Source organism: Mirounga angustirostris, unplaced genomic scaffold (genome assembly GCF_029215605.1).
Source record: "Mirounga angustirostris isolate CCGP_5_RB_7025 unplaced genomic scaffold, mMirAng1.0.hap1 SCAF_1, whole genome shotgun sequence".
Lineage (NCBI taxonomy): Eukaryota > Metazoa > Chordata > Mammalia > Carnivora > Phocidae > Mirounga > Mirounga angustirostris.
The window spans coordinates 175,669,636-175,741,724 of record NW_026991709.1 but is presented as its reverse complement, the minus strand read 5'-3'; positions in this window follow the sequence as shown (position 1 = coordinate 175,741,724).

Here is a 72,089-nt window from a genome sequence, read left to right as displayed (position 1 = left end):
TTCTATGAAGGAACAGAAGATCTATGCTTTTGGTACAAGGTATGCTGGTTGACAGATGGATGTAGCTCAATCAATGAAGGACTATACTTGCCTGAAATGTGCAACAAAAATATAGAAGCCCCATGAACAGAAGATTAAAAACCAGTACTGAAATAGAACCAACTCTGAGCCCTGCTTAACCTTCTGTGTAGAAGACTACATCCTAACGACCAACAAAATCTTTCACCTGCTTCCTTGTTCCAAAGCTGGCCAGACTAGAGATCTGGCTTTTTCATTATTTCTCTTTTGAAGCTCTCCTTAACCACACTTTTCTGGAACCAAGAGACAAGAAATACTCTTTAAAAACCATTGGATTACTTGCTACCACTTTGAGAAACATCTTTGTGCTTACTTGTTCTTTCTCTGGATGAAGATCAGCCAGACACAGAAGCAGCATTAATGTTCCTTTGCTGGCAGTTCCGTCCGACCTCCCAGGGGAAGGCATTTTGCCAAGCCCTCCTCTGTCCATTTGAAATTCAAATCCCTGAATAAGCCTCAGTGCCACCTTTGTCCAGAAACCTCAAAAGCCCCAGTCCATGTCGATCTGCCTTGAAATTATAAAGGGACATATTACTGCATAGGAAGATAAACCGTGTTGAAATAACATCTAGGGTGGTTGTTAAATAAATTCAGGAAAACCAGGACATTCACTGTGAAGCCGAGACTCTGTCCTCAACTCACCTCCCAGGCAAGAGGCGGGCAGACAAGCCACACGCTGGGGGCGGACACTCTTGAACTAATGACTTCAGTGGCTGTTTGACTTCGAAACAACTAAGCTCCCCAACTTCTAGCAGCCTCTGAGCTCTTGTTCCAGGCATCTCCAGAGACGGGATTAAAGCTTGAGCTTAAGAAAATTTTGGTAAAGTTGGGAGAATCCCATGTCCATTTTCTAGCTCAGGGATTTTGTTGCTGTGTGGCCTTGGCCATCGTGAACTTTATTTTCCATATCCACAAAATGGGACCATTCAGGTTGGATTACACAGTTGTTTTGAGGATAAACTAAGCATGGGAAGGTGCTTTGAGAAGTAAAAGGCCCAATGTAATTAATGTAAGCTTTGAAGATCAGAAATGTGCTAGGAGGCCAGGCAGCTGTACATTCTGATGGCTGAGGGATATGCTTGGCCCATTTGATTTCAAAGGAATTGACCAGGCACCTACTCTGCACTTAGCATGTTTTCCCTGGTGCCAAAAAGTGTGTGGGTGTGAGGGGTGGTGGTGGGGGAGACAATAAACACACAACTCAGGCTTGGAGAAATTAACCTTGCTCAAGGATTCATGGTGCAATATATTGCTGTTTAATTGCACCATGAATCCTTGAGCAAGGTTAATTTCTCCAAGCCTGAGTTTCCTTATTAATTAAATGGGGACAATAATAAGACCTACCTCATACAATGCTTGTGAAGATTAAAAGAAAGAGAATAAGCAAAGCATTTAGCATAGCGTCTGGCACAGAAAGCTCCATAATTCTATTTACTTTTAAAGACTTTTAAATTTTTCTTCCTCAATAAAGACAGTAAAATTCTGATTTTTTTTCTCCCCTCTAACAACTTTAAGAAGAGTGGATTTTTTTTTTTCTCCTGTCAGTAATAGGAGCTATGAAAGTTGCTGAAAAGGAGTTGCTGTGCAAGAATAACTGAGCAGAAGTCTCAGCAGGTGGGGGGAGGCCATGGAATGAGGTAGAGGAATAGTTAGGCCTATTAAGACATTATTTTAATGATTCCCAAGACAGAGGCATGGGAAATGTGATTGAGAAGGATGATAAATGATGAAGTCAGGTCTCAGAGGAAAGAAGGGCCAGGACCAAGAATGTAGGACTTGGTGGCATACATGAACCACCCTCTCTGTCCCTCTCCTTTCTGTGGTCAAGGGTGGTTGGCACCACCCAGTCATGACGGCCTTTCTCACCGAGCAAATGCAGCAGAGGTGATTGCCTCTGGCTCACATTTGGCACGTGTCATGTGCTCTCTTTAGAGATGGAGGAGTTACTCTCAGGAAGGAAGAGCATAACTTTTCCAGAAGCAAGAGCTAAGGGAGACAGGGGGTGAATTCAGTGAGCAATCTCAAGATGCAAGCAGCTGGTTAATTTCACCTGCCTGTTCCATATGGGAATCTGGCTTTTGATTGGAGCTCACAGGAGAGCAATGAGGTGGGGGCAGCAGGGGGTGAGGAACAGAGAAATGGTTTAGATCAGTCTACAGAATAACAATGACACAGATGCTTCGAGCAATTATTATGACTAGGCACTCCATTAGGTGCTTTGCATGTCTTTTCTCCTTTAATCTTTCCAGTGATTTGATGAAATTAGTCATGTTATTACCTCCAGTGTGTAGATAAGGAAACTGAGGTTAAGTAGCCAAAATTATTTAGCTAGTCAGTAGCAAAACTCATGTTTGAAGCCAGGCTGTAGGATCCTGGAGCCCAAGCACTGAGCTCAACTGAGGATTTTGAATATATTAAGGAAACAAGAAGTGGATAAAACCCAATGAAGGAGAAAATGCAGTGGATTTTGCACTTATGCCCAGGGTTTCATATTTATTTATTTAGTCTCGAAAATATGTTTTTATGGTAAACAAAACTAAGGAAGAGTGAAACCGCTTCTTTGACATAAACTATGACAAAAAGCTTTACAACTGATTGTGTTTGATAAGGAAGAATATTTCTGTGTGTGTCTAAAGGAGAATTGATTATAAATGCTACAATGACAATTTGTCTTTTCAATGATATCCTCCTTCAAGTTGCCTGTTGATGGTTGATAAATGGTAATGGAGAGTACAATAGAGCCCATTTGTTCACGTGTCTGTGGAAACCTACCTGTCTGTGTTACGCTGTCTAGTCATCCTGCTAAAAACAGGTAGACATCACACGAAGAATTATCTAACCACAAAGCAGCTAAGTGATTACTTGGAGTGGTTTGGTTGTCATATCATATTCCTTTGATTCATTCTTATTTGTTGCTTTCAAGTTTCATTCCATTGAACCGTGTAGTGGTTCTTCATAGTGGAGCTTATTTATTCCTCATAAGATAGGAAGACTTTATCACCAGATGTGATATTGTAATGTTATCAATGTGTCAGACGTGCAAAAGACACACAGTACTAGTGCAATATCACTCTGCACCCATATCTCTATTAAACAAGACCATCTTCTGCTAGATGGCAGCTTTCAAACACCTTCCCTTTCTCGTTCAACAGCTCAGAGCATCCGTGCAGTCAGATGTTTATTTATTATGCAATTCATGCCTCTGAGGATTTACTTTTTGTTTCATGTTTCTTATCAGCGTCAATTGTAATCAATTACTTGTATAAAACCATGGAACACCTAATTTATGACATGATGACACACAGTAGATACCGCGTTTCTATCTAGAATTCAACTGAACCCCTGCGTTAGTTTTCTGCCAGAGCAAAGAGAGGGCTCTGGGGATTAGAACCAAGATGAATAAAGCATATTTTCTTTTTCTTAGTCCCCTTTCCTAACTAGTTCAACTTTTAGAAATAACATTGGCTAGCCAATGAAAACACTCCTTTGATAAAGGCTAAGAATTTAAGATAAAAAACAGCTGGGCAGGTTTTTTTTATACAAAAGGAAACAACTTTGAACTACATAGACAATGTCGTTTAAACCCAAACAGATGTGGTTTAATCTTGTTTTTGATCCTCTTGTAGATTTTTCTCAAAATGCCTGCATATGCATAGAAATGATGACTTTCAGATGTTTGAACATAATTTGTCTCTGTTAGAATATCACCTTGGTACATAGATCATGTACACCAAATACTCCCAGTCTTTGAACATGGACAGCAGGGTAACCAGGGAGAATTTATGTTGGTCTTTTGGTTTTGCCCACCAATTTTGTAAGAAACTGAAAGGGGAGAAGAAAAGCAATGGTATCCACATACTGTCATTTTCAAAACAAGAGTCACATGTGTTCTCCACGACTTCAGTAAATCATGGTGATAGTTTTAGATCCTAACACTTAGAAATGCTTTTAAGATGAATCCTATCACGTGAATGCTCTAAAAATAACACACTGTTGATTTGTGCACCATTTCGTGTCCCCACTGATTATTATCCACTTACTATACAATATCCTCATGTATTAAGGTTTTCCCATGCCATTGCTAGGAGAAGAAACCACTGGAGCAAAACTATGTTAAAATATAAAATGTCATCAGCCAGGCTGTAAAGGCAGCCACTAAAATACACTCAAACCCACTTGCAACTTCAAAGGCTATTGGAGTTGTTACTGCAGGCATTAGCCCAAAGATTGAAGGAAGGGTTGTACAGATAGAAATTTTATACAATTTTTTTCCTTCTCTTTTCCCTCCCTCTCCCCACTTGAATGACTATAACCGTGAAGCGTGGGTAGGGTCTGTGAAACATGTGGAGAAACTTAAGATCACGAGTAGGAATCGAAAGCAAAGAGAACTCTGGGGGCAGAAAGCACTGGGTAGTTAACACCCAGCTCCACCAAATGACCTTGGGCAAGTACAAGGACAGCACTGCTCCAATTTAAACTTGCCTTCAAGGCGTCTCCACCTTGGTTTCTAAAATTTTCTCCACAGTCACAGCCCTTGAGAGTGTAAAAGAGCACAGCTGGATGAAGAGGAAATGAGATGCACATATTTATTTGCAAAATTCCGAAAGAAGCATGGAGTGCGCGTGCGTGCGCGTGTATGGGGGGGAGGGGCATGTGAAGGGAGTGAACAAAGGTATAGACTGAGATGAGGTGCGGTAATGGCAATGGTGGCTTTGTGCTCGATCGTTGGGAAACCAGCCCATAGCTCCCATCAAAACACAAAGAAGGGTCCAACTTTTAAGTGGTCAGTTTCTAGAACTCTGTTGGTTCTCTGGCAGCAAACTTGCTCTGTGTAATGTCTCACCCCTTCAAAACCTGCCTCAGGGCATAAGTGCAACGTGAGGTCATTCGGAGCCACAATCTAATCTACAAGAATCATCTGGCATCATATGCGAATGCTTATTATTTAAAAAATGCAGTTCTGTTTATATTGTTGGAGTCTCTAAGTCCTCTTCATTATCCATTCATGCTGTCTGTCTGGCTGTGCTTTTCTGATCTTTGGGTGAGGAAGTTGCCTCTGCTCAGTGTGACTCAGAAAGAAAGTATTAGGCTCTGATGCCCTATGTTGTCATGATTCCCATGCCAGGGGCTTCATGAATGATGTTTCCCACCAAGAATTACAGTAGCTGCCAAGCGATGGAGGAGGCGGGCACTAGCCCAATTACAGAGCAGCGAGTGAGAGCTCCAGAGGCTTCGTGGAAATCCAACGGACTCCTGGGGCAGTGAGGAAGGGGCAAGGGACTGGAGGAGGCATGGGGGAAGAAGCATGCCCCCTGTATCAAGGATCCTGAGCCAGGAGAGGAGGGAAGTCAAGGTGGCTGCAACCCCTCTGGTGAACAGTTTTAGGAATGGGACATGGAGAAAGGTTACATGTGACACACTAGGGGGCAGACAAACAAGATGGAGAAAAGTCTTCGGACCAGGGGGCCACAGAACTGGGTTCTAGTACCACAACTTATTCGCTGTGTGATTTTAGACAAATTATTTCCGCTTTTCTTGTATACCTTGTACAAAAGCAAAAAAACTGGATGTCTTCTAAATATCCTTCCAACTAGAAAATGTTCTGAGCACAACAGTCTTTTGTCACTACTTGTGATTTGGTAAACACATGCCCCTAACTCATACTATTTCATCTATATACATGGCAGAAAGGAAAAGGGGGAGGGGGACAGACAAGGAGAGGGAGACAAGGGCCAAGATGGAAGAAACACAGAAATGAAACAGTGATGATGATTTTGGCCCACCTTCCAGTCTCTAAGGGCATGTGTGGTGTAGCTTCAAAAAAATGGAGTCTTGATCTACATTTGGTCTCAGACTCCAGGAGCCTCCCATGCCATGAGAATCTCACCTTGCTGAGTAACATCCTGCTGTTTAAAGAGACTAGTGCTAAACATCATCATGGCTTAAATTTTTATTATTGTTTTTGGTACAACATAGGCTCTAATACAAGCCAAATACTCCATCTGATACTCAACCAAAGACTCATTGCTCTGGTGTGATGCTGGAGGCAAACCTGGCTGGGCTGGGCTTGCAGAGAAGGTCTTCCTAATGAATCTTCAAGGGTAATTCAAGCTGTATGTGATTTTTCACTCCACGTGCTGACTTGAGCAAAACTGGAATGCACTACCCACTGTGTGCCTGTGCCTCTCGGTGTTGTGGCAGTCCCTGCTGTAACTTGGGGAACAGATTAAAGAGATCCAGCAAGAAGGGAAGGAGGGGGTGAAATCATGCAGTCAGTCTTCATCTTAGAGTCTCTGTGAGGTGAGGACAGTCAGATAACTAATTTGTATCGAGGTCCTTCTGTGCGCCAGGTACCATGTGGAACATTTTACACATATTCTTTTCTTTTTCACAACAATCTCATGATTCATTCAACAACTAACTAATTTACTGCCCACCTACTAAATGCCAAAAACTCTCCTGGACTCCAGGGGGAGAGCAGCAAACAAAACAAAACAACGATTCTGCTCTCCTGAGGTTGAATTCTGGTAGTGGGGAGAGATGAGAAACAGATAAATACACGTGATGTCAGGTAGTGAGAAGCACTGTGGAGAAAAAGAAGGCAGGGTAAGGGAATAGAGAATGCCAGAAGGACAGGTGGGTGGTCAGAGAGGCCTCTCTGGTGAAGTCAGAGAAGCAAGGGGGTGAGACTGGTTCCCGAGCAGAGAAAGCAGTCACATTCCCTCTTCAACAGATGGGGAAACCGAGCTTCCCATGGTCCCTCATTTAATAAGCTGTGATGATCCCACTAGATCCCAACACAGCATCTGCTTCACATTTTAAAAGGATGGAAGTCAGAGGAGGGCTCGGAGTACAAGCGAGGCTGGCACTCAAAACTGCATGACTCTGTTAACAACACATACCACTGCTTCGTCCGCATAATGCATGAGCTGGCCACGTTCTTCTACTCTACTGAACGAAGAGAATTGGCAGATAGCGCTGGTATTATATAGAAAAGGCACACATTTTCCTGGATGTCTTTCCCTTATTTCTTCCACTCTTGAACCTCAGGCTATGAACAAAGATCAGTGAAGCATGTTTTTCACACAGTATTCACAAAGGGACAGAGGGGTCCTCAAAGACTTCTGTGAGACATGACAGGGAGGGTCAGTAGCTCGAGCTCACGGCCACTGACTCCTGCTTCACCCAGAGCAGCAGTGAGTTTATTGCTTTAATGCATTGGGGCTATGAAATGAAATTTCTGGTACTAGTACAAAATTTGAAAAATACATGATAGCTATGGCTCCTTGTGAATAATAGAGATGTTTCTTGAGCCGTCTTAAAAATGTGGCTTTAAATGCAAAGTTTCTTAAAAAGTTCCTGGTGGAATGATCACCCTAGGGGGTAGCCTTAAAGTTGTGAGAAATAAATGGCATATGCAAATCTCCTACTGGATGAGAAAGCCAGATGATCCACGCAACTGTATGCAACTCTGATCAAAGATTTGGAGAACTCATGGGAAGAGATCACTGTGTGACTATACTTTTCTCTGACTTCTTCCCTAATGGATGTGGTATACACTACACACACACACACACACACACACACACACACAGCATGTGGGGTTTTTTTAAGAAAGGTTTTTTTTTAAATATAATAAATGTTAATATATTTTTTTAAATTTTTTTAATTCTTATGTTAATCCCCATACATTACATCATTAGTTTTAGATGAAGTGTCCCATGATTCATTGTTTGTGCATAACACCCAGTGCTCCATGCAGAATGTGCCCTCCTCCATACCCACCACCAGGCTAACCCATCCTCCCACCCCCCTCCCCTCTAGAACCCTGTTTGTTTTTCAGAGTCCATCGTCTCTCATGGTTCATCACCCCTCTGATTTCCCCCGCTTCATTCTTCCCCTCCCGCTACCTTCTTCTTCTTTTTTTTTCCTTAACATATATTGCGTTATTTGTTTCAGAGGTACAGATCTGAGATTCAACAGTCTTGCACAATTCACAGCGCTTACCAGAGCACATACCTTCCCCAGTGTTTAAGAAAGGTTTTTAAAAAAAACAGATAAAAATCAGGTGAGGAGGGACTTCTTCCACTCTAAACATTTTAGAAAATGTATAATTTCTGCGCTGGTAGAATTAGAAGTCTTAGCCATCAGGTGAATAAATAGGAAGAACTGGAAAGAGGTTTTGAAAGCCAAAATTTGGTGTTTAATCCACAGATGATAGGAAAATCATTTCCTCATTTCTGTTTGTTGCTGTTTGGTTCAAAAAAATAAGGAATATCCAGAGCATACAGACAGATGTCTCTGGCGGCGGCGGTGGTGGTGGTGGTGGTGGGTTTGCATGTGTATGAGTGTGGTCTCTGAGAAGAAAGAGCTTTCTGATTTCTAGTTTTTTCTGAAAGGCCTCTCAGAGCAGAGAGTAGGTTCTCACTGAGGGAGTGACAGCAGCAGTGGGTGGGCCTTCTGAGATACTTCCTTAAATGCAGTGTGTTTCCTCTGAATTTTCTCTTCCCCCATCCCATGAGCTAGATCTTGTATGTGGAGTGTGAGCCACCTTTAATCAGGTGGGTGAGAAATCACACGAGAGGATGACAGAGACATCTTTCTCTCAAGGAAAAAGAAAACTAGGTACTCGGATGATTTCTTGGAGAGGAGCTACCTATATCCTATGACAGCCTCTGTAATATTTCAAGAAAGAGAAACCTGTTTTGTTTGAGCTACTGTATTTATGTGGTTGTTCCTGCTTTGTTTCTCTGTTTTAGCAACTTATCTTCTACCCCAACCAATAACCACCTGTTGGGTATAAGAAAAGATTAAAAGTTCATTTGGCTCCAGATTACTAGATTTTCAAATCCTCTCCTCAACTGGCCACCTACGACCCTTTTAGACACACAGGGAATTACATATGTAGATGAGGATTTGGCCTCAAACTTGAGTCCTCTACTGAGTTTGGCTGGATCATACAGAAAAGATGTTACACACTCAGTCACTAATAGAGGTTTGGCAGATAAATGCAAAAAAGCAAAGCTTACTGGGTAGTGTTGGGATCAGTGAGAATGTGTGACCCATTTAAAGGACTGTCATTTAGAAACATGGGTTATTTCTTGATATTTTTATCCATTTAAAAGAAAATGGAAATCCAGATTTTTTTAAAAAGTGAAATCCATACATTTTAATTAATAGGCTAATTAAAAAATTACTTTAAGGGGAGCAAGATGGCGGAGGAGTAGGAGACCTGGATTTCATCTCCTCTCAGGAATTCAGCTGGATAGGGATCAAACCAATCTGAACACCTACAAACTCAACAGGAGATCGAAGAAAAGAAGAGCAACAACTCTCTCATCAGAAAAGCGACCACTTTCTGGAAAGTAGGATGTGCGGAGAAGTGAATCCGAGGCGATATTTGGGAGGATAGACGGCAGGGGAGGGGCCTCCGTCGGCCGCTTCTGGCAACTGAGAGAGCCGCGGAGCACAAAATCGGAACTTTTAAAAGTCTGCTCCGCCGAGGGACGTCACTCTGGTGGCTAAGCGGGGGGTGGCACCCTCCGGGACAGTGTGGTCTCAGGACCCTCGGGGTCACAGAAAGACCGGGGGTGCCTGAGTGTGGCTGAGCTCCCAGGTAACAGAGCGGGGAAGCCGGCTGCAGAGGCGGAGCCCAGGCGCGGGCCCTCAGCTCGGGGTGGCCATAGACCGTGATCCGCGGCACAGCCGGGCCCCTGCTCCTCCAGCAGGGACCCAACAAGCGGCAGATCCAGGGAGACTCACCTTCCTCCCCCAGAGGAGCAACACGAGAGTGCACCGCAGGGATCTGCTGGGTTTGGAGACTCCACCCGGGGTCCGGTGCCAGAGAGAGAAACGCGCAGTCGCGGGCCGGGTGAGCACAGAGTGCGGCCGGAGACCGGGGAGAGGGGAGTGACTGGCGGTTTTTCTCTGGGGGCTCACTGAGAAGCGGGCCCCGAGTTCTCGGCTCCTCCGGGGCGGAGATTGGGAGGCCGCCATTTTCACTCTCCGCCTCCAAAGCTGTACGCAAAGCTCGCAGGGAACAAAAGCCCCGGAGAGCAAACCCGAGCAGATTACTTAGCCGGGAGGGGGCAAGGGCGGGGCTATTCCGCCTCTGGCAGAGACATTTGGAAACCACGGCAACAGGCCCCTCCCCAGAAGATCAGCGAGAACAGCCGGCCAAGACCAAGTTTACCGATCAATGAGAATGGCAGAACTCCAGCGCTAGGGGAATACTGCACATAGAATTCACGGCTTTTTTACCATGATTCTTTAGTCTTTCAAAGTTAATTTTTTTTAACTGTCTTTTTGTCTTTTTATTTCTTTTTGAATTTTTCTTTTTTCCCTTTTTCAACCAACATCTTATCAATCCCTTTTTAAAAAAAAAAATTATTTTTCATTTTTAGAGTCATATTCTATCCCTTCATAGTAGTTACCCATATTTTTGGCTTATATATATAAGTTGTTCTCTCTTTAAAATTTTGAGACAGTTTCTTCTAACAGATTAAAATATACCCTAAATCTCTAGTATATGGTGTTTTCTATTCCCCTGCCTGATCACATTCACTCCCTTTTTTTTTCTTTTTTCTTTTTTTAAATCCTATTCTTTCTTTTTTCAAACAACTTCTTATCAATTCCTTTTATACAATTTTTTATAATTTCCATCTTTACAGTAATATTTCATCCCTTCATCATATCAACCCTTATTTTTGTACATATATAAGTTTTCCTTTCTTTAAAATTTTGGGAGGCACTTTCTTCTAAAAGACCAAAATACACCCCAAATCTAGTGTGTGGCACTGATCTATATACCAGCCTTATCATATTTGATCACATTCTGGTTTTTTGTTGTTGTTGTTGTTTTGTTTTGTTTGTTTTTGTTTTTATCTTTATCTTTTTTTTCTTTTTCTTTTTTCTTTCTTTCCCTTTCTTTTCCCACTGCTTCAGGTTTTTTCTGATTTGTTTAGAGTATATTTTCTGGGGACATTGTTACTCTGCTGGCATTTTGTTCTCTCATTAATCTATTCTCCTCTGCACAAAATGACAAGATGGAAAAAATCACCTCAACAAAAAGAAAAAGAGGTAGTACCGACTGCCAGGGACCTACTCAATACGGACATTAGTACGATGTCAGATCTAGAGTTCAGAATCATCACTTTAAAGATACTAGCTGGGCTTGGAAAAAATATGGAAGTTATTAGAGAAACCCTTTCTGGAGAAGTAAAAGAACTAAAATCCAACCAAGTAGAAATCAAAAAAGCTATTAATTAGGTGCAATCAAAAATGGGGGTGCTCACTGCTAGAATAAAGGAGGCAGAAGAGAGAATCAGTAATATAGAAGATGAAATGATGGAAAATAAAGAAGCTGAGAAAAAGAGAGATAAACAACTACTGGATCACAAGGGCAGAATTCGAGAGATAAGCGATACCATAAGACGAAACAACATTAGAATAATTGGGATCCCAGAAGAAGAAGAAAGAGAGAGAGGGCCAGAAGGTATAATGGAGCAAATTATAGCAGAGAACTTCCTTAATCTGGGGAAGGAAACAGGATCAAAATCCAGGAAGCGCAGAGAACCCCCCTCAAAATCAATAAAAATAGGTCAACACCCCGACATCTAATAGTAAAACTTACGAGTCTCAGAGACAAAGAGAAAATCCTGAGAGCAGCTCGGGAGAAGACATATGTAACCTACAATGGTAGAAACATTAGATTGGCAACAGACCTATCCACAGAGACCTGGCAGGCCAGAAAGGACTGGCAGGATAAATTCAGAGCACTAAATGAGAAAAATATGAAGCCAAGAATACTATATCCAGCTAGGCTGTCATTGAAAATTGAAGGAGAGATAAAAAGCTTCCAGGACAAACAAAAACTAAAGGAATTTGCAAACACAAAACCAGCCCTACAAGGAATATCAAAAGGGGTCCTCTAAGCAAAGAGAGAGCCTAAAAGCAACATAGACCAGAAAGGAACACAGACAATATACAGTAACAGTCACCTTACAGGCAATACAATGGCACTAAATTCCTATCTTTCAATAGTTACCCTGAATGTAAATGGGCTAAATGCCCCAATCAAAAGACACAGGCTATCAAACTGGATTAAAAAACAAGACCCATCGATATGCTGTCTGCAAGAGACTCATTTTAGAACCAAAGACACCCCCAGATTGAAAGTGAGGGGGTGGAAAACCATTTACCATGCTAATGGACACCAAAAGAAAGCTGGCGTGGCAATCCTTATATCAGACAAATTAGATTTTAAACCAAAGACTGTAATAAGAGATGAGGAAGGACATTATATCCTACTTAAAGGATCTATCCAACAAGAAGATCTAACAATTGTAAATATCTATGCCCCTAACATGGGAGCAGCCAATTATATAAGGCAATTAATAACAAAAGCAAAGAAACACATCGACAACAATACAATAATAGTGGGGGACTTTAACACCCCCCTCACTGAAATGGACAGATCGTCTAAGCAAAAGATCAACAAGGAAATAAAGACTTTAAATGACACACTGGACCAAATGGACTTCATAGACATATTCAAAACATTCCACCCCAAAGCAACGGAATACACATTCTTCTCTAGTGCCCATGGAACATTCTCCAGAATCGATCACATCCTAGGTCATAAATCAGGTCTCAACCAGTACCAAAAGATTGGGATCATTCCCTGCCTATTTTCAGACCACAATGCTTTGAAACTAGAACTCAATCACAAGAGGAAAGTCGGAAAGAACTCAAATACATGGAGGCTAAAGAGCATCCTACTGAAGAATGAATGGGTCAACCAGGAAATTAAAGAAGAATTAAAAAAATACATGGAAACCAATGAAAAGGAAAACACAACTATTCAAAATCTTTGGGATGCAGCAAAGGCAGTCCTAAGAGGCAAGTATATAGCAATACAAGCCTTTCTCAAGAAACAAGAAAGGTCTCAAGTACCCAACCTAACCCTCCACCTAAAGGAGCTGGAGAAAGAACAGCAAATAAAGCCTAAACCCAGCAGAAGAAGAGAAATAATAAAGATCAGAGCAGAAATCAATGAAATAGAAACTAAAAGAACAGTAGAACAGATCAACGAAACTAGGAGCTGGTTCTTTGAAAGAATTAACAAGATTGATAAACCCCTGGCCAGACTTATCAAAAAGAGAAGAGAAATAACCCAAATCAACAAAATCATGAATGAAAGAGGAGAGATCACAACCAACACCAAAGAAATACAAACAATTATAAGAACATATTATGAGCAACTCTATGCCAGCAAATTAGATAACCTGGAAGAAATGGATGCATTCCTAGAGATGTATCAACTACCAAAACTGAACCAGGATGAAATAGAAAACCTGAACAGACCTATAACCACTAAGGAAATTGAAGCAGTCATCAAAAATCTCCCAAAAAACAAAAGCCAGGCCAGATGGCTTCCCAGGGCAATTCTACCAAACATTCCAAGAAGAATTAATACCTATTCTGAAACTGTTCCAAAAATTAGAAATGGAAGGAAAACTTCCAAACTCATTTTATGAGGCCAGCATTACCTTGATCCCCAAACCAGACAAAGACCCCATCAAAAAGGAGAATTACAGACCAATATCCCTGATGAACATGGATGCAAAAATTCTCACCAATATACTAGCCAGTAGGATCCAACATTAAAAGGATTATTCACCACGACCAAGTGGGATTTATCCCTGGGCTGCAAGGTTGGTTCAACATCCGCAAATCAATCAATGTGATACGATACATTAACAAAAGAAAGAACAAGAATCATATGATCCTCTCAATAGATGCAGAAAAAGCTTCTGACAAAGTACAGCATCCTTTCTTGATCAAAACTCTTCAGAGTATAGGGATCGAGGGTACATACCTCAATATCACAAAAGCCATCTATGAAAAACCTTCAGCGAATATCATTCTCAATGGGGAAAAACTGAGAGCTTTCCCCCTAAGGTCAGGAACGCGGCAGGGATGTCCACTATCACCACTGCTATTCAACATAGTATTGGATAGCCACAGCAATCAGACAACAAAAAGAAATCAAAGGCATCCAAATCGGCAAAGAAGAAGTCAAACTCTCACTCTTTGCAGATGATATGATACTTTATGTGGAAAACCAAAAGACTCCACCCCAAAACTGCTAGAACTCATATAGGAATTCAGTCAAGTGGCAGGATATAAAATCAATGCACAGAAGTCAGTGGCATTTCTATACACCAACAACAAGGCAGAAGAAAGAAAAATTAAGGAGTCGGTCCCATTTACAGTTGCACCCAAAACCATAAGATACCTAGTAATAAATCTAACCAAAGAGGCAAAGGATCTGTACTCAGAAAACTATAAAATACTCATGAAAGAAATTGAGGAAGACACAAAGAAATGGAAAAACATTCCATGCTCATGGATTGAAAGAACAAATATTGCGAAGATGTCAATGCTACCTAGAGCAATCTACACATTCAATGCAATCCCCCTCAAAATACCATCCACTTTTTTCAAGGAAATGGAACAAATAATCCTAAAATTTGTATGGAACCAGAAAAGACCCCGCATAGCCAGAGGAATGTTGAAAAAGAAAAGCAAAGCCGGCAGCATCACAATTCCGGACTTCAAGCTCTATTACAAAGCTGTCATCATCAAGACAGCATGGTACTGGCACAAAAACAGACACATAGGTCAATGGAACAGAATAGAGAGCCCAGAAATGGACCCTCAACTCTATGGTCAACTCATCTTTGACAAAGCAGGAAAGAATGTCCAATGAACAAAGACAGTCTCTTCAACAAATGGTGTTGGGAAAATTGGACAGCCACATGCAGAAGAATGAAACTGGACCATTTCCTTACACCACACACAAAAATAGACTCCAAATGGTTGAAAGACCTCAATGTGAAATAGGAGTCCATCAAAATCCTAAAGGAGAACACAGGCAGCAACCTCTTTGACCTCAGCCGAAGCAACTTCTTCCTAGAAACATTGCCAAAGTCAAGGGAAGCAAGGGCAAAAATGAACTATTGGGACTTCATCAAGATAAAAAGCTTTTGCAAAGCAAAGGAAACAGTCAACAAAACCAAAAGACAACCGACAGAATGGGAGAAGATATTTGCAAATGATATATCAGATAAAGGGCTAGTATCCAAAATCTATAAAGAACTCATCAAACTCAACACCCAAAGAACAAAGAATCCAACAAGAAATGGGCAGAAGACATGAACAGACATTTTTTCAAAGAAGACATCCAAATGGCCAACAGACACATGAAAAAGTGCCCAACATCGCTCGGCATCAGGGAAATCCAAATCAAAACCTCAATGAGATACCACCTCACACCAGTCAGAATGGCTAAAATTAACAAGTCAGGAAATGACAGATGTTGGCGGGGATGTGGAGAAAGGGGAACCCTCCTACACTGCTGGTGGGAATGCAAGCTGGTGCAGCCACTCTGGAAAACTGTATGGAAGTTCCTCAAAAAGTTGAAAATAGAGCTACCATATGATCCAGCAATTGCACTACTGGGTATTTACTCCAAAGATACAAAAGTTAGGGATCCGAAGGGGTACGTGCACCCCGATGTTTATAGCAGCAATGTCCACAATAGCGAAACTGTGGAAAGAGCCAAGATGTCCATCGACAGATGGATGGATAAAGAAGAAGTGGTATATATATACAATGGAATATTATGCAGCCATCAAAAGGAATGAGATCTTGCCATTTGCAACGACGTGGATGGAACTGGAGGGTATTATGTTGAGTGAAATAAGTCAAACAGAGAAAGACATGTATCATATGATCTCACTGATATGAGGAATTCTTAACTGCAGGAAACAAACTGAGGGTTGCTGGAGTGGGGGGTGGGGTGGGAGGGATGGGGTGACTGGGTGATAGACACTGGGGAGGGTATGTGCTCTGGTAAGTGCTGTGAATTGTGTAAGACTGTTGAATCTCAGACTGTACCTCTGAAACAAATAATGCAATATATGTTAAGAAAAAAAAAAAAGAAGAAGAAGAAGGTAGTGGAGGGGAAGAATGAAGCGGGGGAAATCGGAGGGGTAGACGAACCATGAGAGACGATGGACTCTGAAAAACAAACTGAGGGTTCTAGGGGGGAGGGGGGTGGGAGGATGGGTTAGCCTGGTGGTGGGTATTGAGGAGGGCACGTTCTGCATGGAGCACTGGGTGTTATGCACAAACAATGAATCATGGAACACTTCATCTAAAACTAATGATGTAATGTATGGGGATTAACATAAGAATAAAAAAAATTAATTTAAGAGAAAATACTATGTGCAGCAAAGAAAGTATTTCTTGGGTGCCTGGGTGGCTCAGTCTGTTAAGCATCTGCCTTCGTCTCAGGTTAGGATCCCAGGGTCCTGGGATCGAGCCCTGCATCGGGCTCCCTACTCAGCAGGGAGCCTGCTTCTCCCTCTGCCTGCCTCTCCCCCTGTTTGTGCTCTCTCTCTCTCTCTGTCAAGTAAATAAAATCCTAAAAAAAAAAAAAAGAAAATATTTCTTTAGGACAGGCCTCTTAGGCCTAGGAGAAATTTCCTGTTGCCTGGGCTAAAAGTTACTCTTAGATCTACAACCAAAGATATGTGGTTTGGTGGATGTTTTTTGACTCATTCTCTTAAGTCTCACACCCAAACCCTGGAAATCTAATCAGATAACTACTGGTAAGTTGCGCCTATTCCAGTTAAGCAATTCCTATTTTTTTGTAGGCAACACAAAGATGCAAGCCCCAAAGTAAGAGAGGTAGCCCCATGTCTTGAATGGACACAGTGTAGGCCATTTGATCCAACACTCTGTCCCAAGCAAATAGTTCTGGAGCCTGTTTTATTTGCCAGCTGAATCAGTGTTCTCAGTTCCAAGCAAAGGAATTATTGGTACACTAAGGAAAATTAATAACTTATTGGAATGTCACAATTAAATGACTGGGAGGTTGGGAAGAGTAGAGGCAGTGAAACTCCTGTAATCTTGTTTTTTTTCCCAATGAGTAGACACAACATCAACTATCTTTTGATTCTGTCTTTATCATTTTAGCAGAGCTCCATGCCCACAAATAAGAACTGCTAAATGGCTCTGAATAAGGGACCAGTTTACTATACCATGTACAATGAGCAGCCTGCAGCCATTAGAGAGAACATGGTAGATCTCTTGCTACCAGGGGAAATGGGGCACCAAGGTTGATGGCCACAGAATAGAGGTGGGGGTGCTACTTCCATAAGAGTGGAAAAAATATTCCTAGTTATGCCAAAACAATAGATAGCTATTATAATAACAGTTCCCATGAGGAGATTTCTTCCTGGCATTTCTTGGAAAAAAATATTTTTTTCCCGAATCTCACATCCTGAGAAAAATGAATTTTAGAAGTCAGGAGAATAGAAAAAAAGTATCTTAATTCAATGAGAATAAAAAATTGACATCACTTAGGAACCTTACTCTTCAAAGGAATCCAGTGATGTTAAGAAGAAGAAAGCAAAAGCAGGAAAAGTTCATTCCGAGTTAAAGGTCAAAGTCAATGTTTCCAGTAACTGGGATGGGGCGAAGAGGAGAAAAGCAGTCACAATCTTACTGGTTTTGCTTATAGCTGGGCCATGTTATAAATACATGTTCATGACACTGTCTTCTGCTAATGGTGCATTTTTGATAAGTAAAGTGAATACTAAGATTATTCACATGATATCCTGTTGTAAACCTGTGAGCGGTATTCAAAGAAATAAGTTTGGGAAGAAAAATGTCTTTAAACTGTCAATTTCTACACACACTTCTATGTAGAGCTGTTCATCTTACCAGATGAGTAGAGTGTTCACATTTAAAACTCCCCAATAATGTCCCCAGACGTTTTCTAGCATTTGGGTATCCAATCAAGTCTATGGTTTGTTGTGACTACTACTAAATTTAGGGGCGCCTCGGTGGCTCAGTTGTTAAGCGTCGGCCTTCGGCTCAGGTCATGATCCCAGGGTGCTGGGATCGAGCCCCGCATTGGGCTCCCTGCTCTGCGGGAAGCCTGCTTCTCCCTCTCCCACTCCCCCTGCTTGTGTTCCCTCTCTTGCTGTGTCTCTCTCTGTCAAATAAATAATAAAATCTTTTAAAAAAATACACTAAATTTATATATCTTTGTTATTAAACAATTTTCTTGATATTCCTAATAATGAGTTATGTGTATGAAGAATGTTGGATGTATTTATTAACAATTTATGATTTGAGGTATTCCAAATAATTCTGATTTTTACCCCAGTCTCTAACATTAATATCTGTCTAGAGTTCAGAAACTAATTACACTTGCCACAGGGAAGAGGGATTGCCCAAAGAGAAAGCCAAGGAGGGAAGCAAAGAAAAGGAATGCTGGCCGAGTCTTCCCAGGAGGGAGAGCTGAGACCAATCTATACTATCACAGCCCTGAGAAGAAAGGAGAGACCTCAGGAGGGAAGACCAAAGGAGAAGCAGATCAGGCTCCTCCTTTAGGGAGGACTATGGGAGGGACAGGGTCTAAATACGTATGTGTGAATCAGGAGAAGGTAGGAGGAAGAAAGAGAGCAGAAATTTTGACCCCTCTCTTAAGGGGCCAAAAATCCACTAGAATTCCAACTTTTTCTTTATTTTTTTATTCACTTTTTTTTTAGATTGGAGAATTTTCCATATGTGGATCTGGGAGCTCAATCTGGGCTGACCAGACAAGAACCAGCTGGATTTGATGGTTACCCATCGTCCATTGGGAGTGGGTGCACCTGCACACGATTTCTCATGGGGGTGTGGATCTCTTCTGTCAGGGAAAGGCTGTAGCTGCTCAATGGCCCCAAGGTCTCTAGGAGCTACACAGTTGGTTTTCCCAGACAACTGCTATAATCAGAGTATGTTGTGGAAATTATCCCCGCAAATTCACAGGAGACCAAAAAAAAAAAAAAAAAAAAAGTCCACCTGGTGGGTGAAAGAGCAGCTGTATGAACTTTAGGAAGAGGTCTGCTTTATTATGGACTTGGGCAACCATTCAGAAGATACACTTCATGAATCTGTGAGTGGCATGAGACAAGGTTTACAGCGAGTATTCGGCGGTAAAACTGGAATGCAGATGGAATTCGACAGGCTTCAACAGTGAACAAAATCTACCAATGTTGAACCTCTTAAGAATAAGTGTGTCATGTCCTGGCCTTGGGTCCAAACCCTAACCTTAGCCAAGTACAAGAAGCAAAGAGATTTCAGAATTTAAATAGACAGAAAATAGAGTTTGAATGACGAGTGGACTGGGCACTCAAAAACTTAATATTACATGTGATGAATGAACAATAGTATCTCTTGTGAATATTCTGCATGCAGTGCCAGAAATATACTAAGTGCTCAATAAATGTGAGTTGCTATTGGTGCTGTGGCTGCTGTTTGCCCTTGTTGACAAGAGGGTGAAAAGAGGGGAGAATGTTGAATACTTGGAGGTTTCTGGATTTGCTTTCATCATCCTGTTTCCTCTTGTCTTTTCTCCCATGTTCCCTCTTAAATGTACTTTGGTGTTCCTGGGATTGATCAAAGTGGAGTTAGGAACTGGGTAGGGAGAAGGGCTCTGATCAGGAGCCAACCTTAAATCCTTCTTACTGTCTAGGGCCATGTCAGAAGCTTTACATGGATTATGTATTTGAAGCCTCTCAACAACCCCAACGTTAGCAGTGATAGTTTCCCAGTTTACAAACCAAAAGTTTGTACTTCTCCATAACAAACCAAGGCTCAGAAAGTGACTCCCCTGATATTACAGAGCTAGGAGGGGGCAGAGCTGGGCTTTAAACCTGATCTTTGCATAATCTTCTACATAGCTTTGTTTAGGGAATTATGTCCTCACTAGCAGCCCACCTACTCGAGGTCTGCAGCAGGGATGGTGGGGGTCGGGTGGAAATGGGGGTTGTGGATGGGTTCTGGAAGGTTCTGGGTAGGGAGAAAAGAAGGGGATTAAACAAACCATTTATGTGGCTACATCATTCCAAACAATTAAAAATGTTCGTTCCCCTCAGAGAGGCTCAACAATAGTATCTTTGCATTTAGTTCAGAGAAGTGGTTGGGTTTTGGACTTCTCAACTTTTCCACACTCTCTGATGGGTCCGATGAAATACTTCCAATTTTAAGTGACCCTTGAAGGAAAATTGAGCTGTGAGATCAATTGGTAAGTTTTTATTTTCCTTTCGCTTCAACCCAGAGAAAGCTATCATATCCTCAATTTAGGATAAAAAGAACAAGTTTACAGGAAGAAAAAAATGTTCTTCCTTTGGAGATAAAAATAGCATCTGCTTTTCTGAGAGCCAGTTAGCAGCTGGAAGGAATTATATCTTATCTCTGACCCTTTCCTAAGTTTGCTGGTCACCTTTCTGTTTAATTACTTTTGCCATTAAGATTTAAAAGGACCACAGTTTCAACATCCATCATTTCACTAGTACCTGGATGTTCAGATTTTTTGCTCAGCTTTAAAGTTTAGCCAAGTTACACCACATGGCAATTTTAGGAGCTCGTCACCCTGTTCTAAACGCTTTACTCTGAAAACAATAGCTATCATTTTAGAAGAAAAAGTTCCCCAAGAGTCAATGACTTCGCTTATATTGCAAAATTTCAACAAATTCTCTGGGTTTGAATAAAGCCACCAGTTCCCAAAACCATGTAGGAAAAACAATCAAGTCTAGGGGGCTGTCTTTGTTTTCTCTTCAAATATGATATTTTAAAGTAAATTGTATTTTGGGGGGCATGGGGAGGAACACATATTTAAAATGGGATCTTTATTTCATTTACAGAAAAGTTTTCTGGTACCCACTGGACTCAGGGTAGGCAGAAACCTTATTATTAACTAAAATTTGAGAACTCTGTAGCATGGTCACTTTGAAGGGGCTCTTTGTTGTGGTTTGAATTCTAGGATGGGAGAAAAAGCTGGTGGCAACCTTGGGGAATTATTTAACTTTTCCTGTATTTGTTCCTCAGCAATATAAGAAATTGCTCTCTTCAGCATAGGGAGTAGCGAAGCATACTTTAAAAATAAGGACAGGACAGTTTTTCTTTTCTCTTGAATTCTCTTATCCTTGGGAAAAAGGAATGAGCTTCTCAACAAAATGTTGTCTCTCTATCCTTGGTGATTGAAAAGTATTGATGCCAGAGAGATAACAGGGAAGGGGGGTTGACAAACAACAGAGAGGGGAATTTGGAAAAGTCTACTTCCCACTGTCAGCACTCAGATCAGGAGACTGACAATTACTTAGGTGGCCAGGTGGTGAATTACGAACCAGGGATTGGGTTTTACTCGTGCTATGTTATGTTAGTGAAGACTTGCTTCTTGCACTACAGTAAGAGTGAACATTTAACAGAACTCTACTAAAGTATTTTTGTCAGTGTGTTTATCATTTAGAATTTGAGAAGAGCATTGTCTTCATGCAATGATGGCTGTCACTTGCAGCCTGGAGGAAGCCAGAGGTCGAGCTGACCTGGATCAGCGCTCACACGGGGCAGAAAGGGTGGGGGTCTGCTTAGCAGGCCTGGCTGCCCTGTGAGGATCTCGTTGTTAGGGACACATCAGAACAGAGCAGCTTCTCACCTTTCTGGGCTGTTTAAGTTCAAACTGCCTTTGGGGGTCTTGGAAGCCAGTCTTTCAGACTGAAGGTTAGAATCATTCAGACAGAATGAGTCTCACAAGGTCGACTTGGCCAGTCTCCTGCCTTTGGAAAGGATGTACACAAAGGACAGAGGAATACGAATGTTCTAGGGCAGACACTTCTCCCTTGAAAGGGCAATCTGTAAACGTAATGAAATAACAGTCCGGGGCTGAACCTCTATTTAAATTGACAAATGTAATTTTCAATTTCTCAGTGATGTTGTCTAATTTTTGAGTTAAAATTAAACAAAAAGAATCTTGTGATCCCAAACTTTCAGTTCATAAAGTAAAAACTAAAAATTACAAAATTCTGAGTTATATTTTACCCTTCAGATATAAAGTTCAGTGACCCAGTTCCACAAGACACATTTGAAAATTGTGTTTCTTTCCTTCTCAATTGACCATCTAAGAGCAAAAATTATCCTCCTGAAGCTTAAATGTAGTCCACATTTGGCATGCACAGTAAGTTCTTTCAACCTTGTGGTTTTAGTTAATTTTCAAAATCCTCAATCATCAGAATCACAACTCTTGATTTCCATTTTGTAGCCACTTAAAAATAAAAGCTTAATATCTAAGTTCAATAATGCATTTAAAGTATGCCATAAGCTCTAGTTTTTAGGCAAGGTTGGTGATACTATCGTCCAATGAGCCAAAAGGCAGAACAAGCAGAATATTTTGAAACATTTGTTCAGTAAGCATATCAAAGTATATCTCTGGCTCTTGAGTGCTTTAACGTTATCAAGGTGTGACTGGGCTGTCCAATGTCTGGGGGCCACTTGCATGCCATAACACCGTGTATTTATAAAACAGCTTTGCTTTTTTGAAACGTTTCAGATAGACTCTTATAAAAGTACTCTATTTCTCTGAGAATATACATTTGAAAGAACATGCATCTAGCAAAGGACAAAATGAGATGAGTGAACTGGCTTTGATAACTGCAATGTGGCATCAGAAACTGGGACTTGAGTTTCTGTTTTAAATGTGGAGAACATTAATTTTCTTTTCAGTGCAAGGCTTGTCCAATTCAGGCAAGAGAATCTTAATCTCCAACTTTCTATTTTTTTGCCCTCTTATGAAGTACTTAGTGATCTGGTGACAACTCTTAGATTAAAAAGTACTTTGAAGATAGTTTCCTCTCTTTTTAAATTTCACATACAACAATCCAATAGGCTCGACACAATAGAGAAAGCATTGGACTCTGATGAATGTGCTGTATAACGCTTATGAATGGGGACTCTGAAGTTGGGGAGGCCTGAACTGGCACCCTAGATTGGACACTATCTGTGAGACAATGGACGAGAAAAAAAAAAATTTGTGCCTCAGTTTATTCATCCATAAAATGGGTGGTTGCAGGGGTTGCTCACAGTTGTTCAGTGAATTAAACAACAGGATGCATGTAAACCTTCTGGAACAGGACCCGACTCAGAAAATATGCTAATATTTTGTTGAATTCATTTTTTCAATAATAGTAGTCAATCACTGTGATTTCTCCCTCATCAAGCATTCTTCTACTTATCCACCACATGTCTTTATTTTATATATACCTTGACTATTTTAAGAGTAATTTCAGTCAGTTTAGAACAAAACAACTAGGAGCGCCTGGGTGGTTCAGTCTGTTAAGCGGTTGCATTCAGCTCAGGTCATGATCCCAGGGTGCTGGGATCGAGCCCTGTGTTTGGCTCCCTGCTCAGCGGGGAGTCTGCTTCATTCTCTCCCTCTGCCCTTCCCCCTGCTCATGCTCACTCTCTCTCTCAAATAAATAAAATCTTAAAAAAAATGAAACTGATATAATACAATTAATCAATTAACAAAAAAGACAAAACCTGAGAGAGAGATGGACAAATTCTAATGAGAAATCCTGGTCTAAGGAAAACATAGTAACACACACAAAACTTAGCTCTGAGATTCCTGGCAGCCAGAGGAGAGAGGGAAACACAACGCACTAAACCATGGATTATACTGCAGACAAGAATATGTTCTGGTTTGTTTCCATTACCAATAGCTGCATAACGAGCTGACCTAACACTTGTGGCTGAAATCATGATGACTCTTCAGTTTTCAGATTTCTGTGCATTGGTTGAGTGACTCTGCTAATCTTGCTTAGGGTCACACATGTGGGTCACACACTGGAGGCTGGGATTGGCTGGGGTCGTTCATTGGAAATCTTGGTTTATGTCCCCATGGCCAACCTGAGCTTCTTCACAGCATGGCGGTCTCAAGGTAGCATTCCAATAGGACAAGCCCCAGTATGCAAGGCTCTGCTCAATCATGCTGGCTAATGCCCACTGATGAAATCAAGTCATAAAACCAAGCCCAGAGTAACATGAGGTGGGAACGCCAGGAGGCATGGTTCATGGAGTCCATAATCTACCAGTTTCTTAGGACAGGCCAAGTTAGAAATGTGGGACTCATTGGCACCTCTGTTTTTTGTTTGTTTTTAAACAGCTATCTTCATGTTTCATATCCTTTTTACTACTAAATCTTGTTTCCATGGGTTACATCTGTTTTTTCCCCTCTAGTGAAACCACCAGTCCAGGCCTTATAACATCCTATCAGCTAGGACCATAAAGATTTTGTTAGCCTTCTGCCTCTGGGGTCCCTGGAATAATTTTCTCTGCTTTTTTGTTGACGACTCCCCAGACCTCACTTGCAGAAACTGAAGTTTTCCAATAGTCCTGCACAGGCCATCCATGGATTCAAGTGTTTCAGCAGATCTCCTGTAAGCTGTGATGAATTACTTGCAAAAGTTTTGCAGTTTTAAGGTGTGCGTCACCTGTGGGAGCATCCAAAATGCAGACTCCTGGGCCTATTAAAACGTAATCTACAGAGTGATAAGAGCATATGAGGCATTTTATGAGCATAAAGTAAGACTGCCTTCTGAATTATATTCTTCTACCCTTCTTTTTCTTCTGACACTTACTTTTCTTTCAGTATTTTACTTATCCTTGGCCTATTCTACCTTCAAGTAGGAGAGGGATAAGAAAGTGGGAACTTTAGCCAGACAGCCTTGGGCTTAATTTTCTCCAACTCTTTTGGTAACTGGGCAATTTTGGATAAGTCACTACACCTGTGTGAGTCCCTCTTTCTTCATGGGTTAAATGGAGATAGTTACCTACCTCTTGGCATCATTATAAAGACTAAAGGAGACTAAATAGGTAAAGTACAGTGCCTGAAACATAGTAAGAAGTCCTCTACTAGTACTAGTACTACTCCTACTACTTCCTGTGGAGCTTTAGGTTGTGCTTAAGAAGAAAGCCAATGCACAGGAAAACAGAGTTGACAGATGGGAGGGACACTCAATCTCTGATGACTTTGCTTGAGCACTTGGATCCAGCTGTGCCTGAAGCCATCACTCTTGTTGGACTTTTTATTTACTAGAGTGGACGGGTTCCCTCTTTGCTTTAATCCAGCTGGAACTAGATGTTCATCATTTGCAACAGAGAGGTCCTGACTTATGTAGGACCCAGACCTGCTCTGTATCAGTTTCATCTGATGAATATGGATAAAATATAGTCTCTTGCTTTGGCTCCTGGAGATTCTGATTTTGTTGCCTTGGGATAGGGCCGGGGCACATGTATTTTGGAGTACCCTAAATGAGTCAGACCTCACTAGCCTATTCACCACCTTTAGGAAACTGCTTCCTTCAATTTTGAGTTCCTTATTTGGCAATCCCTACAGGACCTTGTAAGTTATCTTGCACATGGAAGGCCCACTAGTCCATTAAATATTTGTTGAAATGAACACACATTCCAAGAACATGAGTAAGGAGAAAGGACAGATTGTCTCGATAGGCTGATTATATAAAGTTGGGAGGATAGTTAAAAAGAAACAGATTACTTCCAGAAATTTCTAGCATCTCAGGGTAGCTACCTCACTTGACTTAATTTCAGACAAATTAAAAATTCTATTCATTTTTCTCCTTCAAGCTTTAACTTTTGGGTTGTGACCAATTTATCACATGGCCTTGGACCTGTTTCCTGACAATTTAATATTGCATTTTGGGTTTTTTTATTTGTTTCAAATTAAGACCTCTTCGCTACATATAAAGATTTCATGTTAGGGTTGCCCTTTATGATAAATTTTATTTCAACTGAATTATTGTCTAATGGAAGTTTCAGTCTCATTCCAACCACATCAAGGGCTTTCAGAGAAAAATAGTTTCATACATTCAGTATCCTGATAAATGGGGCGGGAATCCTCCTTTACTAAAGACAGGCAGTAAAAGGTGCTACTGATGGAAGCATTACCCACACACACTATCCAAGTGGGAGAGACAGCAGAGCCCACCAGGAACAAAAGTTTGTTCCATTTATTTAATGCACACATTGGCAACTTCTTGCTCCTGGCCCCACAAATATTACAATGGCTCTTATGGAAAAAATGCATCTGAAGGCCTGTCTGGATGGATTTTTAAGAGTTATAGGCTGGAGTCGACAATGTGACCACAGGAAAAGATTTACTACAAAGACTTTCAGTGGGAACCACCCATCATCGGCACTGGAAGAGAGTCTGAGAGATCATTTTTAAAAGCAGCATTGCCTTGATGGTTTGGATTATAAAGCTAAAGGAGGCCAAAGATAATTAAATTCAAACCACTGGAATTAAATTAGAACCTGGAAATTCACAAGCCAGAAAAAATATGCATGCAATCACATATTAGGGGTTCCTCTGATCAGATACACTATAATGTATCAGGGTGAGAGAAATCATCCCATTTTTAACATCACAACAAGATCTGTAACCCCCTGGAGACATCCTTCTGTGGGATCACTGTCAACTACAACATCAAAGCTTAGGGGAAAGGGGCGCCTGGTGGCTCAGTCGTTAAGCGCCTGCCTTGGGCTCAGGCTGTGGTCCCAGGGTCCTGGGATCGAGCCCCACATCGGGCTCTCTGCTCGGTGGGAAGCCTGCCTCTCTCTCTCCCCATGCTTGTGTTCCCTCTCTCACTGTGTCTCTGTCAAATAAATAAAATCTTAAAAAAAAAAAAAAAGGCTTAGGGGAAAAAGAGATGCTGAGGATCTCCAGTAGGGAGAAAATACCCCATTCCTCCTGCTAAAGTGACACTTCTTTTTAGATGGAAGAAAATTTTGGCATCACATAGCCCAGAGATCCTTCATCTTGATTTTATGGATCTGCTGTGTGAAGGGGGGTCAGTGGTTAAAGCTTACAGCATCACTGAAACTGAAACATGTAAGTTACATTTTGCATCTGAGTGTGTATGAGATTTTGTTAGGCAGAAGCATTGAGAAAGATCAAGAGTTAACAATTTTCTCTCACTTAACCCATTTTATAGAGGGGAGTGCTAAGGACTACATGGACATGCCCAACATCACCTGACAAGTAACTTGCAGAACTGTCTTGCGGTTATGGGTGACAAATGGGAACCTGTTTGCGAATGTGAGGCTGAGGGGATGGGAAACTACAGCGAACTTAGCCCACAGCTCTGCGTATTTCACCTGCAGTGTTTTCTCCATTATGAAAAATCACGAACATCCCTCTGGCTTCTCAGAAACTGCAAGCTAGGGGGTAAGATGGAGCCCACATTTCACTGGCATGTGCCCACCAGTTTGACCCAGTCCTCCCACTTTCTACCATCATATGCTCAGCTGCTTCACTTATTTACCCTGCCCTGCCTGGTCGCAGGTTGAGTTCATGGTTTTGGATGCCAAGAGTTCTGGCACCTGCTGAGTCCCTTGGAAGGCTTACAAAACTCCTTTGGATCTGGTTTCGTGTCAGTCAGGATGGTTGTGGGTTTTGTTTTTTTTTTTTTTTTACTTTTAAAGATAGCCCAAACACAACAGCTTAGAATAACAAACGTTTAATGCTTGCTCATGTTCCCTGTCCATCAGTGTTGGGACAGGAGCTCTGCCATTAGTCATTCGGGGAGCCAAACTGACAAACAGCGACCAACCCAAACATTCGAGCAAGAGAGAGTTCTAGGTGGTCCCACACTGACAAATGCTTTGGCCTGAAAGAGACACCAGTGCTCACAGCTCATTGGTCAGCACGAGTCACTTGGCCCCACCCAACCGCAAGGGGGCAGGGAGGTGTCCTCCTACAGTGTGTGCAGAAGGCAGAGGCTGAGGAATATTGAGTGAGCCCCACTGGTTCCTTCTGTTAGCTTAGTTGTGAAAACCTACCCTGGGTCGTGAGCAGTGGCTAGACTGCTGTGGGAGTCCTGTGACAGCCCTTCTAGAGTGACAAAGCGCTCTGTGCGTGAGGAACACGTAAGGCGCAAAGTGCTATGAGAGGTTCAGGGTGTCCCTATCGAGATAGTTGTCAAGCGCTTGTCCTGGATTCAGTTCCTGGGATTTTTTACTGGGCACCGCTAGGGAAGTGTGTTGTCTCCGTTTCCTCAGCTTGAAGAAAGAACAGCCTCCTACACGTTTGTGAAGATGATTACATTCAATGAACTTAGTATGTGTCCAGTCCAATGTCCCCATCAATGGTAGCTGCAATTTTTGGAGGTGGTACCTTAGTAGTTATAGGAGGATGGGCTTACAAGTAGCTGTGTGACTTTGCTAGTCACCAACCCTGAGACTCAATTTCCTCACCTTAAAAATGGGAACTCACTGTGCTGTGTATGAAAAGCCCCTGGTGCAAATTAAGCACTCAAGAAATATGGTATTTCAGGGCGCCTGGGTGGCTCAGTTGTTAAGCGTCTGCCTTCGGCTCAGGTCATGGTCCCAGGGTCCTGGGATCGAGCCCTGCATCGGGACTCCCTGCTCTGTGGGAAACCTGCTTCTCCCTCTCCCGCTCCCCCTGCTTGTGTTCCCTCTCTCACTGTCTCTGTCAAATAAATAAAATCTTAAAAAAAAAAATACGGTATTTCAGTATTTAAAAAGTACTCTTACATGGATTAACATGCGGATGCCCCAATTCTTTCATTTCTTAAAAAACAAAACAAAAACCCCGCTAACCATAATTCTTGCCCTGCTGACTAATATCACTATCACTTGATTTGAGCTTGTTTTTGGCATACAATGTTCTTACGTTTTGACCTTCTTGGATATAAACCACTCCCTGGCTGGGGCTCCAGGCCTCCTTGGTGTTTCCTGATGAGGCTGAACTCCATTCCAAGCACTTGGCAGCCATGCTGATCTTGGATCCACGTGGTACATTCGTGCAGCCATCAGAAACTGACAGGGCGGGCCAGGGAGCTGCCGCCACTTCCCGATGCTGTTAAGCAGCTCAGGAAGCATTAAGGGAACCCTTAGTCTTATCTACCTCAAGTCTCCTCCAAGAACCAGAGAACAAATTGACTTCAGGAAATCACGCAGGTACTTTCTCTCGCTCTCTCTTTCTTTTTGGCCACAGATCTTGTGACTCTCCTGGACAAGCATAGGGAGAATATAGGATACTTGACACAGGCAAAGAAAAAAAAAAATCACAAAATCCAAAGAGGGTTATCTGTGCCCCAAATCTGAAACCCAGTTCCCTAAATGTCTGTTTCCAGGAAAGACACTGAAGGACAAGAAAGCAAGTCTTTTGGGAGACGATTAAGTGCTTTATTATTTTATTTAATCCTCCAGACACTGCCCTGTGAGGTGGTTCTACTTGTGTTTCTGTGTGGCTCAGAGAAGTTGTACAACTGTCCAAGGTCACACAGGACATAAGGCAGATCTCAAATTTAAACCACACCCAAAACTAGCTCTACCCTAGCTGCCATTTCTCCTGCCAGCAAAAAGTTACCTGCAAAATGTTAGTTTTAGAGTTAACGTCAAAATGTGGCCTAGAGAGGTTAAGAAGTTTCCCAAGAGATGACATAATTTGCTGAAGATCTCATAGCTGCTTAATGGAGAGAATGGGCTCGAAATCTTGTGTTCTTTCCTGGATTCTATACAGCTTCCTGAGCCAGGCTGATGCTTGGTTCTAATGCCAACTCCCTGGGCTCCTTCAGATTTCCCCAATGATCAGGAATCTAAGGGACTCACTCAGGAATCTCCCCAACTTGCTTTGGCACTAAAAGACTTACTTCATACAAACACCAAGCCTGGCAGTTTCTGCTGGTTTCAGAGTAAGGAGCTGGGGTGGAGATCTGCGCTACCACCTCTCCATGGGGACCCCATCACACTGCTCCAACGCTGCCAAGTGGACCCACATACTGAACCCCTCTGCCAGCCAAAAATCACTTGAATTTTTCATCTGCCTTTTACTAGCACTGTTCCACTCCCAAGCTCTGACTGATACTAGGTAGGACATCAGCCCTGCCCAGACAAGCCTCTTCAAGCCAACTGGAAGTGAGCAACCCTGGCTTCTGGGCCAGGAGAGAGATGAGGTTAGCACACCAGATTTCAACACCCAGATTTCTTTACAGAGAAAGGAAGGGTGAACTTTTTAAAGGGACACTCTCAAGGGTCCCCCAAAGATCCTGGCTCTCCCCCCTGCCTTGAGCATGTCAGAGTCCTTCTGCATCAAGCTGGCTGAGGCTCTGAGGGTTTTTACGAAGGGACAGAGCCATTTTCCTACATGATAGGGAATTTGGTTTGGACGTGTCATGGGATCCAAAGCAGACCTGACATTTTAAACCCCAGCTGGTTTTTAACTAAAGTTCTTGTGGGTGGGAGTGAGGCAGACACACAAACCAGTAGCTCTTGGTGTAAATGCACAGCTGGTAGAATACAAGATTCCACAGGGCCCTGGATATGTCTTGGGTCAAGCCTCCTTAAGTTTTCCAAGACTCCAAATGGAATCCTCCAGAACTTTAATTTCATAGACTGAACTTTTAAGTTAGCAAGTGTAGACAGCATAATTCCATCATTAAAAAAAGAGATGGTGGGGGTGAGGAGAGGAGGGTGCTGGGAGGTGACAGGATTCTCCTTGACTCTCGATAGTTCCTTCCTGTGCAGGACGTGTAGTTGGCAGAAAAAGTTCTGGCCCCTCTGCTGCTTGAATGACTTTACTCTGGAGAGGTGGAGGGACTTATCTGATTGGCAAGTTGGGGAAGGAAAAACTAGATCTTCCTTTTTGTGTTTTAAGGTGTGAACCGGTCAGGAGAAATGTGAATTCTTCCCAGCCCCTCCCCCACCCCCCGCCACTGTACATCTCAGCTGGTAGCACCACATGGGCTGTTTGTGTTCATCTACTTGGCAGAAGGTGGCAGGGTAGGAGTGCCTAATTCCATTGCATGAACCCCATCACCCATCCTAGCCTTTGCCTGCCATTGAAGTTACCGTTGGATTTTCCAACCTGCAACTCTTTTGTCTTATTTCTTTATTTGTTCAGAATTTGGGTGGGGAAGGGGGTGACATTTATTAGGTCCCTATGATGGTTAATTTTTTTTTTTTAAGATTTTATTTATTTATTTGACAGAGAGAGACACAGCGAGAGAGGGAACACAAGCAGGGGGAGTGGGAGAGGGAGAAGCAGGCTCCCCTCAGAGCAGGGAGCCCGATGCGGGACTCGATCCCAGGACCCTGGGATCATGACCTGAGCTGAAGGCAGTCGCTTAACCAACTGAGCCACCCAGGCACCCTATGATGGTTAATTTTAATGTGCCAACTTGGCTAGGCTAGGTTACTCAGTTGTTTTGTTTTGTTTTCCCAACAACAGTCTACAGGTTGCTGTAAAAAATTTTTTAGAAGCGATTAACATTTAAATCAGTTGACTTTAAGTAAAGCAGAGTAGCCTCCATAATGTGGGTGGGCCTCATCTAATCAGTTGCAGTCCATAAGAGCAAAGGCTAAATTTCCCAGATGAAGCAATTTTGCATCAAGACAACAACATGGAAACCTGTCCAAAGTTTCCAGCCTTCAGACTCAAGACTACATCAAATCTTAATCTCCAGCCTGCTAGCTTGCCCTATGGATTTAATGCTTGTTAGTACCCACAAATGTGTGACCCAAGTCCTTAAAATAATTATGTCTCTATTCTTTTTTTTTTTTTTTTTAAGATTTTATTTATTTGACAGAGAGAGACACAGCATTGGGAGAGGGAGCACAAGCAGGGGAGTGGGAGAGGGAGAAGCAGGCTCCCCGCTGAGCAGAGAGCCCGATGCGGGACTCGATCCTAGGACCCTGGGATCATGACCTGAGTAGAAGGCAGACGCTTAACAACTGAGCCACCCAGGTGCTCCTCTCTTTATTCTTGATTTCTGTGTGTCTATGCCTCTCTCTCTCTCTATTATGCCTGATTATTCTGTTTCTCTGGAGAACTTTAATACGGTCCCCCTAAAACCTCAGCAAATAATCACAGTGGCTGACGTCACTAAGCCTCAATCTCACAATTACTTGCAAGGTAGGCAACTGCATTTTTCCCATTAAAAAAATTGGGGAAACTGAGGCTTGAGGCAGTTAAGTAATTTGCCCAAGGCCATACAACTAGAAAGTGGAAGAGATGCAGTATTTGAATTCACATTTTCTCGAAACAAGTAGCTGGTATTCTTAACCATTATACCACACCAGGCAAGAAAGGCATACTCCACGTTATGATATGGTACAGAATTAAGGTGAAATTGGGTATACTCATTTGATCACGGCCAAGTGAGACAAATCGGTGTCCATTAATCCTCTTGTAGTGAGTGCTTCTATTTCGAGGCTCTTTGCTTCAGTGCTGGATGAACTAATCCCATGTTAAGGTGATACTAAGAGCCCAGCAGCTGTTCCTCTGGCCAGACTCCTTGGTGTTTTGCAGGGCCTGGCTTGGCATGTGATGTGTGGTTCTGAATGTTCCTGCTCTATTTGTTCCTCTGATATTCACCATAATGAATAACTCTCAAGGCTGGCTATGGAGGCCACACATACTCTTTTTTTTTTTTTCTAGTTATATCTAAAACTGGCTATTATAAAAACTTCCAATATTAGCAACAAAAACAGCAGGAAGAAATAAAAGTATCTTCATAGATAAAATTCACCTTTGAGGATATATTCCTATGTTCATCTACTCATGCATTTATACAATAGTCATCTGGAAAGATATACCGTGAATTTATCTGTGCATGCATTTTATTTCATTCATTCATTTATTCAAGGTTAATTATGGAATTCTGACTACATGCTCTTTTTAAGGGGTGCTCTCCCAAATTTCTCCTTTTTCCTACATAAACTAGTGGCCTCACAACATGGCCACAATGACAACAAAGGACCTCCCCTCTACTCAGACTTTTCCATATCCACCTCGTGAAAATGATCTAACTTAGTTCTCCTGTCTCAGAGCCTTGCTCTCTACTTTCCATGATGATACTTAGTTTGATAAACTAATAGAGAAATAGATGACTGGATACTGAATGGCATATCAGTTATTTGGTCTAGCTAACATATATTTTAAAAGAAAGATCTTTTGGAAGCACACATCTCCATTCAGAAGGAGTGGCTTTCATGGCAGACTTTTCAGTTCTTATCTTAGGGTGGTTTTGGTCAGAGGAGCTTTGTTATGTCCTGTCAAATCTCATGACCTGGGGCGCCTGGGTGGCTCAGTTGTTAAGCGTCTGCCTTCGGCTCAGGTCATGGTCCCAGGGTCCTGGGATCGAGTCCCACATCGGGCTCCCTGCTCAGCAGGAAGCCTGCTTCTCCCTCTTCCACTCCCCCTGCTTGTGTTCCCTCTCTCACTGTGTCTCTCTCTGTCAAATAAAATCTTAAAAAAAAAAAAAATCTCATGACCTGTGTTGAGGACAAAACCACCACTTTATAAGAAGCCGGCAAAATGTCATCTTGTGTGACATCATTTGACTTGTAACTGGGATGATTTTATCACAAAAATAAAAAAGAACCAAGTAACTACAGGCATTAAGAAAATCATTTGTTAAATATTTATAGAAGATCTGAGATCATGGTTAAAAGACACCAACAGGTTTCTTCAAAGGATCTCCTCTCCAGTTTCATGAAAATTTTACTTGACAGACTGAAGCTACCTAATCAATATCGACTCTCTTTTTATTTTTTAGTGTCTGAACCACCATTTTTGGTTAGGGGGACAAAAAGACCGGATTCTCATCTTGTCAGTAGTGTGTTTAACCAGTTAACCAGTAACATGTTTCTCTTAGGAAGTTTCTTCAAGGACAGAGGACCCAACTGGGAGGTGTTCATCTTTTGCTTTCCCCTCTTCCTCATGCCTGGGAAGCAAATATAAAGGCTGGAGCACAAGAGCCATTTTTGAACATGGAGTAACACTGGGAAATGAAGCCACATAATAGTACTGCAGAGCATAAAAATAGGAGATACTTGGTGAGTAGGGAGTTATCCTGTCAATATTGGACTATCTACTTCTACAATTCTTTGATGTAATATATAAATTCCCAACTTATTTCAACTACTCTCCATGTGTTTGTGTTCTGTGTAGCTTTAACTGTAACTAAAACATCCCTCGGGTTTATTATTAGACTCTGTTAACAGTAGGTGGAGGGGGGAAAGATGGCAGAGGAGTAGGGGACCCTATTTCAACTCGTCCCCGGAATTGAGCTGGATACCTACCAGACCACTCTGAGCACCCACGAAACCAGCCTGAAATGTAAAAAGATCTGGATCTCTACAAACAGAATATCGCAGGCAGTTGGTTTTGAGGTACGAAGCGGAGAGCCGTGATCCTGCGGGCAGATATCGGAGGATAAATGGCAGCGGGAGGGTGCCTGGCCGTGGGGATCCTACACCGCCAGTGAGCGACAGCCTCGCGTGGTGGGGATGGGGCTCAGACTCGCAGACCGGTAGTGGTGGGGAAAGGACTTTGGGGCAGCCCCTGGGGTGGAAACCCAAAGCGGCAGGGTCGTGCATGCAATCTGGGGGTGGCTGGCGGTTTTAGAAGCACAAAGGGCAGAGACAGGCCCGACCTGGAGGCAGGACTGGGAGCGCTGCGGAGGGGCGCACAACCCAGGACGCTGCAGTTTATAGCAGCACCGACAGAAACGGAGACAGTGTGGCCTGCAGAGCTCACTGAAGAACAGACTGAAGTCTCTCTGCTCTGAGGCAGAGGGTTGGAAGCGGTCTCTTCTGCTCTGACTCTCGGAACAGATGCGAAAAGCCGCCAGGGAAAGGTGCCAGAGAACAAAAGCCCCCAAAACTGATTCCCGCTGAGCACATTCCCCGCCACAGGGGTGCAGGGCAACTCCACCCAAACAGGGTTGCCTGAGTAACAGCACGGCAGGCCCCTCCTGCAGAAGACAGGCTGGGAAAACAAGAGGCCAGCAACCCTAAGGTCCCAAGAAAACAGGTGCATCTTGCTTGGGTTCTGGTCAATAATTTGGACTCTATACATTTCCTCAAACACCCACCAACAGAATGACTAGGAGGAGGAGCCCCCAAAACAGAAAAGACTCAGAGATTATGACTTATGCTGCAGATTTACAAATGGATGCAGATATAACCAAGATGTCGGAGATGGAATTCAGGCTAGCAATTGTGAAGACAATGGCTAGAATGGAGAAATCAAGTAATGGCAACATAGAGTCTCTAAGGGCAGAAATAAAAGGTGAATTGGCAGAACTTAAAAATGCTATCAATGAGATCCAACCCAATCTAGATAATCTAACAGCTAGGGTAACTGAGAAGAGAGAATAAGCGATCTGGAAGACAGTATAATAGATAAAAAGGGAAAAAAGGAGGCCAGGGAAAAACAACTCAGAATCCATGAAAATAGAATCAGAGAAATAAGTGACACCATGAGGCGTTCCAATGTCAGAATAATTGGAATCCCGGAGGGAGTGGAGAGAGAGAGAGGGCTAGAAGATGTATTTGAGCAAATCGTAGCTGAGAACTTCCCTAATCTGGGGAATGAAACAAACATTCGAGTCCTAGAGGCAGAGAGGACCCCTCCTAAGATCAAGGAAAACAGGCCAACACCCCGGCATGTAATAGTAAAACTTGCAAATCTTAGAACCAAGGAAACCATCTTAAGGGCAGTTAGGGGGAAGAGATTCCTTACGTACAGGGGGAGGAACATCAGAATAACGTCAGACCTATCCACAGAGACCTGGCAAGCCAGAAAGGCCTGGCAAGACATATTCAGGGTACTAAATGAGAAGAACATGCAGCCAAGAATATTTTATCTGGCAAGGCTTTCATTTAGAATGGATGGAGAGATGCAGAGCTTCCACGACCAGCAGAAGTTGAAAGAATATGTGACCACTAAGCTGGCCCTGCAAGAAATATTAAGGGGGGTTCTATAAAAGGAGAAAGACCCCAAAAGTGATCTACAACAGAAATTTACAGGGACGATCTATAAAAACAACATCTTCACAGGCAACATGATGACAATTAATTCATATCTTTCAATAATCACTCTCAACGTGAATGGCCTAAACACTCCCATAAAACGGCACAGGGTTGCAGATTGGATAAAAAGACAGGACCCATCCATATGCTGTCCACAAGAGACTCATTTTGAACCTAAAGATACATCCAGACTGAAAGTGAAGGGATGGAGATCTATCTTCCATGCCAGCGGACCTCAAAAAAAAGCTGGGGTAGCAATTCTTATATCAGACAAATTAGATTTTAAACTAAAGTCTGTAGTAAGAGACACAGAAGGACACTATATCATTCTTAAAGGGTCTATCCAACAAGAAGATCTAACAATTGTAAATATCTATGCCCCCAACATGGGAGCAGCCATCTACATAAGCCAACTGTTAACCAAAATAAAGAGTCATATTGATAACAATACGTTAATTGTAGGAGACCTCAATACTCCACTCTCAGCAATGGACAGATCATCTAAGCAGAAAATCAACAAGGAAACAAGAGCTTTGAATGATACATTGGACCAGATGGACCTCATAGATATTTACAGAACATTCCACCCTAAAACAACAGTATACTCATTCTTCTCGGGTGCACATGGAATTTTCTCCAGAATAGACCATATACTGGGTCACAAATCAGGTCTCAAACAATACCAAAAGATTGAGAATATTGCCTGCATATTCTCAGACCACAATGCTCTAAAACTGGAACTCAATCACAAGAAAAAATTTGGCGGAAATTCAAACACTTGGAAGCTAAAGACCACTCTGCTCAAGAATGTTTGGGTCAACCAAGAAATCAAAGAAGAACTTAAACAATTCATGGAAATCAATGAGAACAAAAACACATTGGTCCAAAACCTATGGGATACTGCAAAGGCGGTCCTAAGGGGGAAATACATAGCCATCCAAGCCTCACTCAAAAAAATAGAAAAATCCCGAATTCACCAACTAACTCTACACCTTAAAGAACTAGAGAAAAAGCCACAAACGACGCCTAAGCCATGCATTAGAAGAGAAATAATTAAAATTAGAGCAGAAATCAATGAATTAGAAACCAGAAACACAGTAGATCAGATCAATGAAACTAGAAGTTGGTTCTTTGAAAGAATTAATAAGATTGATAAACCACTGGCCAGACTTATCCAAAAGAAGAGAGAAAGGACCCAAATTAATAAAATTATGAATGAAAGGGGAGAGATCACGACTAACACCAAGGAAATAGAAACAATTATTAGAAATTATTATCAACAGGGGTGCCTGGGTGGCTCAGTCATTAAGCATCTGCCTTCGGCTCGGGTCATGATCCCAGAGTCCTGGGATCGGGCTCCCCGCTCGGCGGGAGGCTTGCTTCTTCCTCTCCCACTCCCCCTGCTTGTGTTCCTGCTCTCACTGTGTCTCTCTCTGTCAAATAAATTTAAAAAATCTTAAAAAAAAGAGAAATTATTATCAACAACTATATGCCAATAAACCGAGCAATCTGGATGAAATGGAGGCCTTCCTGGAAACCTATAAGCTGCCAAGACTGAAACAGGAAGAAATTGACAACCTGAATAGGCCAATAACCAGTAAGGAGATTGAAGCAGTGATCAAAAACCTCCCAAAAAACGAGAGTCCAGAGCCTGATGGATTCCCTGGGGAATTCTACCAAACATTCAAAGAAGAAATAACACCTATTCTACTGAAGCTGTTTCAAAAAATAGAAACAGAAGGAAAACTTCCAAACTCATTCTATGAGGCCAGCATTACCTTAATCCCCAAACCAGGCAAAGACCCCATCAAAAAGGAGAATTTCAGACCGATATCCCTGATGAATATGGATTCCAAAATCCTCAACAAAATCCTAGCTAATAGGATCCAACAATACATTAAAAGGATCATCCACCACGACCAAGTGGGATTTATCCCTGGGATGCAAGGGTGGTTCAACATTCGCAAATCAATCAATGTGATAGAACACATTAATAAGAGGAGGGAGAAGAACCATATGGTCCTCTCAATTGATGCAGAAAAAGCATTTGACAAAATACAACATCCTTTCCTGATTAAAACTCTCCAGAGTATAGGGATAGAGGGGACATTCCTCAAGTTCATAAAATCCATCTATGAAAAACCCACAGCAAATATCATCCTCAATGGGGAAAAGCTGAGAGCCTTTCCCTTAAGATCAGGAACACGTCAAGGGTGCCCACTCTCACCACTGTTGTTCAACATAGTACTAGAAGTCCTAGCAACAGCAATTAGACAACAAAAAGAAATAAAAGGTATTCAAATTGGCAAAGAAGAAGTCAAACTCTCTCTTTTCGCAGACGACATGCTACTTTATGTGGAAAACCCAAAAGACTCCACCCCCAAATGGCTAGAACTCATCCAGCAATTCAGTAATGTGGCAGGATACAAAATCAATGCACAGAAATCAGTTGCTTTCTTATACACTAACAACACAACTGTTGAAAGAGAAATTAAAGAAACGATTCCATTTACAATAGCACCAAAAACCATAAGATACCTCGGAATAAACCTAACCAAAGAGGTAAAGGATCTATACTCTAGGAACTACAAAACACTCATGAAAGAAATTGAAGAAGACACAAAAAGATGGAAAAATATTCCATGCTCATGGATCGGAAGAATAAACACTGTTAAAATGTCTATGCTACCCAGAGCAAGCTATACCTTCAATGCCATCCCGATCAAAATTCCAATGACATGTTTCAAAGTGCTGGAACAAACAATCCTAAAATTTGTATGGAATCAGGAAAGACCCCAAATCGCCAAGGAGATGTTGAAAAAGAAAAACAAAGCTGGGGGCATCACGTTGCCCGATTTCAAGCTATATTACAAAGCAGTGATCACCAAGACAGCACGGTAGTGGCACAAAAACAGACATATAGACCAATAGAACAGAATAGAGGACCCAGATATGGACCCTCAACTCTATGGTCAAATAATCTTTGACAAAGCAGGAAAAAACATGCAATGGAAAAAAGACAGTCTCTTCAATAAATGGTGCTGGGAAAATTGGACAGCCACATGCAGAAGAATGAAACTTGACCATTCTCTAACACCATTCACAAAGATAAACTCAAGTGGATGAAAGACCTCAATGTGAGACAGGAATCCATCAAAATCCTAGAGGAGAACATAGGCAGTAACCTCTTTGACATCGGCCACAGCAACTTCTTTCAAGATACATCTCCAAAAGCTAGTGAAACAAAAGCAAAAATGAACTTTTGGGACTTCATCAAGATAAAAAGCTTCTGCACAGCAAAGGAAACAGTCAACAAAACAAAGAGGCAACCCACAGAATGGGAGAAGATATTTGCAAATGACACTACAGATAAAGGGCTGGTATCCAAAATCTATAAAGAACTTCTCAAACTCAACACCCAAAAAACAAATAATCAAGTCAAAAAGTGGACAGAAGAGATGAACAGACACTTCTCTGAAGAAGACATACAAATGGCTAACAGACACATGAAAAAATGTTCATCATCACTAGCCATCAGGGAAATCCAAATCAAAACCACACTGAGATACCACCTTACACCAGTTAGAATGGCCAAAATGGACAGGGAAAGAAACAACAAATGTTGGAGAGGTTGTGGAGAAAGGGGAACCCTCTTACACTGTTGGTGGGAATGCAAGTTGGTACAGCCACTTTGGAAAACAGTGTGGAGGTTCCTCAAAAATTTAAAAATAGAGCTACCCTATGACCCAGCAATTGCACTACTGGGTATTTACCCCAAAGACACAGATGTAGTGAAAAGAAGGGCCATATGCACCCCAATGTTCATAGCAGCAATGTCCGCAATAGCCAAACTGTGGAAAGAGCCGAGATGCCCTTCAACAGATGAATGGATAAAGAAGATGTGGTCCATATATACAATGGAATATTACTCAGCCATCAGAAAAGATGAATACTCAATTTTACATCAACATGGATGGGACTGGAGGAGATTATGCTAAGTGAAATAAGTCAAGCAGAGAAAGTAAATTATCGTATGGTTTCACTTATTTGTGGAACATAATAACATGGAGGACATTAGGAGAAGGAAGGGAAAAATGGGTGGGGGGAATTGGAGGGAGAGATGAACCATGAGAGACTATGGACCTGAGAAACAAACAGGGTTTTAGAGGGGAGGGGGGAGGGGGGATTGGTTAGCCCGGTGATGGGTATTAAGGAGGGCACTTACTGCATGGAGCACTGGGTGTTATACGAAAACAATGGAACGTGGATCACTACATCAAAAACTAATGATGTATTGTATGGTGACTAACATAACATAATAAAATTAAAAAAAAAAGAATCTGTTAACGGTATTATTCCAATGTTTCATTAATGGAAACAACCTGGGGTCTTGAGTTTATTCACAGCTGACTGTTCCAGTCAGTTAGTGTGAGCAGCAATGGAGTTCTTTGAACTTTCGGGTCCTGGGTCTGTTCTTTTGTTTTGAACATAGATCCTCAATTTTCATTGTTGTAAGACCGTTGCTATTCATGGATCGTCCAACACATTTTTAAAGAAGTCATTGTCCAGAGAATGTAACTTTCATTTTAAGTGAAAATCCACTTCCTCCTCCCCCTTCCTCCTTCTTTGTCTCCCCTCTGAGTTCAAGTACAATTATGCCTGGTGTAATTTATTGAAATCCACCCCCCCCCCCCGACATTTTCTAAACCATATCTGTCTCGGAGAGTTTAACACCTGTAAAACGTTTGTTACTCTCACTTGTCCTAATCAGGAACTGAACAAGAAGACATTTTGACATCTTGGAAAGAATGAGGGTTTCTGAACTTAAGCTGATCTGTTAAACCAGTTAGTTGAGCAAGGCCGGATGAGCCCTCAGGAAGAATCATGAAAACTAAATTAAACTGAACACAAAAAGCAATTTGCCAGCAACGAACCTAATTCACAATTTGCCTCCTCCGGAGAAGAGTATTCTGCCTTGGCCACATGCCAACGAGAGCTCTGTGTGATAATCTATAGGATTGCACAATTCCTGTTAGGACAGTTATGAAAGGAAAAATAACATTTGTTCTGCCAAAGTATGTGGACTTGCTGACATTTGCCGAAATATAGATATCATCTAGGCGAAAAGTGAACAGGATGTTACCCTTAAGGTGCTTCAGAGAGCAGGTATGTTACAGATCTTTTCCACACATACATAAGGCAGCTTGAATTTCTGGTAATTGTGAGGGCTTGACTCTTGCACCTATTTCCAACAGACCCCTGGTGACTTTTGGGCTTTGTGAAGATCATTCCTGTGATATACTCAACCTGGTGAGAAATTGTTCTTTGTGATTTTCAGTAATGTTTGTCTATTTCTCCTCCGGTTGGAATGGTGACTTAAGGGGGATTGAATCTGGAGTTGTTGGTGCGGAGGGGAGTCAGCACACTTTAAGTCAAGTGTACCTGTCATATGAATTGCCTGACTCTAGACTGAACAGAAGAAACACGCTGGGAAAGGATGGCGGAAAAGGTGTTATATACTTTCTAACCATGAAGAGAAAATGGGGGAGGGGGGAGATTTTTAAACAATGGATATTACCACCAATTCATATAGGACACTTTCATGGAAAAAGCCTCCAGGCATGGATTTGTGGAGGGCAAAACAGAAGAAATCTGACAGCTAATGGCAAATCTAGATAGTCCTGCTTACATGCTGTGCTGTATTTTAGCTATTCCTAGGCATTTCATTGTTAAAAGATTCAAATCCAAAGTAGGCTTGGAGGTATGAAAAGGAACTGGTTTCAGGCTAAACATACAGTAGAAATTGAGTATAATCCAAGTTAAGCATAGATGAAAAGTACTATGCATAGGGTAAAAGCATTTCAGGATGAAATATGGTGAGTAGCTCAGAAGCAGAAAATACAAGCAGTAATGGACAAATTGTTCAGTAACAGAGTCAAAAAGAACTTGGCCAACAGTCATCAAAATATTAGAGGATCAGAAAACAATCCATAGAACTAGGAGATGTGTTTCAGGAATATCTATCCATATGTATATGGAAACTTGTTAAGACTACAACAGCAGAAGATTTCATGTTTACACAGATTGGATGTGATAGCTTCAGATTCACTTTTAAAATTATTTTATACACTAGTAAATAAAAACTCAGCTTAGACTGATTTGCAATGTCGCAAGGAAACCATCAGCCATCTCTGATACAGCAACTAGGGCTTGAAGATCGTCTAAAGCTGCGAGCAGGGTCAGGTGAAAGCTAAGAAACTAATAGGAAGTTAGTAAGTGAAAATGTCAAGTTAGAAAGGGCCTTTGATATTGCACTGTTGTAAAATGTTACAGTTCAACTGGAATGTTGAATTTATACGGCACAGTTTGGTTAGGTGGCGTGCTTAATGAAAGATACAGTTATCACTGACTCAAATCCAATTTAATTCCCGTCAATAAATACAAAGACGGTGCTCACTCTATGCTCGGTACTGTACTGGTTGCCATGAAGCCCAAGATGAATAAGTTAAAGCATCTGCCTCTAAAAATTTATGGTTCACTGAAAGACACAGGGAGACAGAAGACAGAAGCAAGAAGCAGGAAACTGATGTGATAGAATGTATGTAATAAGACATATACAATTCCACGACATGTACAAGATACAGAAAAAATATTACAAGGGAAGAAGGAGCATTGTTCAGTGGGCATGGCTTTTTCTCAGGGCGATATAAGGTGAGAAAAATGCCAAGTTTTAGGAAGAAATTTCCACCTTAGCTTTGTGAAGATGAAGAGCAGCAAGTCAGAGACATTTAAAGATGGAGAACAAGAAAATAATTTGGAACCATTGATGTAAATAAACGTTTGCTCTTTTCAAAGAAGGGAGTGAGAGCGAGATCATCCATTTGTATCTCGCCCAGACCCAGTATCCAAATCTATAATTTTATCGCTCTGATTAAAGTTTTGAGTTTGCATAATCATCTCATTCGCCTTTTTTTTTTTTTTTTTTTGGACAGAGACTGACACAGCAAGAGAGGGAACATAAGCAGGGGGAGTGGGAGAGGGAGAAGCAGGCTTCCTGCCAAGCAGGGAGCCCGATGCGGGGCTGGATCCCAGGACCCTGGGATCATGACCCCAGCCGAAGGCAGACGCACAATGACTGAGCCACCCAGGCACCCCTCACTCACTTTCTTAAAATCATTTTTTTGATAGAACTGAACCGACAAATTCATCTCATGCTTGAAGTTTGAAGGAGCTGGTGAGACCATTTTTGACTTCCCCTTATCATTAATTTATTCAATTCAACACATACTTACTGGGAAACTATGTACCAGGCTGCCAGGCACTATTTTAAGTACTCATAATACATCAATAAATAAGAGGTTAATATCCTTGCCCCCATGAAGCATATGTTCTAAGAGGAAGACAAAGACAATAACTCATACACAAAATAAATATGTAAATATCATAGTCTGTCGAAAGTCAATGGATGCTAAGGGGGAAATATCAGAGCACATTAGGTGTGGGTGGGTCTAGATCTCTGCCCCAGGCAGGCTCACTTTATTCCTTAATTATCCTCAGCAACCCCTTTAACTCCAAAAATGTCCCAGCTTGGGGCAGACACTATGGAAACGAGTACCATAGTTAGAGGGAATCAGAATGTGTGTCTATGTGCTGGTATGTATGCGCGTGTGCATGTGTGTACGTGTGCGCGCAGAGGTGCAGGGCCACATTACAATATTTAACATGGTAATCCAGGTAAGCTTCATTGGAACGGGGACTTCTGAGCAAATGCCAGATGGAAGTGAGCCACTCCGATATCTCAGTGAGGACTGTCCAGGCAGAGAAACAATCTAGGCAAAAGCCCTAAGATTTCAAGGAATGCAAGTGGGGCAGTGCGCCTGAAGTGGAACGAATGGAGGAGAGAGAAACAGGAGATGGGTCCAGGGGTAAAAAGGAGCAGGAACGAGGCTGAGTAGAGCTCAAGGCCATCATAAAGGAATTGAGTTTTCCTCTGAGTCCAGTGGGAAGCCATGGGGTTCCTATATAGAAAGAACATAATCTGACTTCTGTTTTAAAATCATCACTTGGCCAGTTCTGTGTGGAATCTATACTTTGTGGGGAACACTCTAGGAAGCACAAGTAAAGGGAGTTTACCTGGGTAGGAAGCTCCTACTCTTAAAGGAGTGAGAAACGGTCATGGCTTACAACAGGATGATAGCAGTAGACGTGGTGAGAAGTGTTCTGATTCTGGATATGTTATAAACCAGCAGGATTTCCTGATGGACAGGAGATGAAGGGATGAGTCTCTCCTATCTTGCAGCAGTAACAAAACAAGTCCTTACAGAACTAGTTCAACAACTTTTGAGTTTTGGTTCTAACTGACCTCTTCAAAAAAAGAATCACTTCTCCCATTTTGCTTCAAAGCCTTCCCTTCCCTTTCAGAGCATTTGCGACACGGTGAGTCCCATGGATGACTAGCTGCAAATGTAGCAGCTTCTGTCTGGTAAATATTAAGGATCATTGCAATATGTAGTTCTGATGAACTGTAGTGTAGGGCATGCACCACACTGAAAGAATTTTGTCAAAAATGGAGCCTTCCCAACAGTAGCCAATAGGTAATCAGTATGTTGAGTGGAAAGCTTACGTTTTGAAATAGTGGAAAGTGGGGATGGTAGCACATCTAAATGGTGAATTATTATTGTGGGCAGTGGAGCAGAAAGTCGGGAGCTCTACCCATGTCCCTATCTGTGACTGTTGCCACATCCCTTAACCCCTCTCAGATGAATGCCCTTGGTTGTAAATGGAATATTTTACTGTGATTACAGCCCTGCTCTGGTGTTCACTGTATTTTTCAGCTCTGGTATTTTGTGACTCTGCAAATAGGGAACAAGGCTGCACACAACTGGGATTCTGAGCTCTCTTGGCACTCATTATTATCATTACTGTTATCCTTAGCCCTCTGTTTTGCATATATGTAAGCTGGAGGTCAGGGACTGGAATCTTCTCTAACAATGTATTTTTTCCATAGGCCATAAATCAGAGAGGTCCTTATCATAATGATTAAGAACACAGATGTGGTTTTAAAGCAGATTAAGTGGTAACTATATTTTAGGCGTGCTGTGTTATAGACAAATAAGATACATTGATAACAATTTATTATAACTACTGTAGACTGAAAGTTTAGTACTATGAGTACTATGTTAAACATTTTACAAGAAAATTTTTAATTCAAAACGAAAACAAACAAGGGTCTGTACTCTCCGAGTACATCTTATTTTCATACCCATTTTAGAGAGGGAAGTGGAGTGACAGAGAATGGAATACCTTGTCCAAAATTATAGGAACTCAGGCAGTTGGCCTCCAGAACCCATAGCATCTTAACCACCACACTCCATTCTCATCTCAAAGCATAGAGAGGGTTAGCACAGCATCTGGCAATAATGTAAAGTCAATAAATGCAAGCTATGATGATGACAGTTATTCCAGCAGTGGGAATTCAGTACCTGCTGGGTAACTGAATGAATCCATGAGTCATCTACACTGAGGCATTGAGGTGATAATTGAAATCAGGAAGAAATGAGCTCATCCAGGGGGAGAGGACAGAGAAGGGCTGAGGACTGAAATTTGGAAGCTGGATAACCACATGCCCTAATGCACACTTGGGTGGTGTTCAACCTGGAAGTGACTATTCTCATAACCTGCAGCAGAAAGAGAAATATATCCTCTAGAACTGGTCCAGTGGCTCTGGAATTTGGGTTCTAACTCCTTAAAATGGTTTCTCCCACCTTGCCTCATCTTGTCTTCCCTTTCTTTTTTTTTTTCCCCTAAGATTTTATTTATTTATTACAGAGAGAGAGATAGTGAGAGAGAGAGAACACAAGCAAGGGGAGCGGCAGGCAGAGGGAGAAGCAGGCTCCCTGCCAAGCTGGGAGCCCGATGCGGGGCTCAATCCCAGGACCCTGGGATCATGACCTGAGCCAAAGGCAGACGCTTAACCAACTGAGACACCCAGGGGCCCCTTGTCTTCCCTTTCAAAAACATTTGTAAACTGGTAAATCCCACCTCTAAAGAGTCCACTGAAGTTTAGTTGCAAACACAACTGCTTCTGTCTGGTAAAGATTAATGATGTTTCAGATATGGATATTTCTGATTCATTGCTGTTGAAACTCCCGAGCTCAATGTTGAAGTTGGGAAATGAACTCTTCAACAGACTCAAAAGACAAGAGGCCATGTGTCCTTGAACATATTCCAATCAAAGAGATTGCAAAGGAAAACACAAGAGACAGTATTAAATTCATGGTGACATGAAAGATCCCTATTGACTTTGGGAGGAAACCACCAGGTCATCATTCTCTAAGAGACTGTCCTTTGATATGGACCTGACTGAAATGAAGAAAGAAAAGAAAAGAGAAAAGAAAAAAGAGAAAAGAAAAGAGAAAAGAAAGAGAAAAGAAAAAAGAAAAGGAAAAAGGAAAAAGAAAAGAAAGGGGAAAAAAAAGTCTTTCTAAAACACAACTCTTGACTTCACTGGTTAAACATTTATCAGTCCTCCAAAAATTCTACTTTGCAAGTCTTGATGTTCAAAGTGATATTAGAAGAACTAAATAAAAAGAAAATCCAGTCTATAAAATACAAGCACTCAATTGGCTATAATGCGCATTGGTAGATATGGGAAATAATATTTGGTAACATCCATCAGCAAAGTGTCATCCTTTTGAGGCTGGGAGTTAAATATTATTAAAGTTGTTCTAAACGGATGACAGGGTTCCATCCCTGGACACTGCCCTATGACTATTATTAGATAATAAGATCATGCTCAGGCGCAATCAAATCAGTTGTTAATAAAGCTTGAATGGGATTAAGCCGAATGGTGTTATGAGCCATATTACTTTTTGAAAATATACCAATGCTGTTTGTTCTCTCATAACTACTATGCCAGTGAAAGTTACCAGTGATAGCACTACAAGGAGTAGGTTAAGTTTTTTCTCATTAGGCCAGTGATGAATATTCAATTTTCAATGCTGCCCACAGATTTCTCCTGTCCCCTCACACCGTGCTCCAATGTCGGGGGGAAAAATGGGTTCATCCTACACCAGAATCACCTGGGAATCTAGTGAAAAATGTAAATTTCTGGGCACCACTCCAGAAATATTAAATTAGAATTTCCGGAAGGTAGGTAGAAGAATGTGCATTTTTAACAAAATCCTCTATTGATTCTCAGGCATACAAAGTTTGAAAATCACTGGGCAGGGCACAGAGACATGTGGTCAAGTTTGATCTCTGCCTCTAAATTGCTGTGTGAACTTGGGCAAGTGACTTAATGTTTCAAAGTCTGCTTTTACTCATGTCTACACTGGGGATAACACCAGTCCTGCTTACAACAAGGTGGTGTGCAAGTTGACATGAGGTGACCCATGGGAAACTGCTTTGTAAACTACGAAGCAAGGCATATGTAGAAGATACTATTATTGTTGCCCAGTCATTTCCCTCCTCCTCATTCATTCACTTGGATTATGATGCCATGGGTGGCAATTATATGGGAAACATGGGCATAGAATTGCAGAGGTGTTTGATATCTTCATTCTCCTTCTCTTGAAGTCTGTTTTAACCTCCTAATGGTAAATTACTAAAAGGGATGCATCTATCTTCAACCCTTTCAGTAAGCATTGGCTTGTAAAATTTTTCTCTATGATGTAGTTCATGTATTTCTTCATCTACTATGTGGAAAATAAGAAATTTCAGATGAGAACTTCTATGCTCTCACCCAGCCATGATGAATTACCACCAGTAGCAGTAGCTCTTGTGAAAATAGGAAAATAGGTCTGTTTCAGTATACATGGCTTAGAAGTGATAAAATGGATTATTTTTTGATTTTAAAATAATATTGATTGATAGACACATTTGTTCAATAACATCTTTTAGGGAAAACTATATACACAGAAAACCATATGTATTTATATGTATTTATATAGATGTATCTTAATTTTACCGATGAGGAGGAAATGAGATGTAGTATATATAAGCAGATTATAATATTAAAACGGGGGATAGAAAATTGTGTCAAATTAGTCTCAGCCTTAGAGAAAAAGCAATTCAATCAGATAAACCCATATGAAATGGCATGATCTCCAAATAATGGTTAGATAATGTTAAAACAAAAATATAATGGTTAGGAAGTAGGATGTATGTGCTAGATTGTAGTACTTGTTTAAATATTTATTGTTCTTCCTTTTAGACCCATTCCTCTGAGAGCACTCCCAATGGCCTGTCCCTCCTAGAGGAGATGCATGACCCAAGGTTGGTATCAACTTTGGCCATGAGATTTGCTTTGGCCAAAGAAATGTAAGCAGAAGTGACCTGTGCTACTGTGGAGCAGAAGCTCTGAGTTATTGGCTAGTTCTGCAATCACTGTCATGGTACTGCTCTAAGAAGGAAACTGACTCAGATAAGGGGTGCTCCTTCAGCTGGGATCACAAATGAAGAAAACATGGAGGAGAGCTGATGTGGACTGCCATTGTCATGTCACTTGAGTGAGAAATAAGTCTTCATTTTTCTGCACCATAAGATGTGGGGGGCTACTTGTTACTGCAGCATAATCTAATGGGAACTAATTCATGCAGTGTGTTCATGTTATTCCACCCTCTCTTGTTTTATTTGTCATCAACACTTTTAAATAAATACTGAGAGGAAAGTTTGGTTATGCTAGTTATGCTAGTCTTGACCTCTGGCCATGAAATGTATAAATTAGTAGCTGGGAAAGAGGAACACTTTTTCACACATTCAGCATAAAAAAAATTTATCTACTAGGCTGAAATGAATGCAGCTCATCAGATGGATGGTGGATTAGGGGCTGCGGTGACATACTTTGATGGACTGGAATAATATTTTACATTAGATATGGTGGGCTTTGTTGTCCATCTGTGGTTTGATTCTGTTAGCTTTGTTTTTTGATATACTGAATTTTTTTTTATTCTTCTCTTTATCAGCTTTCAATTATGCATTCTTTTATAATTCTTTTACTGGTTTTGGGTATGCATCCTTGACTTGTAACAATTTGCCTTAAATTAGTACTTGTGTCATTTCCCAAAAGATGCAAGAAATTTAAGAGCATTTAATTCCTTTTATCCTCCTTGTGACCTTTGTGCTATAGATGCCATTTTCTTTTACATGCCATGGTTTCTGTTGAAAACTCAGTTCTCAGACTTTTGCTTCTTTGAAATTAGTGAGTCTTCTTTGTCTGGGTGCCTTCATGATTTTTTGTTTTGTTTTGTTTTCAAAAGTTTGACACTGAACTGTACATCCCAGTGTAATTTTTTTTATCCTGCATGGGAATCACTGAGCTTATGGAATCTATGAATTGATTTTAGTATAAGGTCAGTATAAGCACTTTATAATTGTATCTGAGACTAATGCTCCCATGAAAACCGTATGCCTAACTCAAACATTGATAATTATAAAAGAAAAAAGATAAAGTGAGATTTAATCAAGAGTTGAAAACTTCTATTCTTCAAAGGACATCTTGAAAACATGAAAAGGGAAACCACAGGCTGGGATAAAATATTCACTATATAGATATATATATATATATATTCACTATATATATATATATATATATATATATATATATATATATATATATATATATATATATATATATATATATATATATATCTGACAAAAGATTCTTATCTAGGATATATAAAAATTCCTACAACTCCACGGTAAGATGACAAAGAACCCAACTTAAAAAAACAAGGAGAGATTTTGAGTATATAAATGAACAATAAGCACATTAAAAAGTACTCTACATCATTATTCATCATTGGAAATCCAACGGAAAACCCAAGGAGATACTACAACGTGTTCTTCAGAATGGCTGAAATTAAAAGTCTATCATCAAATACTGCCTATGATATGGAGCCACGTAGCCTTTCATATGTAGTTGGTGGGAGTGTAGAGTACTACCCCCACCTTGCAAACAGGTTTGGTAGTTTCCTATAGATGTAAATTTAGTGCTTGAGGAGATTATGTGATTAATGATAAAGGGGCATCAAAAACCAAACGTAATTCTTTTAACATGGTGTCTCCCACTTACTTATTCACCTGTACATGGATGTCTGTGTTGCTTCCTTTTTGGGATCATTATGTATAAAGCTGCTATGAACATGCATTTACAAGGTGTGAAGCAACATATGATGAGGATGTTGGGAAATGGAAACCTCATAGATTGTAGGTGGGAGTATAACTGGATAATCATATTGATGAGCAATATTGCTAAAAATTGAACAAGTGAAAAAATTGTGGGAATACCGAAAACACTGACTAATGTTCTGTTCTTAAAGGCTGAGGTTTGAGGTAACCTTGGAGAAAAACCCAGAATGCAGCTTTTCCCTTCTAGAGAGATACTCAAGATACTTAACAACTGGTGTGGCCCAGGCACTAGCCAGTCAGAACTGATGCCTGGCCTGGAGGCCCTCTACTGTACCTGGTATTAACTCTGAGACTGCTGGACTAGAAAGGGATTCAAGCACTCCAAGAGACCCTGAGAAAGGGGCCAATGGTGGTAGTTCAACTAACCAACGAGAAAGTAATTTTGTATTTAAACAAGTAATACAGTGTAACAATATAAATTGCATATAACAAGTGGTACTAGCACTCTCTAGCTTAGTATCAGCTCTGGCCACCTCCTTGTAGTATACTTGGGGCGTATGAGAAGCAACATTCATCCAAGGTTTATCCTGAGGTTTACTCTGAATTCTTCCTGGGCCTCTGTATTTTTCATTCTCATTGGGTACTACTGATTCAAGACTGTGTTACTAGCAAATAGGACCTTCCCTCATTTATAGCTACGAAATAATCTAAAAACTGACCATTAGATATTTCTATCTTTTAAGGGGCTTCACCAACCATCATGGCCTCCATTGCATGCTCACACTAGCTGCCATGTTGCCCATCCACCATCTTTATCCATTACCTAGGCACCATGCCCTAAATGCTCTTCTGTATTAACTCCCAAATTCTTGCTTTTTTGAATGGAAAAGTCTAATTCTCTTTTTTTGTTTGTTTGTTTTAAGATTTTATTTATTTATTTGGCAGAGAGAGATAGCGAGAGCAGGAACTCAAGCAGGGGGAGTGGGAGAGGGAGAAACAGGCCTCCTGCTGAGCAGGGAGCCCAATGTGGGGCTCGATCCCAGGACCCCGGGATCGTGACTTGAGCTGAAGGCAGACACTTAACAACTGAGCCACCCAGGCGCCCTGAAAAGTCTAATTCTCTTTGTTTCACCATTTCATTTTCCCATCCATGCTTGTCAATCATTAATACATTTATTCACTCAAGACAGTTGAGTTTCTTCTATAAACTTGGCACTGTGGAAAAATAAGCAAAACTGTACTAGGTCCCTACCTTGATGAAGTTTATAGACTTATTAGGGAAACACATGTTTAAGAGACAATTACACTAGAAATACCAAATTGAAACTATGCAAAGTAAGGAAGAAAGAGAGGAAGAAGAGCACATAATAGGGGGATGAGAACTGCTGGGGGTGGGGAAGGGCAGCGTGGCTACCTGGAGGAAGTGATCATTCTGCTGAGATCTGAAGAATGAGTTCCCAGTCATTCTGGTGGTCTTAGCTGGAACCTAAGCTTACTGCCACTCTCTTACAAAGTACACAAGGAGGCTGCTGATGGAGCAAGTTGAAATCTCTCTTTGTACATATAGATAAGATACCTTAATATATGAAACCGGTATCTAAGGCAAGCTGGTCTTATTTTGGACTCTATACTGTAGTGAGGGACTCCTGGATTGATGATTATTGCTATTTCTGGTTTCATTGTTTCCCTGTTGGCATTAAAGACTTATTGATGAGACAAAGATACTCGTCAATGAGCAACACAATTTAGCTCTATAGCCCAGGGACATTGTCAAAAGACACTTAAAAAAAAGTTTAAGAACAATTCTCTTCCATATTCCATTGATGATTGGTGCTCCATTCTCCCTACTCCCCAACTGGCCCTATCACCCAACACTTGGAAACAACTTAGTTCCTTAGGGCTTCAATTTTTTTTTTTTTTAAATAGAGGCTATTATTTAAGGAAAAGGAGTTAAAAATTCCTTAGTAGGCTAAAAATAATCCATTAAATATGTAGGCCTATCTTTGCATTATTTTTTAAAAGGTAATGTATGTATAGGTCAGAGAAAAATAGTCCAAAAAATGTTGCTGAAAGTTTGGGAATACCTAACACATTTGGGGTTTCTGGATAGTATGAAAACAGAGGAAATGAGCTGACCATTTGTGAGGAGGTCAGTGGGTCAGTGGTTCATCTATGTAATTAATTTTAAGGTGATACTTCTAATTACCTTACAGATCAACCAGGTCATCCTCTCAGAGCTGACCTGGACTGATAGGAAGCTGTCATTCACTTTTAGAAGTTCTTAAAGTTTTAATTGCTTCCACTCAGGTACCCTGAGCCTTGACTTATATCTCACTGTGCCGTGTTTTACTTTGGGTGCTTTTGAGATGCCAGCGATTAGGCCTCTGTGGTACCCCACAGCAAGACTGGCCATGATGCATGATAACCATACAGCAATAGCCTCATATGTAACCAGATTTCATTAAGATAAAATTGAAAACAGATCTTGCACTTAAGTAGTGTGGAAATAAACAAAGACCACCCAAATGAGAACAAGCAGAGGTTATTTATTCAGAGTTGGCGATAGCAAGAGAGTCAGCTGCCATTGCTGTGTTTTGGCAGACTTAAAGGCAGGCAGAGGTGTAAGTAGGAAAGCTTCATAATGGAAGAAAGGGAAAACTTTAAGTATGCTCTGGCTGGAGGCTGGCTAGCCAGTATGACTAGAAGTGGGGTGTCCCAGGTTATTGGTTAGGGATGCATGTTGGCTTTTTCTGATTGATTCTAACTTATAAGCAGGGAAACTTGTAAGTTAGGGAGATTGCCAGTAATAACAAAGAATAATGATAATTAAGTCCTGACCACTTTGGGCCAATGCTAAAGGGGTTTTGCTTGGCTTTCTGGGTTGTTCCTAGAGACAGTGGTCTGATTACTCCAAGTCTGACTTATATGTAGCCAGCTAATTTCCTGGGCTGGTTGCTGCAGATTGTGCGTGAGAATAGTAATAATAATAAATAACATTATTATTACATATGGCCTAGCCATTTTATGTTTGTATGTTCAGTCTCTCAGTATATTTATGAGGCATGCATCTTAGACACTTTAAATGTCTGTTTTCTTTATACTGGGGTTTGTTATACTTCCAGCTTTTGCAAGTTTCCCAAGTTCCTTCTTATCACACGATTTAGGCTATGTTAAGAGGTTGGAGAAGAATGTTTGCAGTACAAAACTTTGTTTATCCTATCTGCGCAGAGGCAGGCAGAGCCCATTAAACTATAGTAGGATACAATACAATGGGAAAGACTGGAACCCGGAAACTCAGCTGGGCACTGCGTAGACCAGGCATTTCCAGAGAGCCAAGGATGAGAAGGAAGAGAAAGACGGTTCAAGAATCCAACTTTGATAAAGATCTGGGATGAAGTCCAGGCTTAGAAGCAGAAAAAAAAAAAAAAATCAATGGTTACATTTATTTACTATCATTAAATACGCTTTCACTTCATGCTAAGGGTTATGTTAAACATCTTTCTTCACTATTTTGTATATTCCTCATTAAAATCCTATGAAGTCTTTCCCTTTCTACAGATGGGAAAAATTATCCCTTTCTACAGATGGGAAAATTAAGGCTTAGAAAAATTAAGTGTTTTGCCCAAGTTGCTCAGTAGTGAAGAGTTCAGCTGGTACCAGAGACCAGCATGCTGGTCTGATTCTTGAGTCAGATTCAGGTTTGAACCCTTTTCCCTGCCTCCTGAGCTCCTACTCCAGGTGGCCCAGCCTACACCCTCAAGCTGCACTAGTCTCTTGGCCAGCAGGCAGCCCTCTTGGGTGACTTACCAGCCAAGTGGCTTAAATTGTGAGGATTAAATGATAATGCCATCGTCCCCCAAATTTCTTCTCCCTTGAGCAGAAAGAACAAAGACATTTCAAGTCCATTGCCTAAGCCAAGAAAGAAATTCCAAGTCCATTGCCTAAGCCAAGCAAGAAATTCCAGTCTCCCTCATTCCATCCATTTCTTCTCTCTATGAGAGGATGTTTCAAGGTCTTCTTTCTCATTTGCTTGGGGAGGGGATGTGAAGAAGTTCCTAGGGAGAAGAACACAAGAGGGGATCGGGCTGTTGGAGAAGGTCTTTGGCATCTGAATTGGACTTTCTCTGCTCCCCTTTCTGTTAGGACTTTGTTAAATTATTATTTGCTAAGTGGAACACAGGTTGCCAGATGGTGAGCCAGGGTTCCCCAACAGAACACAAGAGAAAGTCAAATAGAGAAGTTTACCCTCAAAATAAGAAGGAAATGCACAGTACTTCTGGAGAAAGCACATGGCACGCCTTGAGGTGCTGCATGGGGAGGTCAAGACAGAGATGGTAGAGAGTAGAGAGTGATGGGGGAGGGGGAGAGAGAAACAGAAAGATAAGGAGAGGGGAAGGAGGGGATAAGGAGGCCTAAGGAGGAATCTGGCATATGCCTTTCTTAGGATTCACCGGTAGAATGCTTTGGGGTTCCCAGACTAGCGGTGGATTGGTCAATTCAAATAATAAGAAAAGGCTTTTGGTAAAGCCCATGGGGGTCTCATCTAAGGGCTGCATAAAGCATACAGGTGCTGCCAAGTAGGGAAGACTGTTGATCACAAGGGTGATTATATCAGGGAGGAACTTCCATTTGCTAGTCACTCTGTAGGCTGCTAGCTAGGACATGTACTTGCATGAGGGGTCTAGTGAAAGTTTGAAGGTCTCTGCAGGCCACTTGGATGGATGCCAAGGCAACAATACCATGGAGTAGTTTAGCTAAACTTGACACTCCCCCTCTTTAGTCATGGGAAATAGTAGGTGGAGTTGATTGATGGTGGTAAGGACTTTTTAGGCAACTCCTGGAAAGCCTGGGATACAAGTTGTTGGCCCCAATAGTTGATAGCTCTCTTTAGACTTAGTGCCGGTTTCAATAGCTATAATGAAGTTGAGCCAATAGAGGTATATAGAGGTGGGCAGGGAGGAATGGTACCCTCTTTAATTTGAAAGCCTTAGTAATGAAGTGATACATGGATCAAGTCTTTTTTTTTTTTTTTTTTAAAGAGAGAGACAGAGAGAGAGAGGGAACACAAGCAGGGGGAGTGGGAGAGGGAGAAGCAGGCTTCCCACTGAGCAGGGAGCCCGATGCAGGGCTCTATCCCAGGACCCTGGAATCACGACCTGAGCTGAAGGCAGCCGCTTTACCACTGAGCCACCCAGGCGACCCTGGACCAAGTCTTATGAAGTGTGCTTAAACAGCAAAGCAGCTTGGAGAAAAGTATGTGCAGTGTAAAGAAAGGAATGCAAAGATATGGAGGGCTGCATAAGCAGAGGGACTGTCCAGGTGGGAGGACTATAGGCAGACTGGTGTGAATAGAGTCAAAAACACACCATGGGTGGCAATATTAGACTAGAGGTCCTTAAACCTTCCCTACTTCAATTCAGGATTATTTGTAAGGAAGAGGGATGTTGAGTGCGCAGAGAAAGTCAAATGGTCCCAAGCGTTGTCAAATGAAGCTGCAGAGAGATTAGCACCAAAACTTCAAGCTTCTCAGTGGCCATCAGCTCTCCACCTAAACTAGCAAATGTTTTAAGAGACCAGAAGACTAGGGTAAATACTTTGTAACTATCTCTGACACCTGCGATCCTCCACCTTGAAAACCACAAGTTCATCTCAAAATTAGAGAATTACAAAAGAAAAACTAGGTCAACTTCCTAAGTAGAAGGCAAGCCTTAAATAAACTTATTTTACATGCTTCGTCAAAATCAATGATCATTATCTTCCTTGCTGTTTAAGAGACTCACAAATAGATTTCACACAGTGTCTTTGAAAACTCAGATTTTTTTTTTTCTGTGATTTGACTATAAGTGAAGACAATAAACGTACCTGGTCTGTTCACCATTGCCTATCCAACCAGTACCAAAGAGAATGCTTGAAGTATTGGCAATTTGGGGAAAAATAAATATATGAAATATGTATGTTATATATAGATATAAAATATATGTTTATAAATAAAGTTTTAAAATGTCAGAATAGTTTGTAATGTTTGTCAATATAAAATTTTCAGTGAAACATGGGGCACCTGGGTGGCTTAGTCAGTTATGCATCTGCCTTTGGCTCAGGTCATGATCCCAGGGTGCTGGGATCGAGCCCTGCATCGGGCTCCCTGCTCAGTGGAGAGCCTGCTTCTCCCTCTCCCTCTGCTGCTCCCCCTGCTTGTGCTCTCTCTCTCTCTCTCTGTGTCAGATAAATAAATACAATCTTTAAAAAAATAAAATCTTTAGTGAAACTGTAAAAACAGGAATTCATCGGGGAGGGCTCGATTCTATCTTGTTTAATTCTTTAAAATAATCAAGAGATGAAATAACTTGATAATGTTGACTGGGGGAACACTGGCACTCTTTTTCATTTTATTTATTCATACCTCTATGTTTGAACTCTCACTCTAACATCATTTAAACATAATTAAGAAACTTTAGAACTTAAAATTAAACATGGACTGTTTCCAGAGATTTTTTTAATTTTTGATGTTGGAAGGGAATGGTAGGACTTAGGGCATTTCTAGTCATTTTCAATGCCATCATACACTCAGACTACTATCTGTTCAGTAGAGCTATCCATACAAGTGAAGTTGGCTGCAAAACCGAAAAGTAGTATTTCTCTTTCTACTTGATCTAAAAAGGAAACAAAACTTTTGAAATACTCAGCTGAAAAGAAAAAAAATCTACCCAAAGAAACCCCTTGAAAACTTAGGGGTTGTTTATTTATGTATTTGTTCATATATATATTTATTTATGTCTGTGTGCACACACGTGTGTATAATTCCTGAATCTAGTTGCTTTGTCCTTTGGGATCTTTGTTATGAAAGGAGATTTCTTAGTACTTAGTGGGTGACATTTCTGCACAGCTTATCTATCAATAGCCAATGCCTTCTTTGCTCAGAAATGTTTAGGTATTACAAGCTAAGAAGGCTGCTTACTGGGTGTCATAAAACCCACTTTCAGATGTGCTGTTTCCAGATGCTTTAGCTTAACCTGACTGCACAGGATTGTTTAGCATGATGGATGGCACTCTCTAACATCTGCAGGCTGCAATCTTAAGTTACAGTCAAAGCCAAACTCCATACCAAAAATGAGTAGCTTGTATTCATGAAATGAATTTTATTTCTTGCACAAATGGCCAACAAGTTGTTATGTTAAAGGTTTTTGTGTATAAACTCATCAAGGGGAAAAGGTCACTTAAAAAAAAAAACCCCACCAACTTAGAAATATAAGTATGAGGGAGGAGCAAGAACTGAAATATACTATAAATCAAGCAGCTTTTGAATTTACATTCCATGCTAATGGGTTCTACACTGCTCCTTGTATCAATAGGGTTTCCAAAATTTAAATTATTACCTATCAAAGTTTTAAGTAAAAGGTAGCTAGATTACCTGTTTTAAATGAGCAGAGAGAAATTTTATCATTCATTTGTGATGTCTCAGTGATTGAGATTTAAGATTTTATGATTTAAACAAGGAAATCAGATTAGATTATACTGTGTTTATCATACCTCTCAACAAAAATAGACCTTTTCTTGCCTCATCTTTTTTTCTGCCTAGGAAGAAAATTTTATAGTGAAAATTTATGGGTGAAGACATAAAGCTGCAACCTAAGCAGATGGCATGGTAGTTTGACCTTGACTTTTCATTTTAAATCAAGCTCAGATCACTTGGATTCCAAAACATAGCAAATTGCATTTTTTCCCTGCTCTTTACACTGAGTCACACATACATTTCTCAATGCTATCATTTCCTTGGGACACAAGGACAAGTATATATGTATTGCTATTTCCTTCCTGACTCGAGAACAAAATGGACAACATTCTTAGTATGGAAAGACCAACACAAAATGTCACCAGAAATCCATTGGAGAGGTACTTTCTACCTCATTGGGCCAGTCAAGCACTTCTTCCCATTAACAAATAACCAGTTGATCAATAAACACCAGGAAGAGAACCAGTGGACTTTATCAAACCAAAGGTATACTGTATCAAAACAACAATGGGACCTTAATTGATACCTTCAGTTGATGATACCACATGAGGCAGAGATGAAGGACAATGACCCTCCTCAATCACTGTAGAAAGATAGAAAATTACAAGTAAGAAATTTGCTACAGGTCCTTGAAAGATGCCTAGAACTTGAGAAGTCCTAGAACTTAATCTTCACATCCACTTCTTAAAAGCCTTACAATGTGATCCAGCAAACTAATTTTTTTTTAAGAAGGCTCTATGCCCATGAGGAGCCCAATGTGGGGCCTGAAATCACAACCCTGGGATCAAGACCTGAGCTGAGATTAAGAGTCTGATGCTTAACTCACTGAGCCACCCAGGCACTCCCCAGCAACCTAATTCTTGATGGTATTAACAGTAACTGTTTTAATAAATGTGCAAAGCTGTCCACTCAAAGATCAGATTCACAGCATTGATTATGATACTGAAAGATGTGGACCAACCTGAATATCTACTAACAGAAGATAGGTCAAATAAGTTATTGCACAGCCATCCAATAGAATATCATAGTTATAAAAAATAATGCAGAACTTTATTTTTAAAAGGTTCATTATAAACCAAGTGCATAAAAACTAGGTCACAAAATAAAAAAGCATGAAAATAAGAAAACTGTGAATCCATTTTTAGCAATATTTATCCTCTATGCAAAATCATGGGGAGAATGGATTTTGACTTGAATAGTTCAGAGGAAAAACAGTCTAAGTACCTATAACAAAATCTGTGTAGGATTAGATATCCATGTAGAATAGAAGGAATTGTGGCTAGCCCTTCACACCAAACACAAAAATCAATCCTAGATTGATTGTGGGTCTAAATGCAAAAGATAAAACAATTAAGCTTTTAGAAAAATAAAATAGGATAGGCCTGGGGTAGGTAAAGATTTCTTGGACAAAACACAAGCACTTTTATAAAAGAAACAAAGTAATTTGCATTACACTTAAAGAAATTTATCCAAAGTATTTATCAAAAAAAATACCATTGAGAGGGTGAAAATGCAACCCACAAAGTGGGGGGAGATATTCACAGAATGTCAGTAGGAGAAAGGACGAGGAACCAGAACACACAAAGGCACTCAATAGATCAGTAAGGGAAAAAGCAGATTACCTAATAGAAAATCAGGCGAAACACTTGACTAGTCAGTTGGAAAAAAAAAAGAGAGAGAGAGAGAGAGAGAGATCAAAACATAAAAGGAACTCAGCTTCAACAGTTATCAAGGAAATTTAATTAATCCCTAATGAGATATTATTTCACACCACCAGAATGGCTAGACTAAAAAAAGATAATACTAAATATTAGTAAGGATAGGGAACAACTGGAACTTTCATGGACTGCTGGAAAATACTTTCAAAACTGTCAGTATTTACTAACACTAAATATAGCCTATCCTATGATGCAGTGATGCACTTCTGGGTGTGCAACCAAAAGAAATGCGTAAACTTGTGCATCAGAAAGCTTGTGCTCTCCCTCTGACTTTCTCCCCTCTCATGCTCTCTCTCACTCTCTAATAAATAAGTAAAATCTTTAAAAAAAAAAGGTTTGTGCTCAATGTTTACAGTGGCACTATTCACAGTCCCAAACCAGAAGTGATCCAAATGTCCATTCATAGGACAATGGATAAATACTGCCATAGCTATACAACAAACCCAAGAAAGCAATGAAAATAAATAAATGTAATGACATAGGAAAAGTCTCAATATGATGTTGAGCAAAAAAGCGAGGCACAGAAGAACACAAATTGTAGAAGTCTGTTGAAGAAGAGTTCAGGAACAGGTAGAAAATATCTGAAGTTAAAAGTCACTGGTTGGGGGGGGGGCGTGGAGCAAGATGGCAGAGGAGTAGGAAACCTGGATTTCATCTGGTCTCAGGAATTCAGCTGGATAGAGATCAAACCATTCTGAACACCTACAAACCCAACAGGAGATCGAAGAAAAGAATAGCAACAATTCTCTGAACAGAAAAGCAACCACTTTCTGGAAGGTAGGACGTGCGGAGAAGTGAATCCGAGGCAATATTCGGGAGGATAGACGGCGGGGGAGGGGCCTCCATTGGCCGATTCTGGCAAGTGATAGAGCTGTGGAGCACAAAATCAGAACTTTTAGAAGTCTGCTCCGCTGAGGGACATCACTCCAGTGGCTAAGTGGGGGGTGGAACCCTCATGGGACAGTGTGGTCTAAGGACCCTCGGGGTCACAGAAAGACCGGGGGTGCCTGAGTGCGGCAGAGCTCCCAGGTATCGGAGCAGGGAAACCAGCTGCAGAGACGGAGCCGAGGCATGGGCTCTCAGCTCAGGGTTGCCATAAGCCCTGATCCGCGGCATAGTCGGGCCACTGTTCCTCCAGCAGGGACCCAGCAAGCGGCAGATCTGGGGAGTCTCCCCTTCCTCCCCCGGGAGGAGTGGTGCAGGAGCACACCACAGGGATCTGCTGGGTTTGGAGACTCCACATGGGGTCGGGTGCCAGAGATATAAAAGCTCGGTCACAGACCGGGTGAGCATGGAGTGTGGCTGGAGACCGGGGAAATGGGAGTGATCAACTGCTTTTCTCTGGGGGCTCACTGAGGAGCGGGGGCCCGAGTTCTCGGCTCCTCCAGGGCGGAGATTGGGAGGCCGCCATTTTCACTCTCGGCCTCCAAAGCTGTACAGAAAGCTTGCAGGGAACAAAAGCTCCCGAGAGCAAACCCAAGCAGATTACTTAGCCCAGACCGGGCAAGGGTGGGGCAATTCCACCTCTGGCAAAGACATTTGGAAACCACGGCAACAGATCCCTCCCCCAGAAGATCAGCGAGAACAGCCAGCCAAAACCAAGTTTACTGATCAATGAGAACGGCAGAACTCCAGTGCTAGGGGAATAATGCACATAGACTCCATGGCTTTTTTACCATAATTCTTTAGTCTTCCAAAGTTAATTTTTTTTAATTGTTTTTTTTTTTTTAATTTTTCTTTTTCCCTTTTTCAACCAACATCTTATCAATCCCTTTTTTAAAAAACATTTTTATTTTTCATTTTTAGAGTCATAATCTATCCCTTCATAGTAGTTACCTGTATTTTTGGCATATATATATATAAGTTGTTCTCTCTTTAAAATTTTGAGATAGTCTAACAGATCAAAATATACCCTAAATCTCTAGTGTTTGGTTTTGTTCTACTCTCCTGCCTAATCACATTCTCTCCTTTTTTTTTTAAATCCTCTTTTCTTTTTTCAAACAAATTCTTATCAATTCCTTTTATAATTTTTTTTAATAATTTTCATCTTTACAGTCATATTCCATCCCTTCATCATATCAACCCTTATTTTTGTACATATATAAGTTTTTTTTTCTTTAAAATTTTGGGAGGCACTTTCTTCTAGGACCAAAATACACCCAAAATCCAGTGTATGGCACTGATCTATGCACCAGCCTGATCATATTTGATCATATTCTGTTTTTTTGGTTTGTTTTGTTCTGTTTTTTTTGTTTGTTTGTTTTTATCTTTTTTTTTTTTTCTTTCTTTCCCTTTCTTTTTCCCCCAGCTTCAGGTCTTTTCTGATTTGTTTAGAGTATATTTTCTGGGTACATTGTTACCCTGTTAGCATTTTGTTCTCTCATTCATCTATTCTCCTCTGAACAAAATGACAAGATGGAAAAAATCACCTCAACAAAAAGAACAAGAGGTAGTACCGACTGCCAGGGACCTACTCAATATGGACATTAGTACAATGTCGGATCCAGAGTTCAGAATCATCACTTTAAAGATACTAGCTGGGCTTGAAAAAAGCATGGAAGTTAGTAGAGAAACCCTTTCTGGAGAAGTAAAAGAACTAAAATCTAACCAAGTCGATATCAAAAAGGCTATTAATGAGGCGCAATCAAATATGGGGGCACTAACTGCTAGGATAAATGAGGCAGAAGAGAGAATCAGTGATATAGAAGACCAAATGATGGAAAATAAAGAAGCTGAGAAAAAGAGAGATAAACAACTACTGGATCACGAGGGCAGAATTCAAGAGCTAAGCAATACCATAAGATGAAACAACATTAGAATAATTGGTATCCCAGAAGAAGAAGAAAGAGAGAGGGGGGCAGAAGGTACATTGGAGCAAATTATAGCAGAGAACTTACCTAATTTGGGGAAGGAAACAGGCATCAAAATCCAGGAAGCACAGAGAACCCCTCTCAAAATCAATAAAAGTAGGTCAAAACCCTGACATCTAATAGTAAAACTTACGAGTCTCAGAGACAAAGAGAAAATCCTGAAAGCAGCTCGGGAGAAGAGATATGTAACCTACAATGGTAGAAACATTAGATTGGCAACAGACCTATCCACAGAGACCTGGCAGGCCAGAAAGGACTGGCATGATATATTCAGAGCACTAAACGAGAAAAATATGCAGCCAAGAATACTATATCCAGGTAGGCTGTCACTGAAAATAGGAGAGATAAAAAGCTTCCAGGACAAACAAAAACTAAAGGAATTTGCAAACACGAAACCAGCCCTACAAGAAATATTGAAAGGAGTCCTCTAAGCAAAGAGAGAGCCAAAAAGCAACATAGACCAGAAAGGAACACAGACAATATACAGTAACAGTCACCTTACAGGCAATACAATGGCACTAAATTCCTATCTTTCAATAGTTACCCTGAATGTAAATGGGCTAAATGCCCCAATCAAAAGACACAGGCTATCAGATTGGATTAAAAAACAAGACCCGGCACCTGGGTGGCTCAGTTGGTTAAGCAACTGCCTTCAGCTCAGGTCATGATCCTGGAGTCCCAGGATCGAGTCCCGCATCAGGCTCCCCGCTCAGCGAGGAGCCTGCTTCTCCCTCTGACCCTCCCCCCTCTCATGTACTCTCTCTCATTCTCGCTCTCTCAAATAAATAAATAAATCTTTAAAAAAATAATAAAAATAAAAAAAAAATAAAATAAAAATAAAAAACAAGACCCATCGATATGCTGTCTGCAAGAGACTCATTTTAGACCCAAAAAGACACCCCCAGATTGAAAGTGAGGGGGTGGAAAACCATTTCCCATGCTAATGGACACCAAAAGAAAGCTGGGGTGGCAATCCTTCTATCAGAAAAATTAGATTTTAAACCAAAGACTGTAATAAGAGATGAGGAAGGACACTATATCCTACTTAAAGGGTCTATCCAACAAGAAGATCTAACAATTGTGAATATCTATGCCCCTAACATGGGAGCAGCCAATTATATAAGGCAATTAATAACAAAAGCAAAGAAACACATTGACAACAATACAGTAATAGTGGGGGACTTTAACACACCCCTCACTGAAATGGACAGATCGTCTAAGCAAAATATCAACAAGAAAATAAAGACTTTAAATGACACACTAGACCAAATGGACTTCACAGACATATTCAGAACATTTGATCCCAAAGCAACGAAATACACATTCTTCTCTAGTGCCCATGGAACATTCTCCAGAATCAATCACATCCTAGGTCATAAATCAGGTCTCAACTGGTACCAAAAGATTGAGATCATTCCCTGCCTATTTTCAGACCACAATGCTTTGAAACTAGAACTCAATCACAAGAGGAAAGTCAGAAAGAACTCAAATACATGGAGGCTAAAGAGCACACTACTAAAGAATGAATGGGTCAACCAGGAAATTAAAGAAGAATTTAAAAAAATTCATGGAAACCAATGAAAATGAAAACACAACTCTTCAAAATCTTTGGGATGCAGCAAAAAGCAGTCCTAAGAGGCAAGTATATAGCAATACAAGCCTTTCTCAAGAAACAAGAAAGGTCTCAAGTACACAACCTAATCCTACACCTAAAGGAGCTGAAGAAAGAATAGCAAATCAAGCCTAAACCCAGCAGGAGAAGAGAAATAATAAAGATAAGAGCAGAAATCAATGAAACAGAAACCAAAAGAACAGTAGAACAGATCAACGAAACTAGGAGCTGGTACTTTGAAAGAATTAACAAGATTGATAAACCCCTGGCCAGACTTATCAAAAAGAAAAGAGAAATGACCCAAATCAACAAAATCATGAATGAAAGAGGAGAGATCACAACCAACACCAAAGAAATACAATCATAAGAACATATTATGAGCAACTCTATGCCAGCAAATTAGATAACCTGGAAGAAATGGATGCATTCCTAGAGATGATTCAACTACCAAAACTGAACCAGGAAGAAATGAAAAACCTGAAGAGACCTATAACCACTAAGGAAATTGAAGCAGTCATCAAAAATCTCCCAACAAACAAAAGCCCAGGGCCAGATGGCTTCCCAGGGGAATTCTACCAAACATTTCAAGAAGAATGAATACCTATTCTTCTGAAACTGTTCCAAAAAATAGAAATGGAAGGAAAACTTCCAAAGTTGTTTTATGAGGCCACCATTACCTTGATCCCCAAACCAGACAAAGACCCCATCAAAAAGGAGAATTATACAGACCAATATCCTTGATGAACATGGATGCAAAAATTCTCACCAAAATACTAGCCAATAGGATCCAACAGTACATTAAAAGGATTATTCACCACGACTAAGTGGGATTTATCCCTGGGCTGCAAGGTTGGTTCAACATCTGCAAATCAATCAACGTGATACAATACATTAATGAAAGACAGAACAAGAATCATATGATCCTCTCAATAGATGCAGAAAAAGCTTTTGACAAAGTACAGCATCCTTTCTTGATCAAAATTCTTCAGAGTATAGGGATCGAGGGTTCATACCTCAATATCATAAAAGCCATCTATGAAAAACCTACAGTGAATATCATTCTCAATGGGGAAAAACTGAGAGCTTTCCCCCTAAGGTCAGGAACGCAGCAGGGATGTCCACTATCACCATTGGGTATTTAACATAGTATTAGAAGTCCTAGTCACAGCAATCAGACAACAAAAAGAAATCAAAGGCATCCAAATTGGCAAAGAAGAAATCAAACTCTCACTCTTTGCAGATGATATGATACTTTATGTGGAAAACCCAAAAGACTCCACCCCAAAACTGCAAGAACTCATACAGGAATTCAGTCAAGTGGCAGGATATAAAATCAATGCACAGAAATCAGTGCATTCCTATACACCAACAACAAGGCAGAAGAAAGAGAAATTAAGGCGTCGATCCCATTTACAATTGCACCCAAAACCATAAGATACCTGGGAATAAATCTAACCAAAGAGACAAAGGATCTGTACTCAGAAAACTATAAAATACTCATGAAAGAAACTGAGGAAGACACAAAGAAATGGAAAAACGTTCCATGCTCATGGATTGGAAGAACAAATATTGTGAAGATGTCTATGCTACCTAGAGCAATCTACACATTCAATGCAATCCCCCTCAAAATACCATCCACTTTTTTCAAAGAAATGGAACTATTAATCCTAACATTTGTATGGAACCAGAAAAGACCCTGAATAGCCAGAGGAATGTTGAAAAAGCAAAGCAAAGCTAGCGGCATCACAATTCCGGACTTCCAGCTCTATTACAAAGCTGTCATCATCAAGACAGTATGGTACCGGCATAAAAACAGACACATAGATCAACAGAACAGAATAGAGAGCCCAGAAATGGACCTCCAACTCTGTGGTCAACTCATCTTTGACAAAGCAGGAAAGAATGTCCAATGGGAAAAAGACAGTCTCTTCAACAAATGGTGTTGGGAAAATTGGACAGCCACATGCAGAAGAATGAAACTGGACCATTCCCTTACACCACACACAAAAGTAGACTCCAAATGGTTGAAAGACCTCAATGTGAGACAGAGTCCATCAAAATCCTAAAGGAGAACACAGGCAGCAACCTCTTTGACCTCAGCTGCAGCAACTTCTTCCTAGAAACATTGCCAAAGTCAAGGGAAGCAAGGGCAAAAATGAACTATTGGGACTTCATCAAGATAAAAAGCTTTTACACAGCAAAAGAAACAGTCAACAAAACCAAAAGACAACCGACAGAATGGGAGAAGATATTTGCAAATGACATATCAGATAAAGGGCTAGTATCCAAAATCTACAAAGAACTTATCAAAGTCAACACCCAAAGAACAAATGATCCAATCAAGAAATGGGCAGAAGACATGAACAGACATTTTTCCAAAGAAGACATCCAAATGGCCAACAGACACATGAAAAAGTGCTCAACATCAGGGAAATCCAAATCAAAACCTCAATGAGATACCACCTCACACCAGTCAGAATGGCTAAAATTAACAAGTCAGGAAAGGACAGATGTTGGCAGGGATCCGGAGAAAGGGGAACCCTCCTACACTATTGGTGGGAATGCAAGCTGGTGCAGCCACTCTGGAAAACAGTATGGAGGTTCCTCAAAAAGTTGAAAATAGAGCTACCATATGATCCAGCAATTGCACTACTGGGTATTTACCCCAAAGATATAAATGTAGGGATCCAAATGGGTATGCACACCCCGATGTTTATAGCAGCAATGTCCACAATAGCCAAACTGTGGAAAGAGTCAAGATGTCCATCAACATATGAATGGATAAAGAAGATGTGGTGTACATATATACAATGAAATATTATGCAGCCATCAAAAGGAATGAGATCTTGCCATTTGCAATGACGTGGATGGAACTGGAGGGTGTTATGCTGAGCAAAATAAGTCAATCAGAGAAAGAGATGTATCATATGACCTCACTGATATGAGGAATTCTTAATCTCAGGAAACAAACTGAGGGTTGCTGGAGTGGGGGGTGGGGTGGGAGGGATGGGGTGACTGGGTGATAGACACTGGGGAGGGTATGTGCTATGGTGAGTGCTGTGAATTGTGCAAGACTGTTGAATCACAGATCTGTACCTCTGAAACAAATAATACATTATATGTTAAGAAAAAAAAAAAGATAGGAGGGGAAGAATGAAGGGCGGGAAATCGGAGGGGGAGACGAACCATGAGAGACGATGGACTCTGAAGAACAAACTGAGGGTTCTAGAGGGGAGGGGGTTGGGAGAATGGATTAGCCTGGTGATGGGTATTAAAGAGGGCATGTTCTGCATGGAGCACTGGGTGTTATGCAAAAACAATGAATCATGGAACACTACATCAAAAACTAATGATGTAATGTATGGTGATTAACATAACAATAAAAATTTAAAAAAATAAAGAACAATAGTGAACACACACACACACACAAGTCACTGGTTACCTGTTGAAGGACAGTATTTTCTCGAATAAGCTTGAGCAGGCATTCCAGTGCTGATAAGATCTTATTTTTTGATCTGAATACTGGTTACATGGATATATCCACTTTGTTAAAAAACAAAACTGAGCCCTATACTTAGGCCGTGTGCACTTTTCTGTTATGTAACCTGTACTCCTATAAAATGTTTACTTTAAAAATTATGTGTAAAGCATTAAAATGTTGCATTGAAATACTGCTTAAGTATGGTTAATACTCAAGTATTAACCTAAGTACTGTGAAGTATTACTAGTCCTGAAATGGCAGAGAATATAGCTTACATGTTAGGATACATTAATTTAAAGAAAGCAAATGCAGCTCTTAAGAAAAAATGTTTTTCATATTGAGGAGCAGGTCTACAATGAGATCTAATTTTTGCCTTTTGTCTATTGGAAGCTTATTTGAATATTTTTCAGCTTTCCACTTTGTTTTTTTTTCCCCATAGATCTTTCTCTTTTCAAGGAAATATTTGACATTTAAGATGATTTCATAAGTTGGGAAATATCAGATGACAAAGCATTACCAAAGTAATATAAAGAGATTAATGTCTTTCACCACATCCTGGATTTCTTACATTTCTAGGTTTCTTTGCAGTTTTTAAGGGTGATGTCCCGTATCCCATAGGCAGTGCCTGAAATCAGATACTCTGCTCAGTGATAAGCTGCATTATTTATTGGCTTGTGTCAGTATTCCAATGGGCATCAGAGGAGGCTATATGGTTTATCACATCAGGGGGCCAAATACTGAGGCACTCTGAGAATGCAATTTTGCAAGAGATAATCCCAGCCAGTTGGGAGGGCCAATGACTTCGATTATGACATGTAAGAACAAAACTGCAGACAGGGATCTGTGGTTTGCCAAAATGAATAAATAATATTTCCAAAAGTGGCCAGTCAAATTTAGCCTTGTGGAGAAAATGATGGTGCTGATGGAGAGACATTTCAAGTCCTCTCTTCTTCTTTTGGGAAGATTTTCAGCTGTGAGCAATCAGGAAAGAAGGTGGTCATTCAAACTTTCTTCACTTAGCCAGTATCTCATGTTCCTCGGATACAAAGGATTGTAACATACACAGTGACATGTAACATACACATCTTCAGAGTCTTCAAAATCTAGATATGTGGCCATGCTGTGAGGTTAATTACAATAGCTATTTTTAAAATCATCTACTATGGTCCAGGTTCTTCATTTCTTTTTAAAGATTTTATTTGACAGAGAGAGCATGCATGCACAAGCAGAGAAGCAGCAGAGGGAGAGGGAGAAGCAGGCTCCCCGCTGAGCAGGGAGCCAGATGGGAGGCTCCATCCCAGAACCCTGGGATCATGACCTGAGCCGAAGGTAGAGGTTTTACCGACTGAGCCACCCAGGCGCCCCGGTCCAGGTTCTTTATATACAGATTTCATTTAATTCTCAAACAACCCAGAAACTAATGATAGTAACAGGAACAGTTTTAAAATGATTGCTCCCCATTACTGAGCGCTTTTGCTATGCCAGGCACTGCACTGAAGATATAATTTAATACACTCTGACATTGTGATATCTATTTTCAAGAGGAGAATGTATTGGAATCCCATCATTAACGTGTTTAACTGCCATGAATTAAACTACAGTTCCTTGGCAAAATGAGAGAGGAAGAAAGAGAAGCCAAGAGAAGGATGAGGGGCAAGACGACTCTCCCAAGGTGGGTCACTTGGCTCTGCATTGACAGGAGGATCTCGTGTCCAGGAGCTGGTGTAAGGAGGAAGATGGAGACTTGCCATTTCTTCCCCCAGTCTGTTACTTTGTTCTCAGTGACTGAGAATCACACTGGCGTCAGGATAAGTCAAGTATGTAGAGATTCATTTTTTTTTCCCCTCACACACATGACCACTGAAAGCAAAAATTCTTAATTTACAATTGAAGAAGCAGAAATCTTTCAATGCCCGGCAATTGAAACAATTTTCATTTCAAGAATAATTTTAAATACCATTATTTTGCTATTTCTGACTTTAGAACTTCCCTATTAATCACTACTCCACTTCCAACCCACCCCTACTCTCCTAGCATGAAGATGCTACCCCACTTCACTGTACTAGTTTTAGGGCCCAAGTATAGAAAGTTACCAAGTGGTGGCATTTAGACTCTCACGGAGGTCCGACTTCAAACCCTGCGTGTCCCACACACTGCATCTCTAATAGGCGGTCCTGCTCTTAATAGTACCATCTCTGAGGGCAACATGAGGGCAGTGATTCTCCAAGTAACGCACACCCTCAGTCCTTGCTAGAGAGGCATGGGCCTCATCTCATCACGTGTGTGACAGGGGGAGGGGGCTTCCTAAGGAGCGCTCAGGTGAAGCTCGTGCATGGGATAAAATGATGGCATTGTGAGGAACATGGAATTGATGACACCAGAATAAAGTTTATTGAACTAAGAAAAGGGTCTCATCGCCTAAGAAATGCAAACATGTAACTGTGACTATGTCCCTTTCCAACTATCACTGCGGAGCATTCCGCAAAAATCCTCATTTTCCCTCCACACCTCCAGGGGGCGATGTCTGAGCAGAATCTGTTATGCAGTCTGCTTTTCCGAATATAACTAAAACAAAATTTCTTTCTATTCATTTAGTGATATAAGTTTATGTCACTATCATTAAGGCAATGGTGCTAAGGAAAAAATCCTTCTGAATTTGTTAAATCTTTCTTTGTCAAAAAAGTGTGAACCGAGGCATTAAGGGAAGGAGACAGGTCTCCGCTTTTCACCTGCCGTGTGTCGTCATACACTGAGGGGTCTTTAAAGGTGGTGGGCAGATTGCAGTTTGGAGTCAGGCAGTGTGGGCTGGAGTTTCTGTACAGCTCTCTGGTAGCTGTGTGACCTGGGGAAGTTACTGAACCTCTCTCTGCCCCTTTTGGTCCCATCATTCCAACCTCTGCCTTGGTCTTAAATGCCTCTCGGTGTATCTAAGTAAGGATATTTGCCACTGGGGCCTGCTGGAAGACTCTAGAATGATCGCATCTTGAGACCTTACTTTAATTTTATCTGCAAAGATAAATTTTTTTTCCCCCAAGTAAGGTCACATACACAGGTTCTGGATATTAGGACATGAACATATATTTTAGGGGGCCAGCTTTCAATTCACTATGCAGCTCCTGTTTGTAATAGGGCCTTAAAAAAAGTTTCATATGCGTTGTCTCATTTAAAATTTTAATCACGAGGAATAGGAGTACATGAATACCAGTCATCCAATAAAGAATAGGACAGAGGAGAGGAGGGAGATACGGAGGGAGAGTTTGCTTCATCTATGGAGACACGGAAAGCTTCAGAGAACAAATAAAAGCCTACATAGAACTTGAAGGGTGGAATTTTGAACCTTTGATTTCTCTATAATAATTCACATTATAGGCTTGCTCTGAGCATTTAGAGACAGAATCCATCTAAAGCAATTAATACATAGCCTCTTATAAAGTTAACATTTAATACCCATTTATAGTAATTATTAAATGCTGTTGCTTTTTCAAGACCTGCCAAATAAATCAGCCAAATTGCTAATAACATTCCTTTGGCTGTGCTGAATGTTGAACCCAATAGACTTTAGAATGTTTTCCTCTATTTTTCTTTCACACACAGATTTTGATGATTCCTTCTGAAAGGTGTCAATCATTTCACAAGATAAACACAGAAGATAACATTTATGCTAGAATATTCTGCCACCTGCAGGTAATCAAGGGCTGCTACAGTTTTCACAAAGACTAGCTACATTTGCTAATATTAATTAAATGGCTTTTGATGCAGGGGCCCTTGTTCCGAATCTAGGAGGCCTCCATAAATACTTGTTTTCTTGTTAATAAATTATTGTCAGTGGCTGCTAGTCAAAAACACTCCTTTAAATAAGACATTAAAAATATTTATGCTTTACTCCCATGCTAATTTTTGAATTTCAGAAAAGGCACAAACTCAGCTCATAATAGACTGATCCTAAGTTGGTGGTTTTCAAAGTATTAGTTCTGGATCAGCAGCAGTACCTGGGGCCTGGTTAGAAATGCACCACCCCAGCCTTGTGAATCAGAAATTCTGGGGATGGGGTTCAAAAATCTGTTTTGACAGGCTTGCCAGCTGGTTCTAATGCACGAAGTTCTAGAACCAAGCCATCTGCATGTGTCAAAGTGGGGTTTCTATAGAGAGGGTGGGATGAGGGATAAAGGGAAGCCAGGGAGCCTATAGAAGGGAAGGGAGGAGGCAGTTAAGAAAAGCCTGACGCAGCTGCATGGCTTCATAAATGGGCAAATGGAAAATACTTGTTTCTGATAAAAATAGATCTCATGTATTAGCAACATTAGGACTTGCATACTTTTTTGTCTAGCTAAAATTTTATTTTTCCTATCAAGACTTTAAAGGAAATGTTGGCTTATATTGTGTTCTATTTTCTCTGACGTTAAACTCATTTATGAGATTACACTAAATCTCTTCAATAACTGAAATTTCATTCACACACATAGCTAAAACCCAATCTGCAAACCCTTCAGAGTTAAAAAGACGGATTCCATCTTGCCTCATTTAAAGTCAGTAAAAAAAAAATAAACTTAAGTAAATCACTATTATCAAATACAGGCAAGTACACAAGAACGGGAGACTCTTCTTATTTGCAAATGTGGATTTGAAGTTAGGTCAGGTCCTCTTACCTTGGGAGGAGGTAGGGGAGCCTCTCAAACGCGGGCTGGAACCAACACTGGTTCTCAAACTTGGCTGAGGGCTGGAATCGCCTGAGGGTCTTTAAAGGTTATTGCAGGGAGGGGTCACAAGGAAAGTGCTTAGCATAACGCTTGCCCTATTAGAGGAGCGTGCTCCCCATTGGCCAGTACTATTGCCGTGGATAAGATACTCTTCTCTTCAGTGACTGCAAGCCAGCCTGCACATTAACATCACCTGCAAAACATCGGCACCCATCCCGGCTTGAGGCATTCTAATG